General features: G+C 39.9%; 6 protein-coding genes and 1 long non-coding RNA gene across 19 annotated transcripts; 4 read left to right on the forward strand and 3 right to left on the reverse strand.

Moving 5' to 3' along the window:
- Positions 1-1,447: 1,447 nt before the first annotated feature.
- Positions 1,448-22,437, forward strand: LOC115745957 (protein NETWORKED 4A-like). 4 transcript variants are annotated; one of them, XM_048281292.1, is made up of 4 exons: positions 1,448-1,453; positions 18,773-18,867; positions 19,517-19,630; positions 20,308-22,437. In XM_048281292.1, the coding sequence occupies exons 3-4, from the start codon at positions 19,537-19,539 to the stop codon at positions 22,023-22,025; spliced, it is 1,812 nt and encodes a 603-aa protein (XP_048137249.1). In that variant the 5' UTR covers positions 1,448-1,453; positions 18,773-18,867; positions 19,517-19,536; the 3' UTR covers positions 22,026-22,437. The 4 variants fall into 4 exon arrangements, with proteins under 4 accessions (XP_048137249.1, XP_048137248.1, XP_048137251.1 ...); XM_048281291.1 differs by lacking the exon at positions 1,448-1,453 and adding an exon at positions 16,335-16,376 and having other exon boundaries at positions 18,777-18,867; XM_048281293.1 differs by lacking the exons at positions 1,448-1,453; positions 18,773-18,867 and adding exons at positions 19,247-19,374; positions 19,423-19,431.
- Positions 3,322-11,864, reverse strand: LOC115745958. 8 transcript variants are annotated; one of them, XM_048281299.1, is made up of 15 exons: positions 11,604-11,864; positions 11,413-11,498; positions 10,780-10,802; positions 10,467-10,648; positions 9,671-9,787; positions 9,490-9,553; positions 9,066-9,124; positions 8,832-8,927; positions 8,435-8,489; positions 6,123-6,222; positions 5,246-5,423; positions 4,534-4,699; positions 4,420-4,457; positions 3,668-3,761; positions 3,322-3,585 (listed from the first exon to the last, which is right to left on the reverse strand). In XM_048281299.1, exons 1-15 carry the CDS (start codon positions 11,620-11,622, stop codon positions 3,534-3,536), a joined length of 1,329 nt encoding a protein of 442 aa, XP_048137256.1. In that variant the 5' UTR covers positions 11,623-11,864; the 3' UTR covers positions 3,322-3,533. The 8 variants fall into 8 exon arrangements, 7 of the variants coding, with proteins under 7 accessions (XP_048137256.1, XP_048137254.1, XP_048137253.1 ...); XM_048281297.1 differs by having other exon boundaries at positions 9,490-9,547; positions 11,592-11,864; XM_048281296.1 differs by having other exon boundaries at positions 5,246-5,420; positions 11,592-11,864.
- Positions 12,844-17,699, forward strand: LOC115745960 (26S proteasome regulatory subunit 6B homolog). Its single transcript, XM_030681610.2, has 6 exons — positions 12,844-13,419; positions 15,280-15,510; positions 15,709-15,867; positions 15,968-16,120; positions 16,379-16,462; positions 17,365-17,699. Exons 1-6 carry the CDS (start codon positions 12,943-12,945, stop codon positions 17,497-17,499), a joined length of 1,239 nt encoding a protein of 412 aa, XP_030537470.1. The 5' UTR covers positions 12,844-12,942; the 3' UTR covers positions 17,500-17,699.
- An 853-nt stretch (positions 22,438-23,290) lies between the features above and the next one.
- On the reverse strand, positions 23,291-27,422 carry LOC115745962. Its single transcript, XM_030681611.2, has 6 exons — positions 27,032-27,422; positions 26,805-26,948; positions 26,603-26,719; positions 25,013-25,201; positions 24,307-24,471; positions 23,291-23,793 (listed from the first exon to the last, which is right to left on the reverse strand). Exons 1-6 carry the CDS (start codon positions 27,209-27,211, stop codon positions 23,434-23,436), a joined length of 1,155 nt encoding a protein of 384 aa, XP_030537471.1. The 5' UTR covers positions 27,212-27,422; the 3' UTR covers positions 23,291-23,433.
- Positions 27,423-29,338: 1,916 nt separating this feature from the next.
- Positions 29,339-46,981, reverse strand: LOC115745995 (ABC transporter B family member 25, mitochondrial). 2 transcript variants are annotated; one of them, XM_030681667.2, is made up of 20 exons: positions 46,676-46,981; positions 46,355-46,576; positions 46,083-46,269; positions 45,904-45,965; positions 45,657-45,700; positions 44,190-44,292; positions 43,896-44,003; positions 43,455-43,538; positions 43,295-43,355; positions 41,921-42,066; positions 41,701-41,817; positions 40,203-40,288; positions 39,435-39,523; positions 38,920-38,975; positions 38,233-38,313; positions 38,052-38,117; positions 37,846-37,938; positions 30,879-30,943; positions 30,088-30,223; positions 29,339-29,965 (listed from the first exon to the last, which is right to left on the reverse strand). In XM_030681667.2, exons 1-20 carry the CDS (start codon positions 46,913-46,915, stop codon positions 29,822-29,824), a joined length of 2,190 nt encoding a protein of 729 aa, XP_030537527.1. In that variant the 5' UTR covers positions 46,916-46,981; the 3' UTR covers positions 29,339-29,821. The 2 variants fall into 2 exon arrangements, 1 of the variants encoding a protein (XP_030537527.1); XR_007198804.1 differs by lacking the exon at positions 29,339-29,965 and adding an exon at positions 37,304-37,352.
- LOC125315597 lies at positions 38,923-41,537 on the forward strand. The gene is made up of 3 exons (XR_007198805.1): positions 38,923-39,044; positions 40,764-40,767; positions 41,525-41,537. It is a non-coding gene; the product is annotated as an uncharacterized LOC125315597 (long non-coding RNA).
- A 6,254-nt stretch (positions 46,982-53,235) lies between the features above and the next one.
- Positions 53,236-55,742, forward strand: LOC115745903 (cytochrome P450 714C2-like). Of its 2 annotated transcripts, none has more exons than XM_048280814.1 (6): positions 53,236-53,284; positions 53,330-53,654; positions 53,939-54,165; positions 54,257-54,504; positions 54,654-55,008; positions 55,099-55,395. In XM_048280814.1, exons 2-6 carry the CDS (start codon positions 53,345-53,347, stop codon positions 55,255-55,257), a joined length of 1,299 nt encoding a protein of 432 aa, XP_048136771.1. In that variant the 5' UTR covers positions 53,236-53,284; positions 53,330-53,344; the 3' UTR covers positions 55,258-55,395. The 2 variants fall into 2 exon arrangements, with proteins under 2 accessions (XP_048136771.1, XP_048136770.1); XM_048280813.1 differs by having other exon boundaries at positions 53,237-53,284; positions 55,106-55,742.
- The last annotated feature ends 13,784 nt before the right edge of the window (positions 55,743-69,526 follow it).

The following is a 69,526-nucleotide window of genomic DNA, read 5'->3' on the forward strand; positions in this document are numbered from 1 at the left end:
CGGCGGTGGCCGGTGGTGGTTTCGGTGGGCGGCAGAGGTTGGCGGTGGGCGACGGTGGTCGACAATCGACCGTCCCAAGTGGCCGAAATAGGTAGCGATCAACAAAGGAAGGGCGATAAAGAGAGTATGACGAGGACTTGAGAAAAAATAAAGGGCTTTGGCAAGTAATTTCTCATTTCTGTTTCTGAAATAGAGAAGTTACAATTTTTAGCTTCTCATTTTTCTTTCAAATCAATTTCTGGAACAAAATTTTGTTCCAAAACCGGAAAAATAGAATTGTATTACCAAACGAATTTCTATTCCAAACCTATTCCAGAAATAAGTTTGGAATAAAAGCAGAGAAATAAAATGGCTATCATGCGCGCCCGCGCATGACAACCATTTTATTTCTAGAATTAATTTCTTGCCGTAAATAGATTTTTCAATTTTTATTTTCTATATGAGTTTTTGAGCAAATAAACGTGTTTGATAACGATATAAAATTTCCGGTCCTAGAACAAAAGTTCGTTTAATAACCGTTGAAATTTTCTACTTAATTTTTATTTTGTAAAATTTCTTTAAAAAATAATTTTTATCATTAAAAAATATTGTTTACTAATTTTGTACTTCGGTGCGACGGTAGTTGCGGCGACCGGTGATGGTGAGCGACGTGCTTGATGGAGGTCGGTTGTGGTTGCAATGGCTGGCGGCAGAAGTGGGAGAGGGGCAATGGTTGACGGTGGTGGGGTCGGCGGTTGTTGGCGAAGGTCGTGGATGGTAGCTGCTAGCAATATGGTGGGGGGCGGCGATGGTCGCGGTGGTGGGTAGTGAAGGGTGGCGAAGGTTGGTGGCAGCTAATGGAGGTGGCGACGACAATGGTTGTGACAACAGTGGTTGCGAGGGCGGGGGTTAGCGATGACTAGCAGGGGCGGTGGGCAGCGACCTACAAAGGAAGGGCGACAAAGAGAGTGCGAGGAGGACTTGAGAAAAAACAAAGGGCTTTGGTATATTATTTGTCATTTCCGTTTCTAGAACGGAAAAGCTACAATTTTTAGTTTTTTTATGTCTCTTTCAAATCTATTTCTGGAACAAAAAGTTATTCCAAAAATAGAAAATAAAATTGTATTATCAAATGAATTTCTATTTTAAATCTATTTAAAAAAAATTATTAAAATAGAAATAGGGAAATAAAATAGTTATTATACGCGTCCTTGACAATAAGAAGATGTCTCTCTATCTTGCCACTTAATAAATGCCACGTGGACAAATTGCGATGTTCATACCCACACCGCACCCCAACACACGAGAAAACTACCCCATTAAGCCCAACGCAGCCGCTGTTTTCGTGCACCCAACCATCATTGCTTCAATGATTTTGACCTCCCCACCACCGCCGACGACGAGAGCTGTCAAAGACGGGGCGGACGACAAACATTGTTCCCTCGTGTCCTCAACAGGCTCTTGCTCTGTCTCTGTGAGCTCGACGCTGAGCCCAAGCTCCGCCTCATTGCCACCGATAAGGCTTGTCGTGGTGATGAGCTTTGTAGGATGACGTCTACATCTCAGCCCAGGTCAGCGGAATGGGGATCCTGCCGAGATCTAGAATTGAGCATCAGATTGAGACGGGATGGAGCTTCACTAGCAGATCTGGAGTTCTTCCATTGCGGAGTTGGACTCGGCCACGGAGGATCTCCTCCATGGCTCAGCTCAAGTCGACGGCCATGGAGCTCAATGGCCATGAGATCTGGACAATAATGGACACGCGAGCTCGGAGAGAGAGAGAGAGAGAGAGAGGGGATGGGTATTCCGACGCGTGGTGTCAACGGCAGCTTGACTGATGGCGGAGGAAGGTGACCGGAACGCTGTCTGAGGGTTGACGCTAGTGGCGCAATGGAGAGAGAATCGGTGCTTGCTGTTAACTCTTGTAGTGAGACGGAGACTTGATTCAATGTGGGGAGGGAGGACTAACAAAAAAGGACGCTGTGTTAAAGAGTGTAGAGTATACTTTGAGGATGGACCTTTTTACGCCAATTGTTTGGTATGTTTGAGGGGGATACTTTTGCTTATTTGCGTACGGGAGGATTTGGTTCAGCATCCACAGCCAAAATAGTTTAAAAAAGAAGACAAAAAAAAAAAAAACCTATGGGAAGCAATGAGGCGGGGATTTGGTGCGACATTTGTAGAGAAAGAGACTGTGCCTCTGCTTGGGAAGCATCGAGCATGGTCGAATTTGGCCTGCAGTCGATAATTTCCAAGTAAAGGGGATGACGGAGCTTTGAGAAAGAGTTAACCTGAAAAGTAAACCCCATTTGACATATGTCGCACTCTCAATGACATGGCAGGCGGGGACTTTCTAATACTCTTTTATGGAAATTGGAGAAATGGTTTCCATCGATTGATCACAGCAACACGGAAATGGGGAGAAACCTGTCCGTTTCTATTTTTTTCGTGTGTATGGGACGCTGAATAATTAACCTGCATTTCTCCTAGATGAACGCCATCCGCTCATTTTCTCCGGCTCCGCTCCAGTTATGTGTGTCTCACTCAACCACTGTACAACACCAACAACAATTTACTGCGGAGCAGGTGAACTCGGCACTGGCGAAAAGCCCCCCCCCCCCAAAAAAATAACCTCACGAACTCAGTAAAATACGAAGTAAAACTCAATGAAACGATTGAGTGGGAAGGACGAAGTTCACTTTCTCCATCTTCCATTAGGAAAACCACTGTTTGCCTTCCCCTACAATTTGTTCATCGAAAAAGGTGCTCGGAAGATTTAGATACGATATTCAGGCTTTGTTTATTTAGCGAAAAATAAATTATATACAAAATATTTTTTTTTTTTAGAAATACTGTTTGTATCGCTTGAAGTAATTATTGAATGAAAAATATGTTCATTGCCGACAAAAATTTATGTCTAGACATTTTTGTGAAGGATGAAAATACTTTTCATTTCAAATTTTGTATGAAATACAAACGATCACTTTTATAAAATTATTATTCAAATTATTTATTTTCTATGATATAAATAGAGCCTCAAAGTATGTTTATACTTTAGCCAAAAAAAATGTCACGTAACTTTATGTTTATACTTTAGCCAAAAAAAATGTCACGTAACTTTATACTTTCCTCCCAAAATTAGATATTTTCCAAATTTCAAAATATTAAGAAAATATTATATGTGGATTTATGTTTTCAAATTGTCTATTATGAAATTTTCACACGTTACGAGTTAAGAAAAAATCAAAATGCGAAGGAATTGTGAAAGTTTCAGGCGTTATGAGTTAAGAAAAAATCAAAGTGCGTCCGTCGCCAAATTTGAATTAAGCAACAGGCGAAAAATAGAAGAGTATCGAGACACGCCCTCATTGAAATCATGCAAAAGTAGAAGGACAAAAATGAATTCCACTTGACAATATAGTTCCAGTTGGAGGACAAAACTGACAATCCCACTGAAAAGGTCAATCTGAAGGAGTAAATCAGGCATCTTCCAAGGTAGCTTTGTTTACCAATAGAAAAGTACGGCTGAAATAGGTTTGGAGAAAGAACTGCCATCACAAGAAACGATAACGTGTAGTGGAGGAGCATGACTCTTTGCTGCCGGAACTACCCAGTGCCAGGCAAAACATTAGTAAACTTCAAAAACAAGTTTAATTATTTTGAGACAAGGAAATCTGCTAAATTTTACCTTTGAAAGCTTGAACTCTCTCTTGGATCTCCCGCAACGGCGCTAGACCAGTATGCTTCTTCTGAACAACGCTGTCCATACAATGGTGGAGACACTGATCATCACATGAAAACAATAGACATCAGGATACCAAAAGAAAGAGGTACTTGTTGCAGGTAATCTTGTCTAACTTGGCCTTCTCTCAGAAGTTTCATGTCAGAGCAGTATCTGCATCCTAAACCAAAGGGACAGAAATGAAGGCATAAGCTTTGAACTGGAAAGCAAGGACTCGAACGTAAACTTTCCCATGTTCTCTAGATGTCATAGCCAAAATACCTCCCGCTAAATAAGCTTATTCTTTTGACCCAAAAAAAAGCTTATTCTGCAGAAATCAAAACTAAATGCTCCATCACTGGTATGGGTCCTTTGGGACCAGTACCAAAATAAAGAGTGAGAAGCAACACGATTATTCATGAATGCACCTCTTCTAAAGATCAAATTTTCCTTTGCATTTCTGCAACAAATATAAGAAATAATCTAGGGACGAGTTTAAGACTTCCATGACATTAAAAAAAACTTGCCCTTGGAAAAGCGATTTTCCTTTTTTTTGCTAAAAATTCCACTAGTGGACATACTAGACAAACAAAAAATTTCAACTCTGCTTCCAAAGAAATCAGAAACATGCAAACTTGGATGTCATGTCCCTGTTTCAAATTGAAATCAACAAGCCATGATAGAAATAGCATCTCTTATCCTATTGAGACAGAGAGAACCTAAAGTTTCGCTTCTGACTCCAGCTTCAGCAATGACCCTGCATGATTATAGCTTCATAAAGCAGTTCATCAACATCCGCAAACAGGAAGACTGGTTAACTTTCACTGAGTCACCTTTTCTTAAGCAAACGAACTTGATCACAATCATGCATTGACAATTCATGATTTTCATACGTGGTGAAATCATCACATAGGTCATCCACTTCGAAAGGACGTTTTTCCCATGAGATGCCGTAATCTCCCCCGGGAAAATAGTTGTTATTAAGAGTACTATAGCTTGCTGGAGCAGCAATAAAACAAAACAACAGAGAGTAGCGAGTTATGTTTGGCTCAAAAAGCGAAAAGCATAGGAAATAAAACAATATTACTTGACCTTGAATATCAAAGCTTAACCTAGAACACTGAACACTATCTTAGAACAGCAATCAAATGCATAAGTGAGAAGCTGCAGATGGTTTTCTCATCATCTGAAATTGTTTTTGTAAAGAAGGGGGAAAGAAGCCATAAAATGATAGACCAGAGAAATGCCATGATTTCTATGGTAAAAAGGCACAGAAACAGGTACCTAGAAAAAGGATATGGTGCTAGAGATGATTATATAATTGATACACAGTAGATCACAGCAGAAAATTGGTGAAATTGTATATTTCATGATTGCAGAATTTCAAAGATTCGATTACATGATGGTAGGATTGGATGAAATTCAAATAGAGAGCCCCTAGATGGCAAGATTGTCTTGGATTTGAGTATCCACAATGAGAAAATTTGCTCAAATGAGGGTGTCTTTTTTTTTTTTTTGCCAAATAAGGGTAACTTAAAAAATCACCTTCCCATACATCTTTGTGACCAGATGATGTCATTATGCTACTATTCGTCCAGTGATGATTTGAGTTATCCCACACGCAGGTGTTTGCCTCCAGATTGTCATACCAATCTCCTATACCCATTGAGTTCCTCAAAGAATGAGGACGATTGGGCACATTAAAAGATTTCATCATGGACTTCTGCATCCAAAAAGAACGATGTGGAATCTTACTGCTTTCTTTTATACTCAGGAGAACTGGATCTCAATGAAATTGCAGCATTTTGACAGCCTTTATCCATGAAGAATGTAATAAGCAAGTTCCATGAGCAATGTCTTTCTTTCCAGAAGAGATGATCAAGGCTAAGTATTGTTAATGGCTACTAGTCTGCATCTCGTGGTACTACGGTGCAGTGCACTCCCATAGCGACTTACTTCTGTACCCAAGAAGTTTAGACTGATCTAATTTGGTAGTCCATATGTATACAATTCCATCGGGCACTAACGTACTCCATAAACATACCTTTTCTCCTACGATAGATGTGAATGAGGGACTCATTTTTCTATCCAAAGAAACATATCTTATCCAAGGTGTTTGCTGATACACAAGAGTTATATATCACGGCCAAAGTATCTTATTAATTCTCCCAATCACTGATAAACTGTAGGAAAGATCACAAAATGAGGTGGTGACTACAGAGGAGGAGCATGCATACATATTACAGCCAACATTTTTGAGGAAGAAGTCACTGAAGGATTAAATATAATCTATCTGTATTCAAGATTTGATTTTCCATGGTGCTAAGAAGATTAATAGTAATATTTAACTACACACATACAGCTAAGAATAGCAAAAGGCATCAAACAAAATGAACAGAAGGCAATGCACCAAGCATCTCACTGCTTCAAAATCAAGGTCATCCGTTGCATGATCTCCGTTCTCCAACATGTCTGACCAGCCTGAATATTTTAAGGGTGATGCGCAACCATAGGAAAACGCTCTGCAATTCAAGAAAACAGTTGAATTTGCATATAGCTGTATTAACTTGCAATCCAAGTAAACTAATGCACATTGATGCTCTCCCAAGCAACACTACACTCGTTACATCAACCATAAAACATCCACCAGTTCATCACTCATTATTAAAGCTGTTCACACTCAATTATCATTAGACCACGCAATGCTTCCAAACAAATGTGGTCTCCTCTTACTCAGTCCTTAATTCCAAAGTGATGAATATGGTGCTGAAAAGTGAACAGAAGGTAGTCTCGAATCAAATAATGCCAGTGAGAAAAATCTTCCTGAGGACCAGATAAGAGGCTATCCTTCGATTTTTCCATATATCACTAAAATGATATGCCTGATCAACAATGGTTAAGCATACTAATTTTTTGGTATAGAATTCCAGTCTATTTAGAAGCTCCAATAGAGTGGGAAAACTTGTTTTAATCAAGGTTAGAGGATTTAACGGGTGTTCAAATGGTTCTTCCATCCCAATTAAGTTGCTAATGTAAAGCATTGGCAGAGACATCCTCTTAAATTAGATTTCAAGATATGAATATGGGTTTTCTCTTGATAAATCAGGGGGCAATAGCTTAGCATTGCCAACAGTAAGCACAGTCGTTGGGTATTTTGAAAGTTTGTGGAACCATAACGAACTGTTACAAAAGTTAGATCAATTACTTGATGACGTGGTTTGATATTAGTTACCCTTACATTCCCCCTCACACATAATCCTGAACTTTGGCTTAAGGCTGAAGTGTGGAAAGTGGAAACATATAATTGGTAGTCAAATAAGGGTCCAAAAAGATTCTAACTTAGGATTTCCTAGTCTAACACCATGTGAAAGTTTGTGGAACCACAACAACAAATTTTAGAAACTTAAATTATAAGATGAATGTGTGATTTAATATGTACATACTCTAACATGCATGATAGTGTGGGAAGCCTGTGAATCACGTAAATCAGTTCAAATTAAAGCTCTTTGCCAAGACCACTTGGGCTAGCTGTACCTTTTTAACATTGTTGTAGATTTGGCGTTTGGGATCTAAAATTTATTCAACTGACTATGATTTGTCGTGAATAATTCCAATACAAAGCTTTTTGTTTAGACTGAAAGACACACCATAAATCAGGTTCACACAGTGCTTATGTTGCATATTTGTCCAAAATCCTCTTCCATTCGAAAGTCCAACAGACTAAGACAATGTGTTGCCCTCCATTAGCAGGGAAAAAAATATCAGAGATCTGTAGTTATTATTGGTTAAACTTCTCTACATTTTGGCAAGGTATCAGTCTGATTGTGTAATAGTCTTTTCCTGGTCTCTGTAAGTTGAGACATTTTCTCTCAGGCAACAATGCTACAAGCTTCCTTTAGAAAAAAGGTTTTTAAGCAGTTTGTAACTGCAAGTGTTTGATCTTGCTGAGTAGCTTTGACACTGCAATAGTGAGGAACTACAAACAATAGTAGGCAAATTCACAAGGACGTTCTTTCAGGCAATCTATAGCTTCCCTACAGGGAAACTACACCTTTTTTTTTTTTCCTTTTGATCTGGTTCTATCCTATCCTATTCTATTTTACAAGTCACATTGTGTGCACTATGTGCTGTGTGCAGGTTATGAAACTCTGCTCTCGCACTCACACCTCCTCCCTCCCTCCCCCGGGGCCAGTGGTTAAGCAACACCTTTTCTAATGGATGACAATTCTCTGAAGAGAAACAGCATAGTGTTCCAGATATGATTTCTTCTAATGTATTAGAAACTCTGACTTTATCTTAGCGGTTTTTTCCGAAATACCATGCAGTACAAGTTTACAACTCATCTGATCATGCTAAATTCCCAAATTGAGTCAGTATTTGTTTCGTTAAAGAACTACGCCAAGTGTTCATGTTCATTTAAGGTGTCTCTTCACTAACTAGATCCTCCTTTTGCTAGTCAATTTTCATTACATATCCCTGTATAACCACCAAAACCAAAACCAAAACCAGATGACCAAAATAGTCAAAATGCTTCTAATTATCATTCCAATCAGAGACCTACAGGTAGTTAACAGCGCAATTTCCTGTAAGACACATAAATGAGTAGTTGCTAGGGAATAACCGCAAACAGTAGTTAACCGGAAATTGTATAAGTAGTTATATATTACTGTATATATCTAAATCAGCATCCTATTAAAGCATGGATAATTGTAATTTCAACTTTATCCATGTTACCTGTCAACTTGCGGTGGTGAATGAACTGGTGTTTCTGTTCCCACTCTACCTAAGCCTGATGGACAAATTCAGCAAATTCATCATGGTATAGAACAATTGCTCGTTTTTTCACCACAGGAAAGAGAAACCAATTGTGTTTTCAGGATCTGAAGTTATGCCCTTCTGAATGAATCATCCAATTTTCATGGCAAGTAAAGAAAGAAAACTTATCAACTGCTACTACCACGCGAGTGGCACATTAAATGCAGAGCAGTGATAATAACAGTCGACTAGAGTGGTGTCTCAGCTCCTGCCTAATGTGTAGAATTATTTTCTTCCAAATTGAAATGAGGCATGATACCAGTTATAATAACTAAGAAATATCCATGGCAAGCCAGTGACATGAACTGCAAAATACCGTTTACTGAAAAGGCAACGTGATCTTCATTTGCTGGACTAATTTCCAAATTTCTGTCAGAAGGATCATCACCAAGCAAATCAAGGACAGATGTACCTGAAGAGATATGGAAACACCTTGTCACTTTGATCATGCCATTGCAGCAACTAAGCTATAGGTTTATTGGAAAGCATGAGTAAGAAGACATAGTGAAAGCCAGATTATTAATCATATGCCATTAATATGGCAACTTACGTGGCTCATACATTATTCCCTTCTTATGACCAAGCTTGTTCTTTTGATTATCTGAGACATTGCATAAATATTGAGAGAAAAACTCGATCACAACAAGCCAAAAAAACTTGATGATCATGCATTGTGCATAAGGCACAATAATCACTATGAATTATTAAAAACAAGCTTCAGGGGGTTATTAGTCGCATGGATTAACATCATGTATGTTGAAGTCAAGTCTCTCAGCCAGCTGAGATATTTCTCCCTCATTGAGTATGATGGGCAATGGACTATAGATCTTCCAGATGCCACAACCACGAGAGATGCGAACCCATTTTTTTTTCTCTGATCCTTGTATGCCTCCTTGACAGGATAACTTCCTCTTTTTCCATTTTGGGGGTGGGTGTGGGGCAATAAGGATGCCATTGCATGACTATTAACTCACTGGTTATTGACTTCATTCATCGGAAGAAGAGTATTAGCTTGATTGCCAAATTGAGAACCTGTTCCCATGTTCAATAAAACTCTATTGAAAACCTCATATCAAGTTGACAACGATGAATGAAACCAAATCAACTTTATGAAAAATAAGGTAATAACTCCCCAAAATTGATTTGCAATCATACCTGCTCTGTGAACTTCAGTAGGCATGACATGAGTTACTGCATTGGCAATTGGAGTGGGTGGAAAATTTCTGAATTGGTGTTTTACCTTCGAATCATTAATATGCAGAATACTGCTTCCTGTAGACAGCAGTAAAAGGATAAGGTGAAGAAAATGTACAGCTTTCTGGTTCGTGTATCTAGGAAGTAAGACAAAAAGAGTCCTACCTGAAAGGAAGTAGGACAGAAAGAACACTCAATAAAACAAATGCTATCATTAAAGTTATAGCTGCATTTCTCCATGAATGTTTTGAGCAAAGCAAATATCTAAGAGCCTTTGCACCATTGGCTCTATGTAGGAAGGTAAGGATACACCAAGAAGCTTAACAAGCTAATAGCTTTCTCTAGCGTTCTCAATAACATTGAATAATATAACACTAGAATGATGGCACCATGATGAAAGCTTTTCCAACAAAGTGAGGTTGACTACATAGCTCCTTAATGACCCAATTAAAATATGCATCGGCATTCAGGAAATTTAGTCTTTTGTGGCATGTTAGCACAACAAAAGGAGGACATGCAGCCTTCCCACAAGGTAGGATAATGACTAGGCATGCATCAAGTATTATTGTGCAACATTTCAAGTGGAAAAAAAAAAATTCCTTTGGTAGTAGAGTTTCAGCCAAAGTTAATTAGCTCAAGATCCTTTATGAGGTGCGGGCATGCAGAAAAGTGTTAAGAGTTAACTACATCACCAAACTGGAATGTATGTTGACAAGTTCTGACAACCCTCAAATGGACACAAATTTCAGATGCTCACTATCAGGGCAGCTACTTTTGTGCTCTTGTGGGGCAGTTGAAAGATTCAACAAGCTGAGTATATCCAATGATCGATTTTCTTTCTGTTGTTGACAGTCCACATTTGTTCCCTCAGCATAGCTGTCCGAACCGAAATTTTGTTGTTGCTGTTGCCTCTTCTTTTGCTCAAAATAGTGCTTTTGCCTCCATGAATAGAAAGATTTCAGAAAGAATAGGTAGTTGCTCTCGTGTGATATATGCTTACCAAAGGTAGCAAAGTTCTGGCTGCATCAGTTCGAGGGAAAAAAGAGAGCAAGTAGATAGATGTCTTTTACCTCTTTTGAGTTGACTTCCTGGACTGTAATAATCCACATCTCAGCACAATTAAGATGCACCAAGGCAAAAAGAAATAGTCGTGTATCAGAAGCAGAATAATGACATTGTCATGATTGGCTCATGATGAATTGAGAAGTAGTCCCTCAGTAGAGACAATGTATCTTGTCTTTTTCACACTTATTGACACACAAACACTGAGTTCAGCATCACAGGCTCTTTCTCCTGAACCAATGAGCCAAAAGTTCTGAGCCATTTCAAACTAGACCTCACTATTTTTTACCTTACAATTTTCATTGGTAAATAAATTGGCGGCATACCACTACCTGACAACTGACATGCCGGCAGTCCAATTGTCCAAAGGGAACAACAACGGGATGTGGCACTCCCACCGAGGTGGAGAACACCAACTCATGTTCGAGAAGAAGGATTCCAATAAGAAAATAATCATTTAAACTGAGTAATGGTAGTAAGCCGAGTAATGGTAGGTCTACTAATCCTTTCTGGTTACAGGAAGTAGTGGAAGACAAGGAATGATGATTTCAACTTGCAACCTAAGAAAGATTATGACAGAATCGCATGGAGCTGACAGATTCTGCAAATTGTCAAAGGTCAAAGCACATACTGACACTTACAGTCGTTATTTTCCGTCTCGATCCTCCCATCCACTGCAACATCTTTGGCGTGCAAATGAAGACCGAGCAAATCCTAGAGCAATGTTCTGCATATACGTAGGACTCGCAACAAAGAGCTGGTTATATGTGCCGAAATCAGCTTAAATCATGTGCATGAACAGAGACGCGATTGACATGTGTTATATGATTACGCTGAAGTTCCTCCGACATTCACAGCGCACATGACACGTTCGACGTCGGAAATCCTGACAGAATGTGGACGAACAACGCAGATGAACCGCTAATCTTCGGAGCGACAGAGAGAAAGAGAGAGCGCTCTCGTCTCTGTCCGGAGACGAATCCAGAATCCTTCAACTTCAAGTAGGTGCTTCCGAACCTCCAACGGAGAAAAACTGAAATCACCCACCGAATTCTACGAGGCAAAGCGGCGGTAGTGGCCAGGGCGTGAAATTCCGCAATCTTCTCTCGCCTGTGACTAAAATAAAATTTTAAAAAAAAAAACTAGCTGTAGCGCGCGGCACGTGAGAATTCTTGATGTGACAATAAATTTGTGACAAAAGAAGATAGGGTTAAAACCGGTTTTGCTTAATTTATGCACTAGAATTTATGTGCCCATAAGTTATTAATCTATTGAATAATTCAAAGGAGTCAATGTAATAGTGATGGTCATTTGTTTATACTTCATAGTTATTCACAATTTCGCAATTCCACATGACATTCCTACATAAAAAAGCAAGAGAATAATAGATTAATGAAAAAAATGATTATTAAATAAAAAAAATTTCAAAATGCTCTTTCTTTTTTTTTTTTTGGTCACATCAGAATGCTCTTTTAGAAAATCAGAAGATGGGAGAATCCAACAATGGCGGGGACGCATCACCTTCTTATATATTGCTGTCGAGATTCTTATGAGCAAATTTGGAAAGGCAAAAAAAAATAATAATAATTGGATGGATTGTGAAATATGTCAATCCGAATTAGAGAATAATCATGTTAGTTTTGTAAAATGAGTCGTGGTGCCTTGGGGTGACTTCAGAAATCGCTATTTACGCTGATAAAATGTCGTGTGCAATAAATGAGCATAAATTGCAAATCATTTTCGTTAATTAGAAGTAAAATATAAGAAGTAGAGACTCAATATGCAAATACAGTATAAATTCATAAACCATGAATCTATAAATTTTGGATGAAGGAAGATCAACATACGAACGAACATGATAGGAATATGTCCTATTCGAGGTAAAAAGATTTGGTGCTTTTACATGATTAAGGAAAAGTTTCAAATAAGGGTTCGAAATGTTTTAATTTTCTTAAATAAAGATATGAAGCCATCGGATTGGGCCTATTTCTTTTTGGTGGGCCGAAGGGCTCAATTGTCAAAGGCCTGGTTTTCCTCTTTCATTCTTTTGAACTCCACTCTTTATGCATTCATGGTGTCAGAACCGAAGAGGGGAAAACTTGGAAGAGGGGAAAGAGGAGGAGACAGATCAATCCATCCATCCATAGGAAGCAGATTTGATATCTGAAGGAATGGCAGGTTCTGCAGCGGCTCTGGTTCCGTCTGATCCGCCACCGTCGATATCGAGGATGACGATGGAGTCGCCCGTGGTCGCATCGGAGGAGGAGGATCTGTACAGCCGCCTCAAATCGCTGGAGAGGCAGCTGGAGTTCATTGACATACAGGAGGAGTACGTCAAGGACGAGCAGAAGAACCTCAAGCGCGAGCTCCTCCGCGCCCAGGAGGAGGTCAAGCGCATCCAGTCCGTCCCCCTCGTCATCGGCCAGTTCATGGAGATGGTCGACCAGAACAACGGCATCGTCGGCTCCACCACGGGCTCCAACTACTACGTCCGCATCCTCAGCACCATCAACCGCGAGCTCCTCAAGCCCTCCGCCTCCGTTGCCCTTCACCGCCACTCCAACGCCCTCGTTGATGTCCTCCCTCCGGAGGCCGACTCCAGCATCTCCCTTCTCAGCCAGTCTGAGAAGCCCGATGTCACCTACAACGTACGCTCCCCTTCCATATCTATAATTGTGGCCTCTGCAATTTCCTTGTGCATTATATTGCTGGAATTTGATGCCTGCTTCAGCTCACTTTAATTAGGGTTTTCCACTTCCATGGCCCCTAGGACAGTTCTAGGGTACCTAATCTTAATAGATTCTCGTACAAGGCTGAGAGACTTGGTATTATTCGCTCTCATTGCATTTGGGAATGAGAGGGTTAGGTTTTTTTTTGCCGTTCACCAATTGTTCTAAATATGCGAGGATATCATGATGCATAGTGAATTCTTGGCTAGACTTCTATGAGGTTCTCCTTTTTTGCCCTCTTTAGTGTTGAATATTAGCAGTTCCCAGGACTCTCGTGCGTTGCATATGTTGCATTATTTGTTAATGAGTGAGGATTAAGGGACTATACAAGGGTGTGGGATGTTTCCACCTTACCCTATATGACCCTGGTCGTAAGACGTTGAGAGAGAGAGAGAGAGAGAGAGACGTCACCAGTTCACCTATGAGTGGGAGATGATGGCATTGCTTTCTCCCCCTCCTATTCTCAGTAGGTCCCAGCTCACGACTATGCCCTTGTTTTTCTGATTTCAATTTCTTATTTTTCATATTCTATCCATATGGACCCTTGAGCCGGGATTCTGTGTCCATAATTTGCCTGAAGTTATCAGGGTTTATCAGTCCGGACCAAAGTGCGTTGGCTTGTGATGAAAATGTCCTATCTGACTCATGTAGGCTAGGACACACGCCATTAGCACTGTTCAATCTTGTCGAAGAACCTACGGATCTGACAACGTCATTTGATATCTTTTGAATTATTTAATGTCGAAAATTGAGAATCCACTCACTTCCTGCTATTTGATGCCAAAGTTACCGGGGTTTATCAGTCCGGACTAGAGTATGTTGGCTTGTGATGAAAATGTCCTATCTGACTCGTGTAGGCTAGGAGACATGCCATTAGCACTATTCAATCTTGTCGAAGAACCTGTGGATCTGACAATGTCAATAGATATCTTTTGAATTATGTAATGTCGAAATTGAGAATCTACTCACTTCCTGCTATTTGGAACTAGGTCCCACCATCAGTTTTTAGATGTAGCTCTTGATTTGAAGTATTTCTATTCAAAATTGCTTGAGTCTATTAACCTTTGATATCTAAAAGAAATTTGAAACACGAGTCTTATAGCAAACTTTTCGTGGTATCAAGGCCATTTGGTAATAGTAAGAAGTTTGAGTGTGCCAAGGTCCTTATTGGTCCACCCTTTGATCCGCTCCGACATTTAGGTGATTGTTTTCTGAGTTTGAGGGCATCTAACTGGTGTTGTAGGCTTCTTTTCTTTTGGGCTATTTTCTCTTTTCCCTGAAGACCGACTTCCTGCACGCAATTAGTACAATCAATGTTTTATAAAATTTCAACAGTTTTGAGAATTTGAAAAGCTACTATATGACCACATGAATGCCTGATGTTTGATCCGTTGTAGTTGAATTGTGCACTCTAGTTAATTTTCCATGTTGCAACCAGTAGCTGCTTTTTTACTTGGCAATTTGTAGGGTCTTATTTTCCCAAATCTATCATGATACCAATATATTTGCTCTTGATTGAGTCATTTCTGTGTGCAACAACTCTGAATTAAGTCTTTTCTCACTAAGTGGGTGTATTTTTGAAGTGTAAGTTATCATGATAGTAAATTTTAGGTATGACAAACCAATATGATACTTGCCAAATTGTTGTAAATTGCCTTATTATAGTAGCTAAAGCGCTTTTAGGTTTAGCTGTGAGTTTAGCAGCACTATAGACGCATTTTGCCAAATCTCTAGTAGATTGATGCTTTTTCCCCTCTCACGAGAATTTTGTTTTTGCAGGATATTGGAGGATGTGACATTCAGAAGCAAGAGATTCGTGAAGCAGTGGAGTTGCCACTTACTCATCATGAACTATACAAACAAATCGGTATTGATCCGCCGCGAGGTGTTCTGCTTTATGGTCCGCCAGGGACAGGCAAAACTATGCTAGCCAAGGCTGTTGCTAATCATACAACAGCTGCCTTCATTAGAGTTGTTGGTTCAGAATTTGTTCAGAAGTATTTGGGTGAGGTATGACTATTGGACTCTTCTGAATTCAAGTTCTACTTCTGACTAAATGTTATCGCTGTGTTCTCTTATTCTGTGTCATAGGAAGCTTGTACATTCTTCTTTCAACCTAAGACAAATAGAAAGAGAATCACAAAAGCCTGAACAATGTCTTCATGCAGGTTGATTGCAATGTTCACTGGTTGCTTTTTTACTTTTCAGGGTCCTCGAATGGTTCGTGATGTTTTTCGTCTTGCGAAGGAGAATGCTCCTGCTATTATCTTTATCGATGAGGTTGATGCTATTGCTACGGCAAGATTTGATGCTCAGACTGGAGCTGACAGAGAAGTCCAACGTATTTTGATGGAACTTTTGAACCAGGTAAGCACGCCTAACGGAACCCAGAACATGGGAATCGGTAACATCTTTGTTTTTTCTTGTCAAGTCAACCGTTCTTACTCTTGCTTGTTGGATTCTTTAGATGGATGGGTTCGACCAGACTGTTAATGTTAAGGTAATAATGGCAACTAATCGTGCGGACACTTTGGACCCTGCACTTCTCCGACCAGGAAGGCTTGACCGTAAAATTGAATTCCCTTTACCCGATAGACGACAGAAGAGGCTTGTGTTCCAGGTAATACTCATTCACCTTTCATTATAACTGCTTTGATTAAGGGTGTTATTGTGTGTCGCTTTAAAAAAGGAGTTATCGCTATTGTATGTATGTGTATACCTGGTACCCTTTGGTGAAGCGGTATCCAATACATGGCATCTGAAGAACTCACCATCTAAACTGCGTCTTAATTTGGTTTCTCATTTTGCTTTGACCTTGATAGACGTCCAGTGTCTTGCAAGATGTTCAAATGTCCTCACTCTCTCTCCCTCTCTCTAGGTTTGCACTGCTAAGATGAACCTAAGTGATGAGGTGGACCTTGAAGACTATGTTTCTCGGCCAGATAAAATTAGTGCTGCTGAGGTTAGTTTATTCATCTTGCAGGCTTTTGTCTCGATTGGTTTTTGTTTTTTTGACTAACCATTTGGTTCCGTATAATATAAGTATCCTTTGATATGTCATCCTCTGCTTTATCTTCTGGCCATGAAAGTGAAATGTCAATCCTATGATCTCGTCAGAACCAGCAGAACAGGGTGGTGTTTGTTAAGAAGTGGGGCTAGCTCGTAAATTTGTTATCTATCTTCTGATATGTCTTTTATTTCTTCTCCACAGTCTATCCTTCCACCAAGTTATACTTGTTCTTGAATTTCCAAGAGTAGGAGGGGTCTGTCAAAGTGGGTAGAGCTTTTGAAATTGTGATTTGTGTTCGATTGTAGTGTTCCTTCTGCAGTTTCAACTCCACTGCAGAACTTCTTGGCCACATTAATTGTATGCTGTGTTGCTTGCATGTTTGCTCTGATAGCATGGCGGATGTGCTCACACACAAAGTTTTAGCTTTCATTAAGTCCAGTTAACAGTGTGAAAAATATAGGCGCTGTCTGACCAGGCTAAAGTAGTAGATTGGGGGCCATGACTTATAACTCTAACACCTGTCTCTGAGCACTAGACCCACATCCAGCGTTTTTTTACCTTTTATCGTTGGACAACTCCCCTCCCCGGCTGATGCAGACAATGCACACCAGCACACATACACATAAAAAAGAAGAGAAAAAGGAAAGAAAAAGAGGAGGGAGGTGGATATTATCTGAATTTAGGACTTGACATGGGTGGGCCTTAGTAATAGGTACTCTTGGCATTGTGGAGGGATGGTTTTCCTTTGGGTGAGGTGGTTACTGTGATTTTTGTTGTCAAACCAATAGCATTTTTATTTCCCCTGTAATTGTATGTTATTGATATGGATGTCTGTTCAACTCTTGATTTTACAGATTGCTGCTATTTGTCAAGAAGCTGGGATGCATGCTGTTCGGAAGAACCGCTATGTTATACTACCTAAGGACTTTGAGAAAGGTTACCGTGCGAATGTGAAGAAGCCAGACACTGACTTTGAATTCTACAAGTGATTATGAGGAGTTGAGTACTTGAAGACAACGGCAACTCTGTGCATGATCCCGTTCTTAGGAATATTTGTACCTTCGGGATTTGTTCCTTTTACCTTTATAAATCTCGAATATGATTTCCTCTTGGATGTCTACCTCTGTGGGAAATGGGTGGTGTTGATCTCAGAATCTGCTGAAAAAGAAACGATTGGATTTCAATTTTACTTTTCAATCTGGCCCCCCATATAGAATATGATGATAGGGGAGCCGTGAGGCACAAACTTCGTGGAGTAGAATGTGATGAGATGGGTATCTGTATACGTATGAGGACCGGTTAAGGATGTAATGTCCTCGGCCCACTGAGTATGCCCGGCTACAAGGTTTTATTTCCCATAACGATGACTCTTTAAAGTCATATCCACCTAAGAGATGTTGAAAAGGAAAGAAGAGAACTGGAAGGTCGTTACTCGGAAATCGAAAAATAAGGGAATGTGAATGAGAGAGGGAGACAGAGAGGGCATATTGGATGAGATGGGTTCCGAATGTATACGGAGGTTGGTCGGTGGTTTAAAAAATAGGTCGGTCGGACTCGTTTGCTATTATTTGTTTTTCAAGAAAGAATATTGGACCATGAAAGGAACAGCTTCCTCCATGGCCGTTTTTGGGGGCAGCTCTGGCGTCCCTTTTGCTTGCCTTGGCCGCGGGCTTTAGCAGTTGCGGTCCCTGATGCTCCCCCACCGCATGGCTCGATACGTTCGGAGCGGGGAGAGAGGGGAGCAAAAGTGTTTCCAAATGGCAATAATGTTGAGAGAATTTGGAGCATTCATGTCATCCATCCATGGCCTGGTGGGACATGGGACGCATCCAACGACCATGCCGGCGCACGTGGCGGGGAGGGAGATGCACGTATTTGCACTGACATGTTAATCGTATTTTGCTTGTCACGATCATTGGGCGGCTCCCGACTCCTTCCTCTCTTTCTTTTCCTCTTTTGTTTTGTTTTTTCTTTTTCACAAAGGTGAATGGGGTTGATTAATAATAGTTAATGTGGTTTTGACCCGTAAAGAGGGAGAGAGCGTGGCAAAGTCAAGGCAGTGAAGGTCCCATCCCCATCCCAGAGTCGGTTCCTCCGTGTTCAAGGATTAACTTGCTCTCTTTTCCTTCGGAGGCAGCGAGAGGGAGAGACTGAAAGAGAGGAAGAGGGAGAAGGGAGAAGGGAGAAGGAGAAAGACCATAATCTCCACCCTTCTCAGTTTCAGATCCATACCCCACCCCCCTCTATCTTTTCCTCTGCAAGCTCGCTCTCTCTCTCTCTCTCTCTCTCTCTCTCTCTTCAAATTCAACCCATCGATCTTTTTTGGCTGGGAATTGCCGCAGAAGCAGGCAGCGCAGGTTGGTAGATCTCAACATTCGTTGATTTTATCTTTTGATGTCATTCGATATCATTCAAATTCCATTCCATCCCTCTCTGTTTCTATCTTTTGGGGCAATGGATAATTTCATTCCATGCAAACCATCTCCTTCCTTTCCATTCAAAGATTGGATTTTGCTTCCAATCCCTGACGATCCGCAACCCCATCGCGGCGCAATTTTCGTCTCTCCTGTCATATTCCGCGACACGTGCCTACGAATTTCATCTTCTTCTTGTCTATGAATCGCAATATTACCTCTTCCTTTGAATAGAAAAAGAAAAGACAAGAAAAGCACGACGGGATAGGGATAGGGATAGGGATAGAGAGAGAGATACTAGGTCGCTAATAGACGCGTTGGTGCAGCTGGAGTTTGTCTGTTCGGTGGTCAAAATACGACCGCCTTCCAGGAGTTCCCTCCCCCGGCAACTGTTAAGATTTTCTTTCTTCCTGGGCTTCATGTTATGAAAAGCGGCCCACGCTCGGTCGGGTCCAAAACTCGTTCTTGTTCATCACCACCGCTCAACTTCTCTCTCGCCCTATTAACGTTAGGACTTAGGAACGCAGTTTTTATTTCAAAGTTCCTCCTTTTAGCGCCTTCTCATTTTAAAGGAACTTCAATCGTCCTTCAGGCACTCTCAGAAAGAATACGATGAAGAGAATGGAATCCAGAAAGTTGCACTCTTGGTGGTGGGATAGTCATATTGGTACCAAGAACTCCAAATGGCTTTCCGACAATCTCGAGGGTAATGCACCTCTTTTCCATTTACTTTATATCTACCCTGCTTTACTCTTCATATGTACGTCTTCTGTGCTATGACAATGGAACCCCGGTTGTGATGTTGATGGTTGCTGCTCTAGGCATATCCAATTATGCTTACCATGCTTCTGACACTTTGCTAGATGGCAGAACAAGTTTGAGGGGGTTTCTGAAAATGTGATGGGGGTCATAGGGTCTCTTTTTCTAGCAGCTACATCGGCATTATCAAACATAAATGATGTCAGTCTCGGTTAATCGTTCGTATTTAACATGCCTTCAGCTCTCTCTGCGCTACATTAGCTTCACAAGCCTTGAGAGCATACTCTTTATTTCCTGTCTATTATATGCAGAGCAGAATCTGCTTCTGCATTCGTGATGCATATGAAAATTTGACATCCACTCTTGTGAGGATTCAAGTTTTCCTGCAACTTTTGGAGCATGTTGAGTGCACATGCCATGACTCTTTTAGTCTTTGCTTCTTACTTTTTTATTTCAAGTGTGGATGATTTTATCGTCTGTGTCTTGCGCCTGTTTGTTGTTTGTCTAAAGGTAGAAGTTCTGCTTTTTATTTTATTTTATTTCTTAAATGTTGAATCTATATTTCAATTGTTTGCTCATCTAAATTATGAATAAAGATATTGATGAAACGGTACTTGACATCAGAGATGGACCAGGGCGTGAAAAGGATGTTGAAACTTCTCGAAGAAGATGGAGATTCTTTTGCAAAAAAGGCAGAAATGTACTATAAAAGGAGGCCAGATTTGATCTCCCACGTGGAGGAGTTCTACCGCATGTACAGGTCTCTGGCGGAGCGTTATGATCACCTGACTGGAGAATTGCGCAAAAACATTCCTTCAGATCTCCAATCTCAGGGCTCTGGCATCTCAGACATCGGTTCTGAACTGCCTTCTTCATTGCCCTCACCTGATTTAAAGCTAGGTCGCCGCAGATCTGGGCTTCAAGCTGCTGGCTTTGACTTCTTCCTCGGTTCTGGTGGAAACAACTCTGATGGTTTTCGTAGAGAAGGAGATGAATCATCTTCACTGACAGATTCTGAGCCTGAATGTGATTCTTCCTCAGTTAACAATTACTCAGTTTATTCGGGCAGTGGCATTGATCAAGGGCTACATTTGAAAGTGATGGAACTGGAGAATGAACTCCGGGACATGAGAGAGAGGGTCCAGATGCAGGAGGAAGAAAATGGAGATGGCTTACGGAGAGAACTAAAATCTGATGTTTCTGATGATATTGCATCTATAATCTCAAAGTATGAGAAGGAGCTCAAAACTGCAAACGAGAAGGTCCACCTTTCGGAGGAGGAGATCGCTAAGTTAAAGATTCAGCTCCACAAATATGGTTCTAAGGAATGTGCTAATGACATGTTGGAGTTGGATGCACTGACATTGACAAAGGAAGACATCAAAATGCCGAAGGTTGAGCTGGACATACATGAGACTCTGGAATCACAGCATCCGGAACGTAAGAATCAGGTTTTGGTGGAAGAGATTAAAATCCTAAAAGAAAAGCTTCAGGATGGAATGACAGAAATAGCTAGTTTGAGAAAAGAGCTTGAGGACAGTAGATCCTCAGAGAAAAATCGATTTTTGCAGGATCAGCTCGAATTGGCTCAAAAAGATGCTGCTACTTGGAAAACCAAGTATAATGCAGAGAAAAGAGAGGTCTCAAAACTTCAAGAAAGAATGTTAAGACTGAAAACAAGTTTATCAGACCGGGATCATGAAATTAGGGAACTGAAAACTGCGGTATCTGATGCTGAGGAGAAGATTTTTCCAGAAAAGTATCAGATCAAGGCTGAAATATCTAGACTGCTCGAAGAGCGGAAGCACATGGAACAGCAGCTCAGAGAAGAGGAGTCACGAGTACGCTGTCTGGAAGACGAAATCAGAAAGGTGAAAGCTGAGAGCATAGGAATGGAAGAACGGCTTAGCAAAGTCATCGATCGTATGAAAGCAGAGATGGCCGCTGGAGCCGATTGCTTGGAAAATTTAAAGAGAAGCTACGACATGCTCCTATCAGAGAGAAACGTGCTAGATGCGGAAGTCCTTAGGCTCAAAGAAGAGATTAGGTCAAAGGAGGATAAGATGGATCAAAAGAATAGGCATTTGGAGAAGTTAAATACGGAGCACGTTGAGCTGATTGCTGCTTCTGAAGGGCTTCGGAAGGTGGTGGAAGAATGGAGAAGAAGAGCCAAGGAGATGGAGGAAGAGATCCAGAGGAGAGATGGCATGATCTTGGAAAGTGCAGAGCAGAAGCGGGAGGCTATAAGACAGCTGTGCTTTTCGTTGGAGCATTATAGAAACAACTATCATACGCTGAGACATGCCTTTGTAAAGCACACAACAATTACACGCATAGCATAGCATACTTAATGGATGATACGTGTGAACCTTCTTCGTCTGCAGATTGTACATTAATCTCAGGAAGCTAGGGTACACAGGGACTCGAGGAGAGAGCAACTGGGTGACCTGCAGTCTCCTTGGTGATTTGGATTTTCGACGTCTTCCCCGGTATTTGTTTGGACTGCTTCTTTTTCATATTGGATCTGCTGGAGTACCTCAGGAACACATCATGGCTGCTTGTGATTTGAATGCGGCCTTATGGGGCACGGAGATACAAATCAAAGCAGACTCCCCGTCAAGCTTCCCTGTGCCAGCCGTTTGCTCTTCCACTTTCTGCTTGGTATTTGGTAATTCCAACCTGTAATTGGTGAGGTTCGGTTTTTTCTGTTACAAACTTTGCTATCAACTAAGAATGGCAGCCCTTATCCTTACATGTACCACACTATTCTATGGTTTGAGCTGTTTCTCTGTGGGAGACCGGATCCTGTACCTCTGTGCAAGACATACTGCTCGTCGGAGAGACGCTTTCATTGAACTCAGCCTAGTCTGAAGACGGTGTCAAACATCTGAAAGTTTGACTTTCTCTGTCTATCCAAAAACACGTCCAAAAGACTTAAATGTGAATAAAAGGTACCCGAGATGATTTTCATGGATCAAATTCGATATATTGCAATCGTCAGTATGACTAATGTTCAACGGTCCAAACATACCACATATCTCGAGAAATGTAGGTAAGATTCGCGCGATATTTAGCACGTGGCATATTCATGCGCCATTTTTTTGTATCAAGTTTTTTTATTTTCAAGGTCACTTTATTATTCGACCAAAAAAACAAGGTCACTTTATTACTTTTTTAATCCTAACAAATCTCTAATTTTTTTAGCATATGTTGGATATTCTAGTAATAAATCTCTAATCGAATTTTGCGTATTTTGATAATAAATGTTAAAATAATAACTGTTGACGTTTATTATGAAATATATCTTGAACAACTATATAGTTCCTAAATATTCGTAATGTAGTTATTTGCGTATTATCAAATCATCCACTTCAAGAGTGTCTCTTAAGATAATCTTAATGATTAGAAAGTTATATTTCATGACCGCGTATAGTTTGATTATAATGTAGGAATACCAATTACGACACAAACTCTCATAGTAAAACTCATCTTCTTAAAAGACCAGTTCATTTTCGAGGACGGACAACCATCTATTGTGCCGAGATAGCAGTAAATCTGTGCTAAATAACATGCTTATAAATTTTTTTTTTTTTGGGGTCATGAACAGGCTTATAAAAAAGTTGAATAACGTCGCAATCTCCTGACAGTACAATTTGCTCTTTGTTAAAATTATCCATCGTTCCATACAATTTGCCCTTTCAAAAGTAGTTCTGTGATCTAATTCCATCCTTCATCACCATGAAAGCAGATTTAAGAGCCAGATGGTATGGCACGTCCAACAGGTTCCACAGGTTCTGGCAATAGTGAGGGATGAGAAGTCCATGTCGCTTCCTGGCTCGCGCTATGAGCAGCATGCTTAGGAGAGGCCGAGGACAGTGAGTTAAGAGGCACAGAAGCAGCACCGGCAGGAAAATTAGAGACCAGGGGCACTTTCAAAGGGTAAACTTCATTGACTTCTTCTGCATTCTCATCCAAGTATATCACATCCTGCATGGTGAGCTGGTGGTACTCCACAATTTCCCTCAAGAAACGATTCTCACGCGCATATACCGAGTTGTCATGTGCCAACCGAGCTTTCTCTGCTAAAAGTGTCTCGAGTTGAAGTCGCACCTGAAATGGACATGCAACAGACCTATTATTCAGATAAGGGGCTTGCAATAGGCATCTCCTAGGTCAAACAGTGAATAAAAAATTGCAAATGGACCAGACATTGGTAACAACAAATAAACAAAGCCTTCTTCCCTGATTACTGTTAGATGGATGGGTCCTTTGCAGTTCCCCACCCCCTCTTTAGTTAAGAGATATAAACAGACTAAACAACCATAAACATGGTAAATATGGCCAGGGCTGGGGATGGGAAGGTGGTTGGATGAAAATCCCAGTGATCTCTTGTAAAGACTTATGATCCCATCTCAGTGTGATGAGAACATATATCAAACTGCCCCTGCATAATTGGTAAAAATAGAAATCCATCTATAGAAACATATTTTTCCACCACCAGTGTTAGAAACTGGAGGTAAAAAGACATTGAGAGTATGAGCCACTAAGGTAGGAAAAATATCATTGTGACCCGAAAAAAACAACATAATGACATTCAAAGAGAGATTGTCACCGTAATCGTACCAAATCATCATCTTCTGGGCTTCCACCTCTTCCACGAGTTTCCCGGAGCATTTTATTTTCTTCTTCTAGCTGAGCACATCGCTCCTTTGCAAAAGCAAAATCTGCTTTGACAGTTTTCAGCTCCCGAAGAAGAAGCTTCGCTTTGGCAGCCATGGCCATTGCAACCTGTTTTTTGTCCACAAAAGACATTGTCTTATGCAACAAATTGATGACAGACTATGATATATCCAAATACAACCACAAACTAAGCTTTTTCCCGCAAGTGGGGTGGCCCTACAATCCGTTTATGCCATTACACTAGATATGCATCAGATCAGCATTTTGTCCAAATATATGCTAGAAATTGTTCAGGTTCTTCTATCTACTTCTTCCTCACTTATACCCAAGTTTCCTGCTATGTCTCCTAATAGCAAAAATAGATCCTCAGATGCTTTAGGATAGACTAAGTACATCTTCTGGCTCAAGCGGATAAGGTAAAGTAAACCTGCAATCTTGATTCTCACATTCACGTACTCCTTTACATAACGAATGCAAATTAGAATTAGAAAGGCTTCAATTGTATGAAGCATCTTCCATCCTGTAACATATAGATGATCCATATCCGTTGAAAAGAATCTTGTGCAGTGACTAAAATGTTAAAGGCTACACGAAGCTCAGGAAACAAAGACAAGCAATCATAACCAGTGATATACAGTTGCCACCTTACGTCGCGAGAAGCCTTCAATTGAATTTCTTGTTCTGATTGCATCTGTGATTCGGCTTGGGGCTGTTGCGATGGATTATGCTGGTTCAGTCCCTTGTTCCGTTCCTCAAACCTGCTAGGTTTTTTCCTTACATGCTTGCGTGTTTCTTGAATAATGTTGGCTGCACGATTTTCCACGATATTAATACCTTCCTGAAAAGAGAAAACGCTGCCTCAGAATAAGTAAGAGTAGGAACATTAGAATGTAAACATATACTTTGATTGAAATGACTGCTTACTCATGCCATTAAGCAGAACCCTATTAATATATTATGTGCCACTTGACATATAGCATCCTTCGAACCCCGACAGTAATTCGAGTAAAAAAGATGGAGAAAAATGTAAGGCTTTGGGTTGGAGATTTAAACTGAATTTCAACACCCAAACATGTGCTTGAGGCAATGAGAATGGCTCTTATTCTCTCTCAATCTTGTGAATAAGGTACAAATTATAGCATTTGCTATCCTACAACATCTTCACAGAAAGATTTCTTTACTGAACCACTCCTACCAACTTTCTCCTCAAAAGATTCAGGAACAGATTACCTGGAATCCAGTATTAGTCGTTACTTGATGTGAAAGCCTAACCGAAATTCAACTTTGAACATTAGAAGCCTTCTCTACCAGCCAACTTCTCAGACGAATTAGCACCTACATACTACTTAATTTTGCACAAAAACTTTGCAGAAATCTGTTCAATGGCATCCGATACAGCAACACCAACATTACATTAATTGGTGAATTCAGTCGTCACCAACTCGGTTCTGGACTTGTTTAAGCCTGACATCAGGCAAACAAACTATTAACATATGTTGGAAAGACATACTTCCTGCGCATTTTTGAGGATTTTGAGAGAGCACAACTCAATTGCTCATGCAATGTACCACTGAGCATCCTAAGTGCTAGAATCTAGATATTGTTTTGAGAAATTCCCTATCCAGGTGAGGTTTAATTGTCCTTTTGCATAGTTCAGCGTTTTAAGTTGATTGAAATGGTACATTGTAACGTTCAACAATATCATATGTGCAAATTTGGAACAGCCACCACCTCATCTAAATTGCTTGGCTGGTAAATGAAAGTGTGGTATAGCATTAAAATACTTGAACTATCTCCAGGCGCATAAGCTGAAACATGTTCTAAGATTAATGCACGGAAATTGAACAATCATACGAATGGAGAGGCATGAGAGTGACTAGAGAGATTTGAACATGACACATCTCGCTCATGCCATGTGCAAATTGGGAATGTTTACCAGTTCAGAACCTTAATGTTTTTTTCAGTTTACCTCACTAAAAAGTTAGAGAAGCTCGGTGGGCAATGAAGGTGCTACAAGGGATGTATTTAGCCGCCGAAGAGGCCGAAGAAGAAGAAGTAGAAGAATGTGAGTAATAGTGTGGCACGAAGAGAAAGTCAAAAGCTAGAGACTCGTCCATCCATTGACCTGGCTGAAATGTTATAGATCACACCGGTGTTTCCAATAGGGGCAGTATCCACTCAGAACCAAGAATTTCGTGTAGGAGTCATAAGAAACCTCAAAGTGGAGAGAGAAGATTACCTCCACCGCGTTACCAATATAATTAAGAGAGGTAGCAATGGCACCGATTCCTTTCTGAAATGCAGGAGGGCTTTCTTGTTTTGGCCAGCTCTTGGGCGGAGGAGATGGAGTGGGGAGCTGCAGATACCAAACAGCAAAGCGTAAAGGAGGAAGAAGGTAGCACACGATTGGATTCGGAACAAGTCCGTGGAATGGGAATAACCTGGTCCGCTACTGGTTGATGCGGGGAAGGGGGATCTTCAGAATCGTCAAGAATGGATTTAGCTTTCCTCGCAAGAGCTCCCCAAAATCCCTGTTTTGGCTCGTCGGGAGGTTTCGCGGAGTCGATAGGCGGAGCATCAACATCCTGCACACCACAAGGGCAAGGAATGAAGGCCAACAAACGAAGAAAAAGAGAAAGAGAAAGAGAAGACAAGAAATAAGGGGAACCTTGTAGGAAGGGGGAGTGTAAGTGTAAGCAGAGGAGAGAGAAGATTGGGCATGGGCGGAGGATGCTCTGATGGCTTTGGCGGCCAGCGAAGACGATGACGACGATGACGAGGAAGCTCCGTGGGAATCAAGCTCGGCAAATGGCTTCTCTGATTGCTGCTGCCTCCTCCGATAAGCCATCTTTATGATTGATTTTCATTGATCTAACGAGGTATCGGTGACGAATGGGTGCGGGTGGAGAAGACGAAGACAGTGGGGAGGTCAGCTCATATTCCCGGTCCACGATTCGGTTCGCTCGCTCCTGCAGTCCAGTCGTCAACTCAGTCATCAACTCTCTCTCCTCTCCAAGCTTCAACGCCACCGACAAGCAAGACCGGCAAAAACCCAGGACACGGTAAGTAGTTTCCGATCTTTAATGAGACGGGGCTTTCTGCCATGGTCGGGACAACCAAAGCCCATGTCTCGTTTTCTTCATTTGGGTGGCCCAAAAGATGTCATGGACATCACACTACAAATCTTCCTATTAAAAAATTACTAAATATTATTTACCGGCAAGCCAAAGTTGGTCAGATAAACTAAATTGATACAAATAAAAAAAATAGTTAGGATTGAATTGGAATAAAAAATATTTATGAATGAATTAGTACGAATGTATAAGGTTTATGACCGAATTGGTGGCCCTTTAAAATGGAGTTCGAGCAGTGCTCTCACTTACGGGAAATGAGGGGGGGGGGTCGCATCATTCAATTACAGCGGTCATCCGTACCTGTAGGGGGCAAAATTAAAAGTTTAGGCTTGAATTGATAAAAGTGCAATAGGTTTAGGACTTTTTTGACAATTTTTTCATTTAAAAGGTTGTATGTATTGATCTGTGCAATGCTTTCCTGAATCGCCCGAATCCCACAAACGATTCAATTTGTGAAACCGGTTTATGAAATGAATTATGGATATGTTTCCTCGGTTATTGAAGAATGATATTAGTGGATTATGCTCATATTGCTGTGAATTGAAAGCCATTGAGGGCGCTAATTATGCATATCGTTATCAGGACGTTTTTTTGGTCTGAACCACTTGCTGATATAGATGAAGACTTAGCCAAGGGGACAAACTTGGTTGCCTTTGTCGCGCGCATTAAGCGTGACCGTAGTTAGATATTGAGTATTAGATTGGCCAAGAGGATGGACCATCGACATGTAATTTGATGAGATTAATCAATGGAATAAATCATTGATATAAGAGTTGTTGAGATTGATCAATGGACTGGACTATTAATATTTAGTTTTGATATTATTGAGTAAATGAGTATTTTCGAATATGCATAAATCTTTGTTGAAAAGATAAAACTTGTTTTTGACCTTGTACGTTGGATTTGAATTAAATGAGTTTCGTTTTGACAAAAAAAAAAATTAAATGAGTTTCGTTACAGTTTTGTTTTGTTAATATGCATAGTGTGTAGTCGTTCTGCTTACAAAAGATGCGCACGACTCACTGAGGTTTTTTTCAGGTTTTTTGGCTAGCGGCAAAAAGGCCAAGAGTGACATCAACAAGGATTTTGGTAGTTGGATTTCTGACACTGTTGGATATGAGTTGTGGATGTCTATGATAATTGTTAGGTTTAATTGAGTTCGGAGTTGTATCCTCTCTGATGAATTTTAAAACCTTTTTGATCCTGTAACCAACTCCTTGTTTTATCAGATACATTGTTCTATTCAATTTTTCTTGATCTGTATCTTCAATTTTTCGAAACTTAAAAAGTTCTTCTGTTAAGCCCCAGTCGAAATCTGCAAAATCCTTCAAATTGCATCTGATTAAAACCGGGTATTGTAAATATTCCCTCATTTCCATCCCAAGAGCATTTTGATTTTTATTGAACTTATAAGAGCTGGTAAATTAGAAAATTTATTAAAAATAAAGAGGATTTTTTTTTTTGGAATGCACATACCAATATCCATGGATTATCCCCCTCATTCAACTTCCAGTTCCTAATGTCAAAAAGAATGGGACTTCTACGTTTTTCCAATGGCAACAAAAAATCTTCGCCGTACGTAGGCCTTTTGATTTAGGTCACGTCCAAAGTTGAGAGGATGGCGGTGTCTTTCCCCTTTCCCCATAAGAATCGGGGTGCGACAAAAATAAAATATGAACATTCACAGAATTTCGACTCGTGGTGTAACTACGAAAGGCTTTTCTTCCAAACCTTCTTGTTATATAGGTAAATCTGAGTTTCCCTTAGTCAACAATGCCTTTCAAAAAGAGCAGAAGCGTTGCATGTCACAATTTATCCAATGTACAACGAGAAAGAGCTTCAGCTAGTAAAGGAAGCATCAACTTCAAGAATACAATCTCGTCTACACAGAAAAAAATCTTTGATGAATGAGAAAGTACAAACTGACAAAATCGTACGTCAGAGATAAAACTCAACAAAAGAGTATCTACTTGCATCGACTGTGCAATCTCACTGAAACTATAGTCAAATCGAAAGACAACTGTTAGGTGCCCTCCATCCTCTGCCAAACTTTTGCTAAAAGCTTGAGAGAACCTGTCATGATTGCAGTTTCCCAATATTTTCACATTTCAGGCCATCGAACAAACCGATATAACTCCAGTAATGCTATTACAGCCAAGCCAGATGCCCATGGCCGAACCAAGACCCATCAGCTCAACATTTATATAACCCCAATTTAATCTAATAGGCATGGCTGATGAAACTTCGCTTTAATGAGATGCCGCAGCCAATCCCCTGGGACTTCCAGCACAAGACAAACAAATGCATGAATCCTGAAAAGTACCTTACTCCTTCAATTTGATAGCTGCATCAATTGCATCCATCGTGTTGTTCTGCTGCCCCCATAGTTGAGCATATCTTCCAGCTTTCAACAAAAGATCTTCATGTCTTCCCTGTTCGACAACCTTCCCATTTTCTAGAACTACAATCTGGAAAAGAACATTGAGTGTAAAGCTCTACTTATAAGCCAGCATGGACATGGAATTAATTAGCAGGAGAGGGTAAGAGTTATGAGACCGAGCTTTCTATACATGCAACAGAAAATAGCTACCTCATCACATTGCATTGCTGTTGTAAGCCGGTGAGCGATGAATATTGCAGTTCTATTGTTAGCAAGTGACTTCAATGCATTTAATATCTCTGCTTCTGTCGTGCTGTCAAGTGCACTAGTTGCCTCATCACACAGCCTGATAAACAAAGCAGGATAAAGAATTATCGTCTGCAACAAGGAAGACAAGAATTTCCATCACAAGAAAAAGGACTGGAAAGTTTTACCATCATACTAAGCTTTTGGGTAAGAGGTAGAGTGAATTTTAGGCTGGCTCCATTATTTACTCATAAGCTGTTAGTTTTGATTGTACTTACTCAATGAATGAACATGGCTGGCCACAAATAAAGAGCTGCCATTTATTATTAATTGCAGCTTTATAGAAGGTGAAGTTTCACTTAAAGTTTGGTAGGGAAGATATTCTGATAACAGTTCATGAGACGAATAACATATCGGAGGAAATCAAGATGGGGACCAATTTTGTAACATACTCAATACGACCACTACCTAGGGATGCCGTCATTTAATTACTTACAAGCAACTGTAGATACCATGCAACAATTGGCTGGATCCAGGAATACTATAGAGTTTAGGTGACAATAATGCGTCCAATGACAATGAAGGAATTGAAGCACATCTGTTAACTGGTCAGATCAAATGTCTGACGCCTAACTGCCTAACTCAAAAATGGAACCATAACAACCAACTCTCCCTTCTTAAGGTAAAGACAGGAAAAAGGATCATCAATACAGACAGAAAACTTGAATTAACAACGCGGAAAAAAGATTTCTCACAAAATTGTCGGGTCCTTCAGGAAAGCACGAGCAAGTGCAACCCGCTGTTTTTCACCACCACTCAGCTGCACAGACAAGTCAACCTTTAGGTCTAAATCCACTGCAGAGCAACAGAACGTCAATAATTTATTCATTCAAAATCATCCCAAAAGGGCAACAAGTTGATCAAAACTTCAATTCTGAGGTATTTTTTTGCCATCCCGGATGAACTTAGTTTACCTGAAAACATTATCTACCCACCCAAAGTTTATCTTAATGGACAACAAGACAGCTTAAAGTTGCATCTGAGTACTCCACTGCACATGCAGATCTTTAAAAACACTAATGATACATACTTGACAAACATGAGAGGACAGTAGAATGGTTCCAAAACCGTACATGTGACCACTACCAAATATGCATAGATAACAGAACAGTCTAAAGACATCACATAAAAATAAGGAATTATGAAGAATGGAAGCGAGGAAATGAATGCACAACCTAACTGACGTTGATGTGAATTTTCTTTTTATCAGGCTTAATATACGTTGCTGTTGGTTCCTTCAACATTTCATCACTTACAAAATTTTTACTTTTAAGTTGTAATCGACATCTCAAATTGCTATCAAGATATCATAAGGCTAGCTAAAATAATGCTCTTCATAGATTACTCAATATCTTTGAATTTCCAAGTAGCCCTTGGAGCAATTAATGTTACAAGAAAATCTTTTCTCAAACCACAAAGGATACCTTTTCTTTACTTGCTACTGTTAAGAAATATGCACGACATTTGATATATATCAAGGGCTAACTTCCTAATAGCTTCTTTGAACTCCCTTTTTGACTATTCTACTATTTGATCTTGTAATTGTGCTTCTGGTCACATACTGTGTTCCACGGGTGAGGCTCGACTAACTCACAAAAGAGAGTGCCAGTAAAAATGCTTCATGTACAGTGTGAATCTAGTTTTAAGATCTTAATTAAGGCACTTGAAAAATGCAGCACACTAAAAAATATTAGTCGCAATATCTTGAAGAATTAATGATGGAATGTGTAGAGTTAGCTGTCATAGCTATTAATTAGTGTTAGTTAGACATAGTTATCATAGCTATTCATTAGTGTTAATTGTCATCTTGTTATCATCTATCCGTTAGCTACCAACTACCTATTAAATAGGTCTTATCTCTAATTAGGTTCTTGATGTATATAAATAGAGACTAATTGTAACTATTGAGTATGATGAATACATACGTGAATTTTTTCTCCTTCAACATGGTATCAGAGCCCCAAGGTCCTTTATCTATTTACCTCGGGTGATTTTTTTTTTTCTATTCTTTTCCCTTGATCGTTCAATCACTATGTTCGAAGAATCATTAACCACCAAGTCTAATCCCCCATCACTTCTCACAAAGTCCACCGAACCTCATCCTATTTAGATCACTTCCATAAAGCTGAATGGAGATAACTTTTTTCGGTGGTCTCAATCCGTTCGAATGTATATACGTGGTAGAGGAAAGATTGGCTATCTGACTAGAGATATTGCAGAACCTGCGACAAATGACTCTACTTGGGCTGTCCGGGATGCAAAGAATTCAACGATTATGACGTGGGTGACCAACTCCATGGAAGAAGATATTAGTGCAAACTATTTGGGCTACCATACTGCCAAGGAACTCTGGGATGCTATGTGTGAGATGTATTCAGATTTGGGCAATCAATCTCAAATCTACGAGTTAACCTTGAAACTGGAGAAGATGCGGCAAGGAGAGGAAATTGTCACAAAATACTTTCATTCCTTGAAACATTTGTGGCGGGAGTTGGATTTATTTAATGATCATGAGTGGAGGTGTATCGAAGATGGTAATCGATATAGGAAAGTTGAAGAAGCATAACGTATCTACGCTTTCTTGGTTGGGCTTCGAGATGAGTTTGATGAGGCACGCGACCGAATACTTGGGAAGCAGCCTCTTCCACCTATTGGAGAGGTCTTCTTAGAGGTTTGAAGAGAAGAAAGCGGACGGGGAATAATGCTAGGCAAGGTAGCTATCGGCGGAAAGGATGGATCACTGGAAGGTTCAGCCTTGGCTGCCTCTAAAGAAAAGAAGAGCCATGTGCCTGCAACAATAGACTCCAAGGCAAATGTAAGCAAAATTCCTGCTAACTTGCAAAGATCGGATGGGAGATCGCCTATTTGGTGTGATGTCTGCAACAAACCCCATTATACACGGGACACCTCTTGGAGGATTCATGGTCGACCAGCTTCGTTCGGCCTTGATAATAAGCCATCCCGGTGTATGCCTCCTACAGTTAATAAGACCACCGCATTTCCTTTCGGCAAAGAACAATTAGACCATCTTCTGCAGCTACTTCAGCCGGGGTCCGTGTCGGGTAATCCTACCGTTAACTTGCGAAGATCGGATGGGAGATCGCCTGTTTGGTGTGATGTCTACAACAAACCCCATTATACATGGGACAAATGTTGGAGGATTCATGGCCTTAATATAAGCCTTTACGTTGCCTCCTTTATAAGGCCCTCATTTTTAATTAATCCTATTTCGATTGCCCACCAAGGTAGAAACCTCAAAGCCCTCCTCTTGTTGTTAGCAGACCTATCCCTTGGATCATTGATTCGGGGGCATCTGACCATATGACTAATATTCCATATTTGTTCACATCCTATGTTCCTTGTCCTAGCAACTAAAAAATTTGGATTGCCGATGGGAGTTTTTCATCTATTGCAGGCAAAGGATCGGTTCCACTTTCTGATTCTATTACCCTTCATAATGTATTGCATGTTCTTAAGGTAGCTTGTAACCTATTGTTTGTTAGTAAACTTTCTAAAGAGTCTAATTGTCGTGTTGTGTTTTTTGCTTCCCATTGTGAGTTTTAGGATCGGATCTCGGGGAAGATGATTGGCAATGCTAGAATGAGCGATGGTCTCTACTATTTTGAAGAGTTTGTCTTTGATAAAAAAGTTCGGGCGTATGGAACTTTTAGTTCTTCCTCTGTCCAAGAAAAGATTATGGTTTGGCACCATAGATTAGGCCATCCTAGCTTTGGCTACTTGAAACATTTTTTCCCCATTTGTTCAAAGGTGTGGATGTTTCTTCATTATACTATGACAACCGTTTTTTTCTAAAAGTCATCGTACCCATTATAGTCCAAAATTGTATCGTGCATCTTCTCCATTTTATTTAATCCATAGTGATGTTTAGGGTCCTTCACCTATGCCAACAAAAACTTGGAAACGATGGTTTGTCACCTTTATAGATGATCATACCTATTTATGTTGGACATACTTGATGAGTGCCAAGTTTGAAGTCGAGTCCTTGTTCAAAACATTTTAACAAATGGTTGTGACCTAATTCCGCACTACTATTAATATCCTTCATACCGATAATGGTACTGAATATTATAACCAGTATTTGGGGAGTTTTTTTTGAGAGAAAAAGGCATTCTTCACTAGTCAACTTGCCGTGTTACACCCAAACAGAATGGCATTGCTCAATGCAAAAATTGCCATCTCCTTGAAGTATCTCGTGCCCTCAATTTTTCCATGCATGTACCTAAACACTTATGGGGGGAAGCTGTGTTAATAGCATCTTATCTAATCAATAAGTTGCCTACTTGGGTATTAAACCACACTACTCCCTTAGATTGTTTCAAACAAGTGTTCTCCCACATCTTGTATTTTTTCCGATGTTCCTCTAAGGGTGTTTGGTTGCACTGCATTTGTCCACCTCCCAAGTTGGTGTTGATCCAAATTAGATCATCGGGTTGAAAAGTGCTTGTTTATTGGGTATGCACCTAACCAAAGAGGTTACAAGTGTTACAATCCACATACTGGCAAAACTCATATCACTATGGATGTCACCTTTATAGAGTCACAATCTTTTTTTTCCAACAAATCTCTTTAAGGGGAGCATGCCGAAGTTAGTGAAGAGATTTTGTGGCACTCAAACTCTCACTGTCCTTCCCACTCTTTTGTTTGAGTCTTTGAAAACACCTTTGTCGAATCTTAATGTGTCAAAGACGGGGAGAAAAAGTTCAAGATCACAATGTGATCAACAAGCCCGAGCTTAAGGTTTATACTAGAAGAAAAACTTTTCAAAAGGTTGCAGATTAGAACTTTATCTTGGAGTCCTCATGCGTCATTTGCCCCGAGAGATGATTCCTTGCCTTCGTCATCGGGTGATTCTAGTAGTACTACTTTTTTTCCCTCCATTTCAGTCTCAAATTCTAATACTAATACTTCCTAATTTTGATATGCCTATAGCTCTTAGAAAAGGGGTTAGATCATGTACTTAGCATCCTATATCAAACACATGTGTCATATCAAAAGTTGTCTCATCATCATAAAGCATTTGTGTCAAACCTGTCTCACATAACTATTTCTAGAAATGTCTAGGAGGCCTTGAAGGATCCAAGGTGGAAGATGGCAATTGAGGATGAAATGCAAGCACTTATGAAGAATGACACCCGGGAATTGGTTGATGCACCAAAAGAAACAAAGATTGTTGGTTGTAAATGGGTATTTATTGTAAAATGTAAACTTGATGGAAGTGTTGAGCGATAAAAAGCAAGGCTAGTGGCGAAGGGGTTCACTCGGACTTATGGAGTTGACTATTAGGAGACTTTTGCCTCGGTTGCCAAGATCAATTCTATTCGGATTTTGCTGTCTTTGGCTACTGTTTTTGATTGGCCCTTACACCAGTTAGACGTGAAGAATGCGTTCTTGAATGGTTTGGGAAGGTGGTTAAAAGGTTCGGTTATCACCAAAGTCAAGGGGATCACACTCTATTCTATAAACACTCACAAGGAAGGTAAGCTTGCCATTATAATTGTCTATATTGATGATATAATATTGATTGGTGATGACAAAGTTGAGTTGGAAAGCTTGCGAGAGAAGTTGGCTAAGGAGTTTGAGGTTAAGGATTTGGGTGCCTTGAAGTATTTCCTTGGAATAGAATTTGCGAGATCCAAGAAGGGCATATTTGTAAACCAACGCAAATACGTGCTTGATCTACTCAAAGAGACAGGTTTATTAGAATGTAAAGCGGCGGAAACACCCATGGAGCCAAATTTGAAACTTGAACCATCCAAGGTTGAAGAAGTGATAGACCGAGAAAGGTATCAAAGGCTTGTTGGTCAACTTATTTATTTATCTCACACTCGACCCGACATAGCGTTTGCTGTAAGTATGGTGAGTCGGTTCATGCACTCACCGGGGCCAAGGCATTTTGAAGTAGTATATAGAATTCTTCGCTACCCGAAGGGAAGTCCCAAGAAAGGTTTAATGTTTGAGAAACATGGACATCTGGAAATTGAGGTGTTCACCGATGTAGATTGGGCTGGAAGCATTATGGATAGGAGATCTACTTCAGGCTACTGCACGTTTGTCGGTGGAAATTTAGTCACTTGGAAGAGTAAAAAGCAGAGTGTAGTGGCAAGAAGCAGTGCCGAAGCCGAGTTTCGGTCAAGAGCACATGATGTCCGTGAAGTTATGTGGATTAAAGGTATACTGGATGAACTAAGGATCCCGAGTTCCACACCAATGAAAGTGTATTGCGATAATAAGGCAGCAATTGCAATTGCTCATACTCTCACATTACATGAATGGACAAAGCATGAGGAAGTTGATAAACATTTCATCAAAGAAAAACTTGATAGCGGGCTGATTTATATGCCGTATATTTCAAGTGATGAACAGGCTGCTGACATTCTGATCAAGGGACTGCAGAGAATGCAATTTGACCATCTAGGGAGCAAGCTGTCTATGGAAGATATCTTCAAGCCAGCTTGAGGGGGAGTGCTGGAATGTGTAGAGTTAGCTAGTGTTGGAATGTGTAGAGTTAGCTGTCATAGCTATTAATTAGTGTTAATTGTCATCTTGTTATCATCTATCTGTTAGCTACCAACTACCTATTAAATAGGTCTTATCTCTAATTAGGTTCCTGATGTATATAGATAGAGACTGATTGTAACTATTGAGAATGATGAATACATACCTGAGTTTTTTCTCCTTCAACAATTAAAGACTGTAATTTTTTCCTTAAAAGTACACTTAACTTTAATTGATATTACTAAGCTTGTCATTGAATGATTCTGCAACAGTTCTTTGTAACAATGAGAAAAATGGATCCTGCTGAATATTCACCTAACTTAAATGTAAGAGACAATGCAAGGGCAGAATCACAACAGAAGAAAATTAACCAGTGCCTTTTCATTCTTTTCATCGATTATACTATTTATTAGCGAACCCGAATCAGGTTCATATTCATGGTGATAATATGCAATCAAGGAAATTATTTTGGGGATATCTTAGTATTGCACAGTGGTAACTTGCTGATGATAAGGTTGTTACTTCTAATTAAGTATGAAACAAGCTGCCAATATGAAATTGTGAATAATTACAGAAACTCAAATTTTGAGTTACTTCCAAGTAACTGTCCCGTGGCAATTTTTGGGAGATAATGAAACAGTCAGCAACAAAGCCTGTGGAATGCAATGTACTTGTATTTGAAATTTTGAATTGTACTTATGGATAGATAAAACTAAAGATGAAGAAAAATCATTTAGTCAGGGAGGCCGGCTGAGAGGGAAGAGAGAAAGTAAACAGTACCTTTGAATTTGTGAAAACTTGGGCTCAAAACTTACTTCAGCTCTATATTAAATGCATACTACTATCCCCATATTGTCCGATCAGAAAGATAGTTCGACACCAAACCTTAAGAGTTTCACGCCAAGACTTCCACTTTCTAATTCGAAATCTTCTTGCACCGTATGTTCTAGGACGAACTTCAGAGAGTGGAATATCAATTGACTCATGAAAGTTTACATTTTGCTAACTAGTACTTGATTGCCCAAGAAGACCCATTAGTTCCAGTAACTCCAAATCCAAGCCTACTCAGAAAGGCAGTGCAGAGGAACACTCTATCGTATGCCCTGATCAAATTAATTGGTCCAACAAAAAGAATGACCTTCTCACCTTAAGACCTCGTTCTCCTACCACAGTTGAATATTTCTCGGGGAATCGCATAACTGTCTCATGAATAACTGCACGTCGTGCAGCATCGTAAACCTGATTAGAGAATCAGCAGTCAAGATGAGAATTTGGAAATGAGTAAAATGTTTGATATTCTTCCGTGCTTAATATGTGCAAAACGGATCAGAAACACTAAGCTCATCATATACCTCCTCTTCTGTTGCTGAAAGGCGTCCATAATGGATGTTGTGATATATTGTATCATTGAAAAGTACCTGAAAATTGGTCAATTGCACACTTCATAAAAGCGACACCTTGCAAGCTCTATAACGAAACACGAAAACATGTTAATAAGCTATAAAAATGCAATTTCTCGCTCTTTTAACTTACTGTATCTTGTGGAACTACACCAAGAGACTTTCGTAGACTTTCTAGGGTCACATCCCGGATGTCTTCACCATCAATCCTTATCTGTCAACAGGTAAACAATTATCACCATGAACTCGAGAAACTACTAATTCATTCTCAACTAGAAAAATTGCTTTAAAATGCAGTAGAATTTGATTATTGAGTAATGACGATGTGTAGTCTGTACTACCTTTCTGCGCAAAGCAGCAAGTGAACAAACGCATTTATAAATAAGACAGGCCTACCTGAAGACTCTCACTGATTCATAAGTTTTACCAATGCGTTAGTTTGCATACAAATTTACATCAATAAACAATCAATAGGCAATAAACCATACTACAAAAATTTCTCGTGCATATGTACGAAAATTTCGTTATGGTACTAACTTTGTCCACATCAGCTTCTACATGCCAGCATTGAATGCTCAATACTACTGTTGATTAAATTCTAATGACATCACTAACAAAGTTTATCTTTATTCTGAAGCCTGCATACATCCCGCGACTATGCCCTCATAGGAAATATGGGTTAACAGACTTAACTTTCCTCCTCTTGTTATAAGAAAAGGCTTTCATGGTAGTAAGACAAGACCGATACATGAAAGAATGAAAAGTTAAAACACCACATGAAAATTCTACAAAGTGCAATTAAAAAATAAATGACACTTACACATCCAGAATGAGCATCAAAAAATCTGAAGAGCAATCTAAGAATGGTTGACTTGCCTGCAAAAATTTTGCCAACCCATGCAGCATTAGTAGCTTATCTATAAGATAAAATTAAGATAAAATTAAGTGGGTAAATTTCTCCACAACTCCGAGTTTTGGAAAAAATACTGGGACATTCTTGCAAAAGATTACTCTGACACTGTTAGAATCGATTATAGCCCACCAAACTATAGCATGGAGTGACGCCTTCGAATTCAGTATTCTTAACTACATGGGTTAAAAAAAAATGCACATTAAAACCATTTCAATATTCCAAGAATTTCTTGAATCAAACAGATTTTAGAATAGGAGTAATTTTGTAAAGCACATAAGACCTCTCCAATTTCAGCGAATAGAGTCAGAGTGACTCACTTGAAAGATCATTGAATACCCACCAACACAACATAAAACAGCTGCGACAATAAGTTTATACACAAGCAAGGTTAGCTTGGCCAAAAGGATTAAAGATAGGCTTACCACTACCACTTGTCCCAACAACAGCAACGCTCTTTCCAGCAGGAACTTCAAATGATACACCGTTAAGTATTTTTCGCTCTGGCAGGTAACTACAGCAAGTGAAACCATAGAAAAATACCTCAATGAGCCAATATAAAAGGTGATAGCAATAGACCCAATGACAAATCATGTCCCCAAGAAGTCTCAAACTGGATGCTTAAATGTGAATGTATGGCTCGAAATAGAAAATACACGATAAAGTATACATGTTAGTTCCAAGCCGAAGAATATCATTAATGGACCAATCATAACAATCCCGATATGGTCTTTTTTCAGCTTCTGTGTCCATCTTACTTTAAGCATTATTTTACCATATTCTCTTGAATTTCTTCTTCTGCCTGGGCTTTACCTTCTTTTTCCGGAAAAAAGGTCGTCATAACGAAAATGATACAACACAATAGCAGAGGAATAACATGATTAAACTCCACCAAGTAATTAATTTCGGATTACAGTTGAACTAAACTTTTTCCATGTCAAATCTTCCACCTCATTTACATTTGGGTGGACTCTGGCCAAATAGAACAAACACTTGGTAGCTCTAGTTTCACTGCAAACAGCTTCTTTGCATCCACCCGCCACCAGCGCGATTGTATGCTTGGTTCAATACTAAGAAAACATCCCAGCATTCAAGGCATTTCATCTAGATTACAAAGCATTAAGTGCACAAACATCACCATTACAACTGAATGCTGTAATTCCTTTACAAGGGCACACAAAACTTACACCTACCTGAAATGAACGCTATCAAACTTAATGCTACCTCCATTTAATTTCAAGGGCTTTGCATCCACCTTATCTCTAATTTCAGCCCTCTCCTGTAGTCAAAGGAAACTTTAGCATCATCAGCAATCCAGCACAGAGGTAGAAGTCAGTGTACAGTCAATCATTTGTTTCTGACTAACCAAAAAACCATACATATATGTGTACACACACACTGGTTGATGAGATAGATGCCACTTCAACATTAGCGTCACCCCATAAAAATCTTACCTTAACAACATAAGAATCGCAGAAAGTATTAAAATGAAAGAACTTATGATGATAACTAAAAGTATAGAAAAAAGAACCTTTTTTTGGTATTTCCTATGATGCAATTGGAGCTAATCGACAGAAAACAATCAATTTAGATAGTCCTTTGTGGCTTTGATGGCGACTAGATCAACGCGTTATTGCTTCAAGAGAAGTTCCTATCGAGATTTACTATGAATCTTTGGGTACCTATCATGAAATTTATGGGCACTATCTAATAGTAAGATTGAAATATATCAGAACTTTTGCATTTACGACAAGAAAGGTGAAGGAATGAAAAGAGTAAGGATAGCTATCTCAAAGTTAAACAAAGCGATCGGTGACATATTTTATTGACCTCTCTCGCTCTTCCCCGACACGGAACCACAAAACCCGACTATGAAGACAAAGGATGGGAAGTATCCCTTCAAGCACCAGATAAAGTCAGATTAACACTGAAAGGAAGTCACATTGATGCCGTCTAGCAAGCTCCACATTATCAACAAAATGCATATAGTTTTTTTTTTTGGGTAAGGAACAAAATGCATAGTTTTTTTTTTTTTTTTTTTGATGACCGAGGTTCCGCGCGGCCGGCGAGCTTCGCTCAACACAGCGGTGGAGCACAACTAGTCCTCGGGAGGGGCTAGCGCAGGAGCCCACCATCACGACCCTCCACTTAAGACACCGGTGCCGAGGAGTTTTGAACCCAGGACCTCTCGTGAAAGGAACTGAACTCAAACCAACTCGGCCACCGATCGGTAGGTACAAAATGCATATAGTTCATGTTCATAAAAGCACAAAAAACATATGGATAATATTGACATATGTCAGGTTTGGTTGCCCAAATCTTGGATTCTTATTGGCGAAGTCAAGTGTCTCATATTGAAAAAAGTACAAACGTAAAAACTCGGGAGACATGCATCCACCTGATATTTGTACTTTTTATGGGATTGATAATCATATAAAGTGGCAGATATTTTAGCCATTTGCATCAAGCTCAAGCTTCCTTCTTGCATAGGTGCTCCTTTGGAAGCACACACTAGAATCAAAGGTAAAAATTTATTGGTAGAGTACTCGATCAAATAGGTGATCTTCTCACCTACTACGAATCCCATACTACCCCCTAATGCATAAAAGAGAACACTAAATAGATGCCATCCAAGAAAACCCACCATCATAAACTAAATGGTTATACTTTGCTAGAAAAAATTACAATTACCTCCAATAACTGAAACATGGACTTCATATCAACAAGGCTCTGTACAGTTTCACGATACACACTACCTAGAAAATTGAGAGGGAGAGAAAGTTGGAAGAGAAGCCCATTAACCATAACCTGCATCACCAAAACATGAGTTCTTCCGAGCATCATAATGTAATTGTCCCTTTCACAAAAAAATTATCAAAGAACAGAAATGTATCTAATGAGAAAGTTATACCAGATCACCAACTGTCATCTTGCCATCCATTATCCCGTGCGAACACAGAACCATCGCCACTGACAAAGCTGTGCTGAAGATTACATTTTGCCCAAAGTTTAAAACTGCAAGGCTTTGTTGTGTTTTCAGTGCAGCAGCTTCATATCCTAAAAGTAGCATCACATATGAGAAGAATCCCAAAATATTTTTTCGAAAAGCAACTCTATTTCCATCTAAACAGAAAGAGATGTGCCATCTAGGGTGGAAACTACCGTCAATCCATATGAGAGGAAGAGCTACTGAAGATATATTACACAAAACACACGCTCATTTAGGATGAAGAGTTCCTTTAAATAACAAGAATGAGAATACACATGAAGAAAATGTTAGTGAGTGGAAAGAGGATGGCCACCAAAAGAATATGATAAACTGAGTGCAGGCTAATTGCTCTTCCTAGATACATCAAAGAATGAATAAACAAAGGCAGACATCTATAAGCCACAAAAGATTAGAGATCACATCTATTTGAATTTGGAAAATTCAAATATGCGACAATATCAATGGGGCCATGTACATTGATACAAATTTAGACGTCTCCAATGGCATTCAATGGTCTACATGTTGTAGGGTTCAATTTAAAAGACTTAATATTCTTAGATTGGCTCTGCTGAATTAACCAAATATTCCTAAACTACTTTACACAACTGAAGAAGAAAACCCCTAATTGCAACTTTATATCGATGCATGACGATTCTATCAATGTCCTTTCTTAGCCTTTATTTATCTACTCAGAATACAACCTTTACTTCATCGTCAACTAAAACTTGAATGGGAGCTGTCCCATCCCCTTTCTGATCCCTCCCCCACCAGTCCCCCAGCTGGTCCCCTTCTCTCCTCCCAACTGCCAAAGAAATGCCACGCCACAGGGAAACTTTTTAGAAAAAAGTATCTGAGTCAAGTAGAACTCTGAAGATACGCTCCCTCTTGCATGCTCCCTCTTGCTCTTCTTGTGGCCTTGTCTATGCTCAAGGCACAATATCATCTGCCATGATTCATGCCTTTCTCTGCTTCTAAAAAAAGGTTTAAGACCTTGGGATTCGATTCATCACTTATTACGATAAGAATATCATGACGTTATTATATCAATCAGAGTATTTTTCACCATTTCTTTACTGGAAAGAATAAAGAGTTGGCATTCCTCATCGTTCTTTACTTTTTTTTTTTGTGGAAAATTACATAGAAGTTCACTATGAGGCGCCAAGCGGGCAACAATTTAACAAAGGGTCACTGCTAAGTCTGTTTTCATTCAAGCAGTATATCCATGGCTCCTGCTGCATTGGTATGAACGGAGTGCAAAGAAAAATTCACAAAAAATAAATAAAGAAAAGGACTTACTTTCTAAGAACTCATCATACTTCTCAACTTCATAGGCTTCATTATTGAAATATTTGACAGTCTATAGAAAAGAAAACAAAAGTGAATGCTGTCAATTGAGGCCATATCAAAGGGGTGTTGACATCATGAAGTACAGATGCAGGCTACAATCAAAATCTACCTCATAATTAATAAGCGAATCGATTGCTCTGGTACTTGCATCATTGTCAGCCTTATTCATGAGTTTCCGAAATTTTGTCCTCCACTGAGAAAGACAAATGTGTATTGACAAAACTTCAACAAATTGTAGAACCAGCACATTCCCAAGCTCATTAGAAAAGATATAGAGAACCAGGAAAAGAATAATGAGAATATAGTTCTACCACCACCATGTGAATTTGACATCTAACAATGACATTCAAAGAGAAACGAGAGAATTGCTCCCCTGAAGAAGGTAAAGGCTGTGTGCAATCGCAAGAGCACAAACGTGCGCGCGCGCGCGCGAGAGAGAGAGAGAGAGAGAGAGAGAGAGAGAGAGAGAGAGAGAGAGAGAAGAGAGAGGGGAGGGGGGAGGGAGGAAAGAAAGGAGGGTGGGGTTTTGAAGATTACAAGAATCTCGTACCTGTGTCACAATTAATGTGAAGACAATATAAGCAGCAACAGAAAGTGATGTGATCCAAGCAAATGGTGCTCCAAATTTGTATGCCAGAATGCCTGCTACCATTGATATCTGAACGAGTATGTGTTAAACATAACTAAGTTGCTCAATGATACTGAGATTCCTGTAAAAGATGTGGAACTTCAAAAGCATGGAATGGAGACAGAAGGATAATTGTGCATGATGTGCCGCAAAAGTGGTAGCACAAAGGCACTGCACAAAACATCTCTATGAACTCAGCTTTTTCAAAAGTCATACCTCCAAAATAGTGGGTACTACATTGAACACCATAGAGGAGAGAATGAAGTTTATTGCTCGGCTTCCGCGATCAATAATTCTGTTCAGTGCACCTGTTTCTCGACTAGAAACACAATGACCGCGTTAAAACAGGTGGAAAATTACACTACTTGATTCCACAGTACGACATAAACAGGCACCCCTTTTATGATCAACAAAATGAAAATCATATGCCCCTACTTCAAGTTTAATTATCCCTTTAGCACCTTAAAACACCAGTAATGCATTCAATCAGCAACTGCAAATTCTACGATCAACCCTCCATGCTGCTCTCACGAGATGCATGCATCGTTGTAACAATGATCAGCAACAGCCACAAAAATCAGTGTTCTAAATACTGGACTGGACTGTGTGGCTTCCCGTGTTCAACAAGATAGTGCTCTGGCCACTGGAGTCCATACCTTTATAGCTAACTGGTTCAACTGGTGAACGGGTTTTGGTTTGAGCTGATCTCATCTTGAACAAAAATAGATTTCACCAACCACAGCCATGGGATTCGGACTCTTGCCCTGTTGAACTAGCATCCAAGCTAAGTGACGACACTCCTTGACAACTAGGCCATATGCTTTATTTACAACCATCTTTCTTTCTGTTTTCATAAAAAATGCAAGATTCCAAGGGACAAGCTCTAAGATGAAATCTCCTTTACACAATAGGTTCCCTTGTATATTTGCTGGGCACGAGATGCATCATCTGGTGGTTTTTATATTGTTGAAACAAATCATTTGATTTAGTTAAATAAAACCAAGACAGCCAGTTTAACCGGTTCAACCAGTTGAACAGAAAAACCACGCGCTAATGACCAATTAGGTATTTTCCAGTATGGTTTTTAAAACATTGATGAACATTGAAATGTACCATACAGTTGTGGTGATAAATTTATTGGAGTTATCATAAGCATCTATTTCAAGTCTTGCAATCCAAAAGGAAATTGGAAGTCTATGGAAGTGAGATACAGCCTTTACAACAGAAATTGAGAGAGAGTTGGAGGTGGATATGTCATCAAGAAGAGCATCTTCAGATCTAGTAACATTAATATAGATTACATTCTTCCTCACAGTAATGAAGCATAGAAGCTATTCTTCAGTCTGAAACAACATGAACCAACACTGTTCATGCATGATAGTTGAGGCATAGAAACCATTCTTGAGATATAGTTACAGTCATACACAAATATATTCTTTCCCAAAAGTTGAGGCATAGAAACCATCCTTCAGCCTACACTATTCTCTGATAACCAACATAGCTCTCTCACAATTGCTGCCCTATACAATCCACATGACCAGGTCTTATTCACCTTACGAAGAACCAATAAAGTGAATCCAACACGCAATATATCATTTTTTGGGATATATGCAATTGTTACGAGACAGTGAAAATTCAAAAGAAAAACAGAGAACAAACTTTCTAAAGATCAGGAATATACACCTGAGGTGGTATTGGAGATCAAGGTCATGAAGATGCGAAAACACCTGTAAAGATTGAAATATCATTCATTAAGCAAAAGAGTGAATTTACAAGAAAAGGCAATGTGAAGCCAGGTGAGCATTGAATATGGATACAACTGTAGTAGCACAAACTAATCAACCGGATGGACGCGCGAAAAGAAGGGGCAAAAAATATCAGATACAAGAGCCATTCCAAACAGATTGGCCAAACACAAGAAGCGTCATACCTTCCTGGAAACTGATCGGATTGTCCTCAATGCAACTTTAGAAAAGACAGCAGTTCTTAACTCTGCAGAAACGAGACTGCATTCAATTATAGTGAGATGCACCATGACATAGGGATGAGAACATCAATGGGAGCAAAAATGACGGTAGTAGAACCAAGGAAGTGACGAAGGCGTGGTACCGTTGAAAGCAGATGCCCCAGAGCGCGCGATACCGTATCCCAATAAGACGGAAGCTGGCGTGGCAAAGAGAGCTAAAGCAGTGGAGTTATTGGTGGCAAAGGAAGCAAAAGCAGCAGCATTTCCAGAGGAGGTGGTCAACCAATCAACAGCCAGCTTAAAGAGAAAGGGCACCTGGACGTTGAGGACCTGGAAGCCCAAGTAAAGCAGGTGAGTGGTAGGAAAAGCACAAGCAAAAGCACATCGAAATGCGAAAGGAGGCGGCAACAGCTACCTTGGCGCCGACTAAGAAACCCAAGGCAGCCACAACCCTGAGACGGAACTCGAGGTTATCTTTCATCCACAGGTAAGTGGCAAGAGTGCGAAAAATTTTCATATCAGGGACTTGGTTTCCATTTTTATTGGCTGGTGTTGGTGTTGGCCGGTTCTGGGTCGAGACTTTCCCGGGCTCGGAAGTTGACGTCGAGTATAATGCGCGGCCGCTTAGCACTGGAAACTGGCAAAGAGAGGGGAGGTTCAGAACAACAAATGAATATGATGGAGCAAAACCAACTGTTCAATTTCGCGTAGCCAACTGAAAAGAAAGGAGACTGACGAGTGCATCGGGAGGAGGTCTGGGGAGGGAAGGATCAGAAAGGAAGGCGTGAATGTGGAGGAGGCCACTTCCCTTGGCACTCCGGGAATTGGGGGCGTCTTGTCTTCTCCTCACAGGCAAGCGATCACCACCGGTGACTGAACAGCTATGGAGGAAGAGAAGGGAAGGGTGGGACTGAAATCCCCGGCTGCGGCGGAGAAGCATCACCGCTCCAGCTCTCAGGCACCTCACGCCCAGCATTCTTCTTGGATCGCCCAAAGCCTCATACACAAAAAATCAACACTACAGAGTCGACAGATTGAGCAGAGCACCGTCGTAACATGACGAGGGAGGGTAAAGAGAAAAGAATCGAAGGCAAGATATGCTCGAAAACGGGAGCCAGAAAGTGACCGGGACCGGACCGGACCGCAAAGAAAGATGCAATTGCAATTTGCAAATAGTGAAATAGAACCGATGAAGAAACTGGAGGGAGCGACCCCGACTCCCCTGTCCAAAACCCAAAAAACTATTTAAAAAAAAAAAAAAACCTAAAAATGGTGGACGAGACGGCTTTAAATGGACCATGTCTCTAGGGATTAGAATTAGATCACATTTTTTTTTTGTCTTTTAGTGTATTTAAAAATTCTTTTATTGTATTCCAAGAATATTGTACATGCTCCATGTAAAAGTATTTTGTCAATAATAAGGAAAAAAAAAAGATAAAGTCTTTAATTTAGTGAGTAAAAAGACTTGATACATATTTAGACAGATGAAATTAGAAAATAAATTCACCAAAGAATGATCTTTTGAGATAATACGGAGGTTAAAAAAAAAAAAGATAAGATGGAGAAATATTGAATAAGTTATTGTAAGAGCACTGATGAAGAAGAAATTTTTAATATTTGTACTATGTTTGTTGTTTTCCTTACTACCGGCGAGATACTTTTGAGGCATCTTGAATATTCATGTGGTGGATGATATTTATTTTGTAAATCCCAAAAAAAAAAAAATGAGATTTCATTCACATATTTGGAAATTCTTATTTTAAGCAATGTTTCGATTTTACTCAATTTCGTTTTTTAAAGTCTCACATATATGGAATAACTATAGTAAACAAAAATTGAACATTTGAAACCCTTAATTACGGGAAATAGATCTTGCGTGGAAATAGAAAAACTTAAAAAATGGAAATTATATAATTTGAGCTATCATCTAGGATGGGACTTACATGATATCTATCATACGTTTTACGCAATATGCTCATCAAATCTATCATACTAGGCTTTGGTGATCGACGAGCACGATATTATTAGATGGACTGTTGGTTTTGACTATTTAAGTAAATCGGACCGGAGTGGAATCCGTCCCCGATTGGATCACGAAGCTCCCCTAAACCGACCTACCCCCTATAAATACCCCAACTCTCTCCTCTCATTCCTCCCTTTTTCAAAAGATAAATATGATATATAGAATTTGAAAGTACGGTTGAGCGTTGAATTTGAGATGAAGGATCCTCGGCAGGGAAATTCAGTGAGATCGAAAAAGGGAAAAATTGTATCTCTCCTAGAAAAGCTATATTGAGAAGGTGTTAGATCGTTTTGGCATGAAAGATACCAAACTAGTAAGTATTTCTCTTCTTGCTCACTTTAGATTATTAGCTAGTTTATGTCCACAAACATATTAGGAAATTAAAAATATGTCACACATTCCATATTATAATGCAGTTGGTAGCCTTATGTATACTATGATTTGTACTCGACCGGACATATCACATGTTGTTAGCGTGATAAGTATATATTTATCATGCCTAGGTAAAGTTCATTGTCAAGCTCTGCAGTGGATTTTGAGATATTTGAAGGGTACTTCAGATTATGATTTAGAGTTTGAGAATACTTTTGAAACTCTTACAGGATATGCTAATTCTAACTAGTCTGGTGACCTTGATAAGAGGAAGTTTTTGACTGGGTGCATCTTTACTATTGGAGGTTATGCGGTCGGTTAGAAAGCTTCTTTAAAACATACTATAAGGGCAAAGTATATGACTATTACGGAGGTAGTTAAGAGGCTTATTTAGAGAGCTCAATGTGGGTTATGGTGTGACTGTTGTCCATTGCGATAGTCATAGTGCTATACATCTTACAAAGTATCATATGTATCATTAGAGGACAAAGCACATTGATGTGCGGTATCATTATTTTCGAGACATTCTTGCTGATGGTTATATTAAGGTCTTGAAGATTGATACGTAAAACAATCCAGTTGATATGTTGATGAAGTCCTTGCCTATTACTAAATTCAAGCATTACTTGGATTTAATTAATGTTTGCCGCAATCGAGTTTTACTCCGGTGGGAGGATAAGATTGTTTATTACTTATGCCTATTTGAGGAATTTAAGCCAACGTGGAGATTTGTTGAGTATGTCTTTAATTCGTTATGGGCTTGGGCCAACATTAGGTTTGCAGGTAGTAGCATAGATATTGCTCTTTCTCAAGCTATTACATTAAGAAACAGAGACTGAAAGAGGGTTTAGTTTTGATAGCTTCCTTTTGTAATATTTGATTTTCATAGTGGATTTCGCTTCTTCTCTCCCCGTGATTTTTCCCGCAAGAATTTTCATGTAAATCTTTGTGTTCGTTTCTTCTTCTCAATCTTAATTTCATTATTATTTCCGCATTAATCATAATAGGTATCATGAAGATAAAATTGAAACTGGTGTTTATTGATTAATTGTGGGCCTTTGCTTGAATTAGAATCGTAATATCCGTAGCTCCTGGCGACGGTTTAGCGACAATTACAAAGAAAGCAAATAACATCCTACGTAACTTCTAGAATTCAGCGGCATGTATCTACAAACGGTTACCAAAAGACCCACTACTCCGACAATCAGGGCCTCATTGCTTGTCCTGCGTCAACAGTTTCTTGCACAGCTTGCATCCCCGTTTCGTTACAACAACCCATATTTCTTGGCCATTATCACTAGTGGCTTTGGAGATTTACAGCTCCTTAAATGGTGATTGTGCAAGCCGAAATTGTTGACCGCATAATTGAACTTTTGTCTGGCTCTTGATTCATTGATCTTTGCGTCAACTTGGATTTATTTTTGCCAACAGTTTCACTTGCTGACGTTTCAGGACTCAATACTTAGTAATTTTCTCTTATATCGCTTGTCAGTAACTTCTCATCGCTTTTGCCAATTTTCTCAGGCTCGTCGGGGTCCACAAAGGCTTGCCCTCGTGCCTGGTTACTCAGCTTCTACTACCAAGCCACTAGCTCTCAGGCTTGGGTACATTAAGGCCAATCTTGAGTCAACAAGGCCAGGCCCGAGACTCCGATATCGGATGCTTGGGCCCCCCAGCTCCTGCGCCCAATCATTTGCACCCGGGCTTGGGACACTAGTTCGGTGTCTAGGCCTCGGTCCATCAAGACCAAGCGTAGGTCCATAGAGGCTACACTCACGACATCGGTTTATCAAGGCCGAGCCCAATTCGATAGAGTTCGGGTCGGGGTTGGGACCCCGACAATTGTGTCTGGATACTCGGTTCTGGCGCCAATTCACCGGCGCCCGTGCCTAGGCCCATTGAGACTAGGTCCGATACCCGGGTGCTCGTGCTCAAGTTTTTGACGGCCACGCTTTGGTAACAAATCCCATACCCGGGTCTCTAGTGCTCGGGTTCGAGACCCCTATTTGATGCATGGGCCCCACACCATCGAGGCTTGGCCCAAGTCCATAGAGGTCAGACTCGAGACCCTAGTGTTTGTGCCCAAGTACCCGATGGCCATGTCCAGGTTCTTGAATCCTGTGTCCAAGTAGCTGACGCTGGAGCTCGAGACTTTGGTTCCTATGATCAGGCCTCCGCCGGCTATACTCAAATACCTAGCTCTTGTCCCCATTCATTGGAGATTGGGGCCGGGTCCACATAGGCCAAGTTCGGGACTCTAGTTTGGCACTTGGGTGCTGTTCCATAGAGTCCAGGCCCGAGATCTTGGTTCCTGTGCTTGGTCCCCAACGACATGCTTGTGTGCTCGACTTCGATGCCTAAGTTATCGATGCTTGGACCTAGGTCCCCCGAGTTTGGACTGGTTCCTTGGCGAGCGGGCCCAAGACCTTAGTGCTAGAGTCCCCCGACGGCTGTGCTCGAATAACCGCGTCTTGTGTCCAAGTAACAGTCGCCAAGGCTTGGTTCACAAAGGTTGAGCCCGTGGACCCCGATGCTCGTGTTAAGAGTCCTCAATGGCTAGGCTTGGGACCCTTGTGCTCGTGCATGGGTCCCTAGCTCCCATGCTTGGATACTCGGCTCATGGGCCCAAGTCACTAGCTCCCAGGTTCGGTTCCTCAGTGGCTAGGCTCGAGTCCATAAAAGCTAAGCTCAAGTCCCTCGAGGCGAAGCTCAAGGCTTCAATGCTCGAGCTCAAGTCCTTTGTGGCCGTGCCTGGTACCCGACTCATGCTATAATCTCCGATTATATTTTTGATAGAGTTGGTGGGATGTGATTATGATGATGTTCATAATATTTGAGAAGTAGGCGCGCTTTAGTCAAGCGTCTCCCTATTTATGTTATGGTTCCTCTCTCTTCGATTGTTGGACCGGGACATCTTTCAGGTAGTTTGAAGCCCCATTAAATAACACGAACTCCTTCGTCACTTGACAAATTTAAAATTGCAAAATGGGTGGCTCGAAGAATTCAACTATAACAGCGGGAGAAGACAAATGCTGCTTGTAGTGGGGGATAGGACGACAAGTGAGGTCTGATCGAATAAGGTAAGGGAGAGCTTGTGAAGGGATTTTGAATGTTTGACTGGCACCGTGCTTGTGCTGTATTGTATCATTTAAATGGTGAATCAAGATTCGAATTGGGAATAATAAGTCCATGAAAATCATCAAATATCCGGCATGTACTGCATGTGCCTAATTTGAATTGAAAACGACGCAGGAGGAGACATTTTTGACCAGATACTGGTGGGGGCTGAACTTCTTTCCTTTACAGATTGCGGTCTGGGAAGGGAGGTGGTCCGTTCCAAAAGGGGCGTCCAAATTCCACTCTTCTTCTGGTCATATTCCCGCAGAATGTGGATGGCGGACTTCCCAGCCTTTCTTTTGAAAACAGTGGGATCCGAAGAGGGTTTGTACATATGAACACAGAGGAGTGACTTCATGAGTTTTTCTTTTTGGTCATCTTCCCAGTGAAGTTCGCACAGGTAAGAATGAAAACTTCAGGAAACGCCTAGTACTTCTAACAAACAGAAAACCAATTGAATCTGGGTAAAGTAGCACCAAACTAGACATGTCAACACGTACGGCAGGGAAGCCAAGTGCTGTTTGGTCACTGCTCAAACAAGAGGGCTTCAAATTTTTCTCCATACTTGGTCGGAGAAAATTATCTTCAATAATATTTTTGATTGGTGGTAAATAATTTGAACACTATTCACATGCAATCTTAACTAGTGGGTGATGTCCATATTATGATCGCCTAATTAAAGCAATCCTCCAACTAGAGAGAGGACGGAAAATGCTAAAGAATTCACAAGCAAGCAAGGCACGGGCAATGAGTGTAAAAAAAATAGAAATCAGGAAAAAAAGTGTTCTATTTTGAACAAAACATTTGAATTAATGAACCTGATAAAACTAAATAATAGAAAGAAAAGCACTTAATGGAAAGAAGTGATAAAAATGCACATACAGATGGCATACATATCCATAGAAAGAGGAAGCTATATCAAGATTCATGCTATTTTTGGAAGGTTATTGTGAGATATAAAAGATGCCAATTTCAACTTTGAAACATGTGAGGGATAATATAGAATTATATGTTCACACGTTTGTATTTGTGCATAATAATGGTAGTATATCCATTTGACGGCATCGAAAGAACCCAAAAAAAGAAAAGAAAAGAGAGAGAGAGATCGAAATCCCATGAAAATAGTAGGACACTCTCTTTGTTTTATACAACGGAATAGATACAATTCGCGAGGAATATAAAAAAAAATGATATTGCTTATTGGAGAAAGTCACGAGCTTCACGGAGAAAAAGTTAGAGGGGATAAAGATAAAATTTTTGGGATCAGACATGGGAGAAAACAGAGGATAAACTGGGTCACTGTCACAGCATTTAACACGGTTTGGCAGGGCCGAGAGCACGGGCGTCTGTTTTGTGGAGTATCATAATGTGGCGCTTGCCAATGTTGACCTAATCGTAACCACTCCCCCAGTGGCACGTAACCAGCACTCCAAAACGTCCATTTTGTTGGTGGGGAATGGGGACTTGAGAGGAGGGTAGAGGAGCCGACTCCGCTGTCAATGTCATCAGCTCCAAAGTCCACAAAAGGAAACGACTGCTCGGTTGGTCTCGCTCTCTGACAAACCATGCCGGTCGTCGTAAGATGGGTGCGTAGTTTCCTATTTTCATTCAAAAGGGGGCGTGATTTCCACATTCGCTTATTCCAATTTGACGGGACCAACTTGGCGGGCGATACTCATTCAATTATTATTTTTCTTTTATGGCGAGGTCGTCCTGGTCACCCTTTTGTACATATAGGTGAGCCTTGCTAGCATCTGGCAACGGCATCACAACCCCCCCTCATTCATCCCACCAAAACCCATTAGCCACCTCCCAATTTTGTGCTGTAATCTCCCTAGTCTCCAGTACTCCGGAGTGTAGTCCACACTAGCACTTTTGGGAGGATCATCAGCAATGGAATATCTGCAGTACTCAAACGCAAAGGCGCTGATATCCATAGCCGTGGTGGGCGTAATAGGAGTGTTGCTGAGGCTGTACAACGCGCTGGTGGTGAAGCCGGAAAAGTTGAGGTCCTTGCTGAGGAAACAAGGCATCGACGGACCACCCCCCGCCTTCTTGCTTGGCAACATCATGGAGATCAAGAAGGCGAGATCCTCCTCCTCCTCCTCCTCCGCTCCCAAGACTCCGCCTGGCCAGCCCCCTGCTCGCCATGATTGTGCAGCTGCCCTCTTCCCCTTCTTCGACAAGTGGAGAAAACAATACGGTAGTTCCCCTCACCCCCGCCCTAACTGGGATCTTCATCTCTTTTCTACCGTTCATCTAAAAATATTCACGTGTTTCAATTTTTCACTTCTCACATTCACACTAAATTTCATTTTACATGTTCTCGATCAGTAAAAAAAGCAGAAGAGTAATTCACTACTCCTGTATCAAATCATTCCTCCTTCCTACTTCCTTCATTGAATTGGATCGGTCATTTGGGGTTCGGACGTGGACAATCGGATCAGGCTGATCTCATGCGCTGGTGTGTTGTCATGATTTTTACAGGAGATAAATTCTTGTTCTCGCTGGGGAACACACTGATAGTATATGTGAACCAACCAGACGTGGTTAGGGAGATTACCACCTGCACTACTTTGGACTTGGGGAAGCCCTCATACCAGTTCAAGGAGAGGGGTCCCTTGATGGGCCAAGGCATCTTAACTTCCAACGGCCCCCACTGGGCTCATCAGCGCAAGATCCTCGCTCCTGAGCTTTATATGGAGAAGGTTAAGGTATGTTTATCTTAATCGACGTCTTCTAATACCACCATCGCACCACCATTTCTTCTTTTCAATTAACATGTCGGAATTTGCCGGCCGGCAGGGGATGATAAACCTCATAAATGAGTCGACGGAGACACTGTTAAAGTCTTGGAAGAACAAAGTGGACGCAGCCGGTGAAGTAGCCAACATTAACATCGACCAGCACATGAGAAGTTTCTCCGGAGATGTCATCTCCAGAGCCTGCTTTGGCAGCAATTTCGCGAAAGGAGAAGAGATCTTCCACAAGTTGAGGGCTCTCCAAGAGGCCATGTCCAAGAAAGTTCTCTCCACTGGGATTCCTGGCATGAGGTGAGTAATTAAATCTTTCTTCTGAAAAACCTCCAATTAAGCGCTACGCCCGCCCCACCCACCCACCCACACCACGATAAAAAAGGGAAAAAAGAAAAGCCCCTATCGCTTAGCTGGCTTTAATCAATTCTGGTTATACAATGACGCAGATACCTCCCCACCAAGAGTAACAGAGAAGCCTGGGCACTGGAGAAGGAGGTCCGCAGTTTGATACTGCATGTGGTGAAGGAGAGGATGGAAGCTGCATACGAGAAGGACCTTCTGCAGATGCTTCTCGAGGGCGCCAAAGACAGCGACTTGAGCCAGGAGGCCATGGACCGCTTCATTGTCGACAACTGCAAAAACATTTACTTGGCTGGGTACGAGACCACTGCCGTCTCTGCGACATGGTGCCTCATGCTGTTAGCTTCCAGCCAAGAGTGGCAAGATCGTGTGCGCGCCGAGGTTCTTGAAGTCTGTGGGGGCCGTCTTCCTGATGCGGATATGATCCGTAAGATGAAACTGGTGCGCCTCCCCCACGCCTTTCAGACAGATTGCATATAATATGATTTGTTGAATCCATTATCATCGGCATGTTTTAACATTTCTGTCCTGGGTACAGCTCACAATGGTGATAAACGAGTCCCTGCGTCTATACTCCCCCGTGCCAGTGGTGTCGAGGGAGGCCTTGACGGATTTGAAATTCGGGGACCTGAAAGTGCCGGAAGGGGTGAACGTGTGGACGATGGTGTTGACACTGCATACGGATCCTGAGATATGGGGGCCAGACTCCTACTCCTTCAACCCGGCCAGATTCGCCAACGGGATCACAGGAGCCTGCAAGCTGCCGCACTTGTACATGCCCTTCGGAGTGGGACCTCGCATGTGCCTCGGGCAGAACCTGGCCATGGTGGAGCTCAAGATCCTCATCGCCCAGCTTCTCTCCAACTTCTCTTTCACCCTCTCTCCCAACTACATCCATTCCCCTGCTCTTAGGTTGGTTATTGAACCTGAACACGGAGTCGAACTCTCCGTCACCAAGTTATCTCGAGATTGATCCCTTCAAGAGACGGTTTTTCTTTTTTTTCTTTCCATCCCGTTCCTCCTTAAGCCCACTATTCGCTTTCTTGCTGTTTCCTAAAGCAACTTTTCCCTTCCTTCCCGTTACTTTTGGATCAGTTTATGTTAAACTTTTTTATTTTTCTATTGTACATGTTACAACTAATGCCCAAGGTGAATAAATGGAGCAATTCAAGCAAGAAACAGATTGCAGAAATAAGGCATCAATAGATTTACGAGGTTCAGTAAAGTGTCTACTCCACAGGAAGAGATTTACAAGATTGCTCCACCGCTTGGAATGCCCACATTCAAGTGTATCCAATCTTTGGTAACACCCCAACCCACAATAATCAATCACAACAAAGGAGTTTTCTCACGATCTCAACTCGCTTGGATTGCGGCCCTCAAAACCTCTAATGGGTTTTCACAAGTCTAATATTACATAAACATTGAAAATAAGATTGTTTAACAAGTCTGAATCTTGAGCTAGGTGCTGTCAAAAATAGGAAGATTACCAAAAAAGTCATAAACCTATTATAATTGGATCAATTCATTCCTAAACCATTTTTTTTTTATCAATTCTGTCACACCCCAATTCATCACAAACAAAGGTATGACACGGCCATTCTTTCTCTAAAGAATGCAGCCTCAAGGTAACCAAAATTCCACTTTATATCGTAATATATATGTACACACATATATACACAATAGGCAATCATTTGGTTATAATCTCAGAACTTTTCTATAACCATAAAAAAATATGTACATGTCTATCAAAAGCTAGCTCAAAAGTTCAACAGCTATATACAATCATACAAAAAACCCCCTATCAAAAATGATGATGCTAACGCAACGCTCCCGTCTTACTTGCAGTCACGGAAAAACCCGAAAACAAATGAGATGGAAGGAGTGAGCTACCACGGCTAAGTGAAAAATACATTTCTTCTAAGCGGATCGAGCACTTAATATGCACATTTAAAACACAAAACATAACTCTTTTTCACCAAAAATCAAATATCACAAACTTTCAATACCAAAATGAGTCATATTCAACTTCCAACACAATATACATATATATTAGGAATACCATTTCTCAATAAAAATGTCAAAACGTATGTCAATGGTCTATCCATTGACTAATTTCATGAAAAACACATGTTAATGGTCTATGTATCGACCAATCTCATGTGCAGATACCCAACCATGGCCACGTGTTATGCCCCGTGACAAAAGCAACCAAGATTCCCCCCTTGGTAAGGTATCTACCTATAATGCCGATGACTCGGCTCACAAGGATATCCTAGACTAGTATGCACATACCCACAAACCCCTAAATCTGGTTCACAGCGATATCAAGCATCACAATTTCATCCACAAACTAAGTCCAGAATCAATATTACAAAATCATTTACAAAACCAAGTATAAAATCTTTTGCCACTCAGCTTAATCCACAAGAATACCTTTTTGGAATGCATATCATAACCTCTTCTCAATCCATATCAAGTATCAAATGAGGTAGTAAATATCCGATCCAATGTTATACGCAAATAATGCTATAATAACAATTCATTTTCAAGGAAATCTCATTGATTCATAAAATGTCTATATCTTTTCAAAGCATGAGTTTTATAAATTCATAAAAGAAATAGTATCACTCATCTGGATAAGTTGAAAACCAACCTACGGTGGTTACTCAAGTTGACGCATACGTATTCCTATCAAATATATGAAAAACGGCATCAAAAACTGAGTAATATGCTATCCTAAAGCATGACTTAACGGAAAAAGGCCTACTTGTCACTAAGGCGACACCTACACACCAGCAAAACGCTCTCTCATAGCGAATACGCATGCTGTCGGCTACACGCAGCTTGCACGATAAACTTAAACGGACCATAACTTCCTCCTCCGAGCTTCAATTTAAATGAACTTGTAGTCCAAAGAAAGTTCTTTTAATGTATAACAGAAACCCCATACACAGCTTGGCTAGAATCTATTAAAAAATTGGCAAGAACGGGCGCAACATGTTACGGTCGCGCACTGTTCACGGCACGTGTCAAACTTTCAAATTTTGTTTTGGAAAAACTATAAGTCCAAATTGAGTTCTACAAATTTCTGTAGCTTCACAACACCCTAAACTATCGTTCCCCCAAAGAATCTCAACTTAACGACTCCAAAGTTTGACCTCACGGCTCAATTTTTCCATAAATTCGAATTTAAGCCCTAACTACAAATATTACTCTGATTAGATGAACCTAGGATGCAGGTACTTACCAAGTGATTCGTAGTTGATCGACAAGACGAAGCCTTCGTAGCGTGTATGCGAAACCTCTATTCTCTTCTTCTCCTTTCTTCTTCTTCTTCTTCTTTCTCTTCTTTCTCTCTTTTTCTTTTCTTTCTTTTTGTGCAGTGGAAGACTCTCGACCTTAAAGGAGAAACCAACTGCCCCTTTTTGCTTTTTCCCTTTTATTGACTTTTCTTTTCTTTTCTTTTCTCTTTTTGCTCATTTGTTACATTCTACCCTCCTTATAAAAATTTCGTTCTCAAAATTTAGACTTACCTCAACTTTTGAACAAATGGGGCTATTTGCATCTCGCCTCCTTCTCGAGTTCCCAAGTAGCATCTCTTTTTGTGTGGTTCCGCCATTGGATCTTAATATAAGGAATAGTTCACCGTCGTAACATTTGATCTTTCCTATCAATGATCCGGAGAGGCTGCTCCTCATATGTCAAGTTCTCCCTTAACCTCAAAGGTGTAAAATCCAAGACGTGATCGGGATTTAGCACATATTTCCACAATAAGGTCATATGGAACACGTTATGCACTCCGGATAGTGCTAGTGGTAAGGCCGGTTTGTAAGCAACTTCACCAATCTTTTCTAATATCAAAAAACAGTCCCACGTACCTTGGACTCAATTTCTCACGAATGTCAAATCTTATAACGCCCTTCATAGGTGATACTTTTAAGAACACATGATCTTCTACGTCGAATTCTACCATGCGTCTTTTGAGGTCTGCATAGCTTTTCTGACGACTTTGGGCCGTTTTAAGATGTTCTCGAATCAACCTAACTTTCTCTTCTGATTGTTGAATAAACTCGGGACCAATTAGTCTTTTCTCACCAACATCGTCCCAACAAATAGGAGTTCTGCACTTTCGACCATATAAAGCTTCGAAAGGAGCCATTGTCATGCTGGAATGATAGCTGTTATTATAAGAAAACTCCTCTAAATGTAAGTGTTCGTCCCACGAACCACCAAAGTCGATAACACAAGACCTCAATATATCTTCTAATGTCTGAATCGTTTTCTCCGACTACCCATTTGTCTGCGGATGGAAAGCTGTACTAAAGTTGAGCTTAGTACCAAACGTAGTCTATAAACTTTTCCAAAAGTTAAACCCAAATCTAGGATCCCTATCAGAGACAATGCTCATCGGAACTCCGTGAAGCTTCACTATCTCGTTAACGTACCTCCTCGCTATATCCTCCAATGAAAGGCCAAATCGATATGACAAGAAGTGTGTAGACTTAGTCAATCAATCGACTATCACCCATATAACATTCTTTCCACATGGCGTTCTTGGTAAACCGATGATAAAATCCATAGTGATATGCTCCCACTTCCATTTAGGTATCTCAAGTGGGTGTAGCTGTCCACCTGGTCTTTGATGCTCAATCTTCACCTACTGACAAGCTAAGCATTGATTGACAAAGTTCACGACATCTTTCTTCATATTGATCCACCGGAAGTTTCCTCTCAAATCCCTATACATCTTGGTGTTTCCTAGATGGATGAAAAATCTTGTACTGTGAGCTTCTTATAGTATTTTTTTTTTCAATTTCGAGTCATTAGGAACACATAGCCGACCACGGTATCTCAACGACCCATCTACATGAATACTGAAATCTTATTGTCTTCCAACCTCTACACCTTCTCTGATCTTCTCCAACCGAGGATCCTCTTTCTCTTTAGCCTTGATTCTATCGATTAGGGTTGGTTATACTCGAAGATTGGTTAATTGAGCATCGAGCTGATGAACTAATACCTCCAAGTCTATCTTCGTCATATCTTCAAGAATAGACTTCTGAGAAGTAAGTAACGTTGCCATGTTTCCGGAAGATTTACGACTTAAGGCATCCGCTACTACATTGGCCTTACATGGATGGTAATGGATAGACAAGTCATAATCTTTAAGAAGCTCAAGCCATCTCCTCTGTCTCATGTTTAATTCTTTTCGACTAAAAATATACTTCAAACCCTTGTGATCAGTAAAGACTTCACACTTTTCTCCGTATAAGTAGTGCCACCATATTTTTAAAGCAAAGACAACCGCTGCTAACTCTAGATCATGAGTAGGATAATTTTTTTCATGAGTTTTCGACTATCTAGAGGCATAAGCTACAACTCCACCATCCCACATAAGAACACAACCCAAACCTTCCTTAAATGCATCGCTGTAGATTGTGAAGTCACTAATTCCCTGAAGGCAAGGTCGAATAGGTGCCGACATCAACCACCTCTTCAACTCTTAGAATCTATGCTCGCATTGATCCGACCATACAACTTTAACTCCCTTCTGAGTTCAACAAGTAAGTGGACTAGCAATTTTAGAGAATCCATCCACAAACCGCCAATAGTAGCTAGCTAGCCCAAGAAAGCTTTTCACTTCTATTACATTTGTAGGGCGATTCCATTGAACAATTGCTTCAACTTTCTTCGGATCAATTGAAATGCCATATTTAGAAATTACATGGCCTAAGAACTCAATATGGTCAAGTCATAAGTCACATTTACTAAATTTTGCATACAACTTCTTCTCTCACAAAGTCTGCAAAACAACCCTCAAATGTTATTCATGCTCTTCCAAGCTCATCGAATACACCAAAATATCATCAATAAACATCATAATAAATCTGTCAAGATACTACCCGAATACCTAGTTCATCAAATCCATGAAAGCAACAGGTACATTAGTTAACCCAAAAGGCATAATAAGAAACTTATAATGCCCATACCTTGTTCTCAAGGTAGTTTTAGGTACATCATCTGCTTTTATCTTCAATCGATGATACCCATAACGAAAGTCAATCTTTGAGAATACCTAAGCTCCCTAAAGTTGATCAAATAGATCATCAATCCGAGGCAAATGATATTTGTTCTTGATTGTTACCTTGTTAAGTTCCCGGTAATCTATACAAAGACGCATGCCAACATCCTTCTTTTTCACAAATAGGACCGGAGCTCCCCAAGGCAAAACACTAGGCCTAATAAAACCCTTATCCAACAACTCATGTAACCGTGTTTTCAATTCTTTTAATTCAGATGGTGCTAATTGATATGGTGCCTTTGAAATAGGTGTCATACCGGGCATCAAATCAATGCTGAACTCAATTTCTCTATCGGGAGGCAAACCAGTTAGATCATTAGGAAAAACATTCAAAAACTCTCTCACAACGGGAATATTTTCCAGCTTTACAACTTCCTTTGTTGTGTCTTTTACACATGCCAAATAACCATAACAACCCTTTCTGAAAAGCTTTCTTGCTTGCATTACTGAAATCAGCCTTGGAAAATTGCCTTTACAACTTCTCGAAAAAGAGAACTCGGGTTGATTCTGGAGTTGAAAGACAACTTTCCGAGAATAGCAATCAATAGTAGCATGATATGTTGACAACCAATCCATCCCTTGAATAATATCGAAATCCCGTATATTTAACACCACAAAATCTCCAGGCATTTCAATATCATCAAATTGAAGCATAAATCTCTTGAACACGCGGCCGGCAATCAAGAAATCATCGGTAGGAGTATCGACAAGCAATTCACATTCAAGAAGTTTAAGCAGCACATCAAGCTTCTTTGTAAACTCCATATAAATAAAGGAATGTGTAGCACCATGATCAAATAACGCATAAGCATTGTGCAAGGCAATGGAAATATTACCAGCAACAACAGTGTTAGATGCCACCACATCCTCCTCTGTCATCGCATAAACTTTCCCAGTTGTCCTCTGCCTTTGTTGACTTTCTTGGGGTCTACTAGCTAAAGAGATAGTCTTCCTCATGGAATAGGTATGTGCTACATGTCCAGTTGCCCACATACAAAACATATTCTACTATCCCCTGGGGCATTATTTGGTGTAGGACATTCATGCGCCATATGCCCTACGTTCCCACATATAAAGCATGCTCATATCTTGCGGTGACAAGGGCCAATATCCGTTACCACTTGTATGACTCTCTTAGAAATTAGAAAACTTTAGCTTCTTATGCTGAGGGGTCACCTATGTCCCATATTCTAAGATTCCTTACTCAACCTTCATCGCTCGTTCTAGCGTATCTTGATAAGTTGTTAGAAGAAGAGGCTCAAGTGTGGAACGAATTTCAGGTCGGAGTCCCCTTTGAAAATGTTCAGCTTTATCTTTCTCATCGGCCACAAAACATTATGTAAATCTACTTAATCGGCTAAAACGGCCTGCGTATTCCGTAATCGTAGAGTCACCTTGAGATATATGGATAAAATCGCCCTTCATCTTCGTTTGGAATGACTGTGAAAAGAACCGAGCGTTAAAAGCCTTCACAAAGTCTTTCCATGTTACAATAGCATCCCCGCCTTCAAGAGTAGGCCTCATACCCTCCCATCAATATTCAGCTTCACCCTCCAAACAATGGGTGGCAAAATCAACCTTTCGATTCTCGGGAACTCCCTCAACTCTGAAGGTCTTCTCTATTTTTCTAATCCAACGCTCGGCCATGAGAAGATCAGCTTTCCCATCATAAGTCGGCAGTTTTGCATCTCCGAACCGAGCAAAAGTGTAATCTCTAGTATCTCCGGTTTCAACCGCTCTAGATGTGCCCATTTCTTTCAATTGACGATGGAAATCAAGCACCACTTGACAAGCTTTAGATATATTACTTTGGGTCCTTAGCTGTTGGCGCACATCTCTTATATGAGAGTCCGGACTATTTTCATCTCGTCTTCTTATCGGAGTTCTAGCTCGAGAATCATGAGACACATTACCGGCATCAAAGATAACAACTCGCTTTCCCTTTTTACTCCGACAAAGCAAGACAATCAGGTCCGAGTCTAAACTCATGATTACTTGAATCCAACAATGAAGCGTTACCTTAATATCTAAATAATTAAGGCATCAAAATCTATCACACAATCTCACAACGTCCCATTTCTATGCCTAGAAAGATCTAAAAGATCCAAACGTATGTTCTGATACTAACAAATGTCACACCCCAATTCATCACAAACAAGGGTGTGACACGACCGTTCTTTCTCTAAAGAATGTAGCCTCAAGATAATCGAAATTTCACTTTATATCGTAATATATATATATATATATATATATATATATCAACACATATATACATGATAGACAGTCATTTGGTTACAATCTTAAAACTTTTCTATAACCATAAAAAATATGTACATGTCTATCAAAAACTAGCTCAAAAGTTCAATAGCTATACACAAATCATACCAAAAACTCCCTATAAAAAATGATGCTGCTAATGCAACGCTCTCGTCTTACTTGTGGTCACGGAAGAACTTGAAAACAAATGAGATGGAAGGAGTGAGCTACCGCGGCTCGGTGAGAAATACATTTCTTCTAAGCGAATCGAACACTCACTATGCACATTTAAAACACAAAACGTAACTCTTTTTCACCAAAAATCAAATATCACAAACTTTCAATACCAAAATGAATCATATTCAACTTTCAACACAATATACATATATAGTAGGAACACCATTTCTCAATAAAATGTCAAAACATATATTAATGGTCTATCCATTGACCTATCTCATGAAAAATACATGTCAATGGTCTATCCATCGACCAATCTCGTGCTCGGATACCCAACCATGGCTACGTGTTCCGCCCCGTGACAAAAGCGACCAAGATTCCCCATTGGTAAGGTCTCCACTTATAACGCCGGTGGCTCGGTTCACAAGGATATCCTAGACTAATACGTACATACCCACAAAACCCTTAATCGGGTTTACAGCGATATCGAGCATCACAGCCTCATCCTCCAATATCCACAAACTAAGTCTAGAATCAATATCACAAAATCATTTACAAAACCAAGCATAAAATCTTTTACAACTCAACTTAATCCACAAGAATACCTTTTTGGAATGCATATCACAACCTCTTCTCAATCCATATCAAGTGTCAAATGCGGTAGTAAATGTCCGATCCAATGTTATGCGCAAATAATGCTATGATAACAATTCATTTTCAAGGAAATCTCATTAACTCATAAAATGTCTTTATCGTTTCAAAGCATGAGTTTTATAAATTCATAAAAGAAATAGTGTTACTAACTTGGATAAGTCGAAAACCAACCTACGGTGGTTACTCAAGTTGACGCATACGTATTCCTATCAAATATATAAAAAACGGCATAAAAAACTGAGTAATATGCTACCTTAAAATATGACTCGACGAAAAAAAGGCCTTTTTGTCACTAAGGAAACACCTACACACCAGAAAAACGCTCGCTCATAGTGAACATGCATTCTGTTGGCTACTCGCAGCTTGTGCGATAAACTTAAACATACCATAACTCCCTCCTCCAAGTTTCAATTTAAACGAACTTGTAGTCCAAAGAAAGCTCTTTTAATGTATACCAAAAATCATAACACGGCTTGACTAGAATCTATTAAAAAATCGGCAAGAATGGGTGCATCATGTTCTAGTCGAGCAGTGTTCACTGTGCGTGTCAAACTTTCAAATTTTGTTTCGGACAAACCATAAGTCCAAATTGAGCTCTACAAAGTCCTGCAGCTTCATAACACCCTAAACTATTGTTCCCCCAAAGAATCTCAACTTAACGACTCAAAAATCTGACCTCACGGCTTAGTTTTTCCATAAATTCCAATTTAAGCCCTAACTACAAATATTACTTCGATTAAATGAACCTAGGATGCAAGCACTTACCGGGCAATTCATAGTTGATCGACACCACGAGGCCTTCGTAGAGTGTATGCGAAACCCCTATTCACTTCTTCTCCTTTCTTCTTCTTCTTTCTCTCTTTTTCATTTCTTTCTTTACGTGTAGTGTAAGACTCTCGACCTTAAAGGAGAAATCGATTGCCCCTTTTTAATTTTTCCCTTCTGTTGACTTTTCTTTCCTTTTTTGTTTTGCTCATTCGTTACAAATTCAGTCCAAAGTCTTATGTATTTGTGGCAATTTAGTTCATCCGGCTAATTATGACTACAAATTGAGGCAATTTTAATAATATGTTAAGATTTTTTAATTTTTAATTTTAATTTTATGTTTTTCTTTCTTTCCTATCTTCTTCTTCCTCCTCGGTGACCAGCCGGAGGAGAGGGTGAGCCTCGCCATGGCTGGCTAGGTCGCGCCTTGGTCTCTCCTATGGCCTTAGAGGGTGAACTTTGCTGAGGTCGGCAAGACGCCGGCCCTCACCTTTGGCCGGTTACCGGACCTCCGACCAGCTAGAGGAAGAAGAAGATAAGAAAGAAAGAAAAATTTAAAAAAAATTATTAAAAATTACCATGTCAATGCTAACAGTGTCACATCAGCAATTTCTGGCCAAAATTGGCCGGATGGATTGAGGTGGCACAAATGCAAAAGGTTATGACTAAATTGACACAAATACAAAAGGTTTAGCACTTAATTGGCATAATTATAATAGGTTTATTATTATTATTTGATAATTTTGTCTCCAAATAAGGCTAAAGCCACTAGCTACTATGCTTGGAACTGGCGGGAAGCCTATATTGGGAAAATCCCCTATGTTGTTTTCAAGATGACAAAATAATCAAAGGCGACTAATGTGTGCATTGGTTAAGTAATACCGAGTTCTATATGTACAAGCCAATTTGCAAATTATGTCATAATTAGTACTAAGTGATTCTAATATAAGGAGTGCTCTGCCACTATTAAGAGTGCTATGTGATATTGAGGGATCGATGCTAGTATCAAGAGTGAAAAATTTATTGCGCGTCGAGATGTCTATAAACTAGCGGGACTTGAGATAGGGTGAACATTTGGAAGGACCTTCATTGAGGGTGAACAAGCCGAGAAGAGTGTGGATGTGCGTGATGACTTGGAGGTACCAAGATATGGTGAAAAGTTGGATAAACTTGGTGATAGTGAACAAGCCTAGAACGAGGATGTTCAATAAAGTTTGGTAGGATCATGAAGGGGAACAGCTTGGTAAAGTCATAATCGCCAATATGCTAGAGTCTAGAAGATTGATGATTTGATGGTTACCAGGAGCAATAGAATGTTGGTAGGAGCAACCGTTAATATCACAGAGGTGGAGGATGTGTGACATCCTCTTTCCAACCTCAATCTGGTGTCTAACGTTTATCTTTAGGTTGGGAATTGGAAAGGAGCACGTAGTTGATCAACAACAGTTTTGTCATTAATGAGTAGGAGACAGACTCTAACAAAAGTTTGTTGACACTAAATTGGGATACCGCCATTGTCAAAGAAATGCTGCCGATGTTAGAAACCCATTCTGACGGTTTAGTGCTTCAAATGTTCTTCTTTGCTTTATTTTCGTTGCTAGTTGCTATGTATTCCTGGTGTCAATATATGTGTGGTGCTAGTGTTTATAATTACTAATAATATGAAGAATACAAATGTGATGACAGTATGTGAGTCCCGATAGTGTGGTCTACTAGAAAGACAATACTTGTTAATCGTAAATGCCTTGTTGTGACTGTTAGTGGTGGAGAGTGGAAGTAGGCTTGAGGATAAAGCCAAACCACTATGATTCCCTATATCTTGTCTTTTATCTGTTCACTATCTTCATTATCTGTTCATTAGTATATGCATTTGTGATAGCAGTATGTGAGTCCTAATAGTGTGGTCTATTGGAAAGATTTTACTTGTAAATTGTAAATGCCTTGTTGTGGTTGGTAGTTATGGAGAGTGGAAGTAGGCTTATTGATAAAGCCGAACCACTATATTCCATGTATGCTATCTTTTATCTCTTCACTATCAGCATTATTTGTTCATTAGTATTTGTATCTGTCCATCAGCAGGACAAATGCCCGATACCTTCTATTCTTGCTTAAAGTTTAACTTGTTATATTTCGTAAATTTTTTTTCATAGTTCTCATACAATCTATTCACCCCCTTTTAGGTTATATTGTTAGCCCCAACGACAATTTTGGGGTTTACAACCTTCAGAAAGAGAGGCATGTTACTAGGAATTGTCGAGAGCAAAAGAAAACGAAGAAATAGGAAAAAGACATGAATGTCGCATGAGCTAACAATGTGTAGTCGGACTACATTTTATGGATGTCTACTAGTTTGAATGGTGACAAGATCATGGATTTTGAGTGCACACTGATATCATATTCGGGACTAGTCTTTGGATTATCAATTTATTGGTGGTGCAATGTTTATGGGCAAGAATGTTGAGTGCAAGGTTATTGGAATTGGCTCAATAGTTGTCAAGACGCATAACGAGATCATCATAACTTCGCGAGATATTAACTTCTTGAGATGTTTGACACATTCAAGAGCGGAGAAATTACCAAAAAAGTCCTACATCTATTGCATCGGTGATAATTCAGTCCTAAACTTTTCAATTTGAACAATTTAGTCCTAAATGCAACCTCTTTGATCCACGTATGTAATTTCTTCTACTATTCTTATGAGAATAGTGCAAACTACGCTTTCTCTATAAATTGCAGGGGACATAACATAGTACTATTTGTTGTAACCAGAAAATATAAATAGAGACAATAACTTTGAGATAGCAAGAATAGATTTATCTCGAACAAAATAATGTATACATAATCATAACAAGTAAAGATTATAGAATTACAAACCAAATTTGAACTAGCACAACTGCTATACAATTGTAATATAACTAAACATGAGGTGAGGTACATATTACAAGATCTCCTTAAGATGATTAGTTCATACCAACGGTGTTTTGTTCGAGATATAACACCTCGAACTCATTTGTGTTAGCACTATATGACCAGGACTCAATCGAACACTTTTCATAATAGATGCACTTAGGGATTGAAGCAGTTTTCCAAACTCAGAATGTTGTCTATTCTTCCTCTCTTTCTTCTTACCAAAGAAGAATTGTTGACTACAATTTATAGTAAATGAAAGGTCATGAATGAAAGGACATGAATGGACACGTTTATTTAAGAAAAATAAAACTATTGTAGAAAATTGAAAGGACATGAACTAAATAGCCAAATAACTGAAGAGAAATGAATTGAAGAGACACGTCTCTTAAGGACAACAAACTTAAGAGACAGCCAGTTCCATGCATATAGGTGCATTCCTATCAAAAGTATCCTACCATACCTTACTAGGATGTTGAAATCCAAGCTATATGAATCATTAAACACATAACATACTCTTAAAATGTTGTAAGAAGCACTGTTGTATTATAGGAATGGTGGAAAGTGCTCACACTAGAGTTTTCAAAATTTGCATTATCCTGTTGAACCTAGCCCGTGGGATCTCCAATTCTTGGGTTAGGTTTCTATCTTGGAACTTCTTTATTGAGTTAAGACTTTTAATCCCATTACTCTTGATGTACGGTTTACCTGCTCACTTGATAAACCTTTTGTGAAAGGATATGCAATGTTTTCTTTGACTTTACAAAGTCTTAAAAAATTAGTCCATTCGAGAGCAACTGCCTTTTAATATTATGTCTACGGAAAATGTGTCAAGACTTACCATTACATATCACAAGCCACTCTACTTCTTCAGTAGTTTTATCCAAAGTAATAAACTCGGATTCCATCGTGATGCGCGCTATTAGAGTTTGCTTTGAGGATTTCATGATACTACGACAACTCCTACTGTGAATACATATCCACTAGTTGATTTCAATTAATCAAAATTCAAAATCCAGTTAGCATCATTATAGCCTTCCAAAATAGCTGGATATTTATCATATTAGAGGATATAGTTTTTGGTGCTTTTTAAATAATCTACCACACTCAACAGAGCATTCCAAAACCCGTGACCAAGATTACTTATACTCATTTTTCCTACCGAGTACACAATATTCAGTTTATTGCAGTTTATGATGTACGGGATGTTGTCGATTACTTAAAAGTATTCTAGCTGCTTAATACTGCTTTTATTATTCTTTCTTAAAGTTAGGTATGGTAGAAAATGATTAGTTACATCTTTAATGCGGAACCCATTAAACCTCTCAATTGCCTTTTCAATTTAATGAGATTGTGTTAAACCTAGATCATCGAAATTCCTTAGAATTGTGAAGCTGAGTATAGCATCAGTAACACCTAAGTCTTTCATCTCAAAGTTCTTTTTTAGAACATTCTCGGTGATTTTGATAATCTCAATGTTATTTCCAAGAATAAGCAAGTAATTGACATATAGATAAATAAGCAAGCATCCAATTAACATGGCTTTTATTGTATACACATTTGTCACACTCATTGATTCTATAGCCATTTTGGGTCATCACACATTCAAGCTTCTCATGCCATTGTTTATGAGCTTATTTAAGTCCATATGATGATTTGACAAGTCTACACACTTTTTATTCTTTTCCTTTGACCTTGATCCTTCAGGTTGCTCCATTTAAATCTCCATGTCAAGATCACCATTCAAGAATGTAGTTTTTCACATCCATCCGATGTACCAGCAAATTGTATAGTGAAGTTATAGCAATCAACATCCTAACCGATGTTATTCTTGTTACAGGTGAATAAGTATCAAAGTAGTATCAACCTCTTTTTGTCTAAACCCTTTCGCAACAAGCTAATCTTTGTACTTATCAATTGAACCATCAACTTTATGCTTCTTTTTGAATATTCATTTACATCTAATTGCTTTATTTTCAGATAGAAGATCGACCAATTCCCACGTATGGTTACTTAGGATAGAATAATTCTCATTGTTAATAGTTTCTTTCTAGAAAGAAGCATCTCAAGATAACATCGCATCTTTGAACGTTTGAGACTTACTTTCTAGCACAA

This window comes from Rhodamnia argentea, chromosome 6 (genome assembly GCF_020921035.1).
Source record: "Rhodamnia argentea isolate NSW1041297 chromosome 6, ASM2092103v1, whole genome shotgun sequence".
In the NCBI taxonomy this organism is placed as follows: domain Eukaryota; kingdom Viridiplantae; phylum Streptophyta; class Magnoliopsida; order Myrtales; family Myrtaceae; genus Rhodamnia; species Rhodamnia argentea.

Excerpts from the sequence above, each read along its gene's own strand:
- LOC115745958 (XM_048281295.1), bottom strand. The coding sequence starts at position 11,622 with ATGTCGGAGGAACTTCAGCGTAATCATATAA. Across the intron at positions 8,490-8,831 it reads CGTTGCCTTTTCAGTAAACG|GCTTAGGTAGAGTGGGAACA; the intron begins GTATTTTGCAGT and ends TTTGTCCATCAG. Across the intron at positions 3,762-4,419 it reads AGTCAGAAGCGAAACTTTAG|TGTCTCCACCATTGTATGGA; the intron begins GTTCTCTCTGTC and ends TGTGATGATCAG.
- LOC115745960 (XM_030681610.2), top strand. The coding sequence starts at position 12,943 with ATGGCAGGTTCTGCAGCGGCTCTGGTTCCGTCTGATCCGCCACCGTCG. Across the intron at positions 15,868-15,967 it reads TGATGGAACTTTTGAACCAG|ATGGATGGGTTCGACCAGAC; the intron begins GTAAGCACGCCT and ends TGGATTCTTTAG. Across the intron at positions 16,463-17,364 it reads ATAAAATTAGTGCTGCTGAG|ATTGCTGCTATTTGTCAAGA; the intron begins GTTAGTTTATTC and ends TTGATTTTACAG.
- LOC115745957 (XM_048281291.1), top strand. The coding sequence starts at position 16,350 with ATGTCCTCACTCTCTCTCCCTCTCTCT. Across the intron at positions 18,868-19,516 it reads CGCAGAAGCAGGCAGCGCAG|GCACTCTCAGAAAGAATACG; the intron begins GTTGGTAGATCT and ends ATCGTCCTTCAG. Across the intron at positions 19,631-20,307 it reads GCTTTCCGACAATCTCGAGG|AGATGGACCAGGGCGTGAAA; the intron begins GTAATGCACCTC and ends ACTTGACATCAG.
- LOC115745962 (XM_030681611.2), bottom strand. The coding sequence starts at position 27,211 with ATGGCTTATCGGAGGAGGCAGCAGCAATCAGAGAAGCCATTTGCCGAG. Across the intron at positions 26,949-27,031 it reads ACACTCCCCCTTCCTACAAG|GATGTTGATGCTCCGCCTAT; the intron begins GTTCCCCTTATT and ends TGTGGTGTGCAG. Across the intron at positions 25,202-26,602 it reads ATATTGGTAACGCGGTGGAG|GAAGGTATTAATATCGTGGA; the intron begins GTAATCTTCTCT and ends TTCTCTTTTCAG.
- LOC115745995 (XM_030681667.2), bottom strand. The coding sequence starts at position 46,915 with ATGCTGGGCGTGAGGTGCCTGAGAGCTGGAGCGGTGATGCTTCTCCGC. Across the intron at positions 45,966-46,082 it reads TGGGGCATCTGCTTTCAACG|AGTTAAGAACTGCTGTCTTT; the intron begins GTACCACGCCTT and ends TCGTTTCTGCAG. Across the intron at positions 41,818-41,920 it reads AGATGACAGTTGGTGATCTG|GTTATGGTTAATGGGCTTCT; the intron begins GTATAACTTTCT and ends TTGGTGATGCAG.
- LOC115745903 (XM_048280813.1), top strand. The coding sequence starts at position 53,345 with ATGGAATATCTGCAGTACTCAAACGCAAAGGCGCTGATATCCATAGCC. Across the intron at positions 53,655-53,938 it reads CAAGTGGAGAAAACAATACG|GAGATAAATTCTTGTTCTCG; the intron begins GTAGTTCCCCTC and ends TGATTTTTACAG. Across the intron at positions 54,505-54,653 it reads ACTGGGATTCCTGGCATGAG|ATACCTCCCCACCAAGAGTA; the intron begins GTGAGTAATTAA and ends ACAATGACGCAG.